The sequence below is a fragment of the Schistocerca piceifrons genome, chromosome 2 (genome assembly GCF_021461385.2).
Source record: "Schistocerca piceifrons isolate TAMUIC-IGC-003096 chromosome 2, iqSchPice1.1, whole genome shotgun sequence".
NCBI classification, from domain to species: domain Eukaryota; kingdom Metazoa; phylum Arthropoda; class Insecta; order Orthoptera; family Acrididae; genus Schistocerca; species Schistocerca piceifrons.
This window is the reverse complement of record NC_060139.1, coordinates 340182274-340254362: the sequence shown is the minus strand read 5'-3', so window position 1 is coordinate 340254362 and position 72089 is coordinate 340182274.

Sequence of the window (72089 nt, the reverse complement as noted above, 5' to 3'; positions counted from 1 at the left end):
AAGTTTCGACGTGTAGAACATTAGGGTGAGGAATGCTGCGAATTCGATATGGACCTGCGTGTAGAAGCTCAAATTTACTGCATCTACTCTTTCCTTTGTTGAATAAGTAGTGTGTACGTACTAATATCTTCTGTCCAATGTGAAAGTCACGGCGTGTACAAACCTGTTTTTGCTGTCTTCTCCAGCGCTCTGCGGCACGTTTGATGTTGTTCAGCGCAATGTCAATTATTTCATGGTGTCGTAGTCGACGAGATGTAGGAAAGTTTACTAATTCTGTAATTTTGTTAGGTGGTTCAGCATTTTTCAGTATAACCGACGGAGATAGCATAGTGGATTCATTTGGTATGGAATTAATTACATCCTGGAATGAGTGTATGTGTGTGTCCCAATCAATATGTCTTTTATGGCAGTATATTCTACACAGTTTACCAATTTCTTTCATTAATCGTTCACAAGGGTTCGAAGAAGCATGGTACCTGAATATATATATCGGAGAAATGTTTCTAGCTCGTAACATACGTGTCCATATAGCAGATCGAAATTGTGGTCCATTGTCGGAAATTACTTTCATCACTTGCCCTACATGAAATAGAAAATGTTTTACAGATGCTTTCGAAACAGTTTTAGCAGTAGCATTGCGTAACGGAGTGAAGGTAACCAATTTTGAAGTGAGTTCAACAGCGACAAAGATGTAGCAAAAACCTCTATTAGTTCTAGGAATCGGACCAAAAATGTCTACAGCGGCCATATGTCTCAATTTAACAGGTACAATGGGATATAATGGAGAAATACGTGAAGTTGTGTCTGACTTAGCTTTCTGGCAGATTTTACATGACGCTAAAACTCGTCGAATACGTTTCTCCATGTTCGTAAAATAACAGTTCTGTCGCAGTATAAGAAAACATTTTCTCGCTCCGTAATGTGCGTAACTTAAATGAGTATACCAGATTAATTTGTTAACAAGTTCGTCGGGAATGCATAATAACCAATTGTTGCTGTCAGGGTGAGAGCGGCGAAACAGAATATTATTGCGTACAGTGTAATGGTTTCTAATCGTAACATTATTCCTATCTTGCCAAAGGTGTTTAATCTCTTTCCACACGTTGTCTTTAGTCTGCTCTTGTGCTATCTCTTGTAATGACGACGAAATAAAATTTTCAAATGCAACTTGTTGAATGTACATGACGCTGAAATTTGCTTTGCAGAAGTTGGTTGCGATGTCTTGCTGATTGTTGCCGAGAGAACGAGATAGTGCGTCTGCTACAACATTTTGTGTGCCGGGAATGTGAACAATTGTAAAATTAAATTCCTGCAAGTAAAGTTTTCATCTACTTAATCTGTCGTGTGTAAATTTAGCGGAAAGTAAAAATTGTATAGCTCTATGGTCTGAGTAAACGGTGGTATGTCTTCCATAAAGAAAATGCCTAAATCTCGTAAAAGCCCAAACAACACATAATGTTTCCAGTTCTGTAACAGAATAATTTCGTTCAGCAGGTGACAGAATGCGACTTGCAAATGCGATGTTTTTAATTATTGTAGAACCATCTTCTTCAATTTCCTGAAAAACGTGTACGCCTAAAGCGGTGTTAGAACCGTCGGTGGCAATGGAAAAATTTTTAGTGAGATCTGGGTGCGATAAAAGTGGTGCATTCAACAAAGCATGTTTCAGATTCATAAATTCAGAATGTCCTTGCTTATCCCAGGACCAAATAGTGTTTTACCTGTCAATTGGCATAATCTAGGGGTGTCTAAAGCAAAATAATGAATAAATTTACGAAAAAAGTTAATTAAACCCAAAAAACTGTGTAGTTGTTTTTTCGTCGTAGGAACAGTAATGTCACGTAAAGCTTGAAGTTTTTCTGGATCAGGTGCAATGCCTTCTGCTGAAATTACATGTCCAAGAAATTTTATAGAAGTTTTGCCAAAGTGCGATGTACTGAGATTAACTGTGAGTCCTTGTGCATGAAAAGTTTGCAACAGTCGTTCTAAAATCACATTGTGTTCAGACCAGTTAGCTTCTGCGATAAGAATGTCGTCTACGTACGTCGTGATTCTGTCTTTAAGTTCTGTCGGAAGTATTGTGTTCAAAACCGCGAATAAAAGCTGCAGAAGAAATAGTTAAACCGAATGGTAATTTACAAAATTGATAACAGTCACCAAAACAGAGAAAAGCTGTGTACTTTCTGCAATTCGGATGGAGCTAAATTTGCAAAAATCGCGATTTCAGATCTAATGTAGAATAAATAGCAGTACCGTGAAATTTCTGTAGAAGTTCCTCTAGTGTCTGTGGTCGATCTGTTTCATTAATAATAATGTCATTGACGTGACGTGAATCAAGCACGAGGCGAAGTGAGCCATCCTTTTTCTTAACAATATGGAGCGGGTTTATGTACGGACTAACTGCCCGTTCAATAATACCTTGGTCAAGCATATCTTGCAATTCTTTTTAACTTGTTCTCTATGGATATATGGAATGGGATAATGCTTCGCTTTAAATGTATCATGCTGTTTAACTTGAAATTCATACATAAAACCGGACATAGTACCAGGAATGTTGTCGAAAACTGGAGCTTGCTGTAAAAGAATGTTGTGTAGTTGCGTACGTTCGTCGTCTGTATTTGCACTGCTTTGTTTAACTTTATCAGAAATCATTTGTATTACGTCATAGTCAGCTTCGTCTGGAGTATTATAGTTATGTACGTACGTATTTGTGAACAATGTGGAATTACAGTCTGTGTTACGTGATATGGAAATGACCTCTGTACAATTAATTGTTTGTTCTTCCGCAGATAAAGAGTGCTGAAATTCTAAAGCCAATTGTACATTTTCATCCTTTAGCATTCAATAGGAATTTTGAAAGTCAATGATTGCGTCGTGTTGTACCAGAAAATTCGTGCCTAAAATAACGTCTGTTGTCAATAAAGGAACAATCCAAAAATTTGAGTGAAATGTGTGACCTGCAATACAAAATGATAAATGTGTCTTTAATTTTACATCTACTCCTTTACTCGATACTTTCACTTTCGTTTTGCCTAATGGTAATGTAGGATAGGTATTCTCTTTGGTACACCCGTTGAAAGTTTCTTCATTTATTACTGACATAGGTGATCCGGAATCGATTACTGCTGAAAATTTCGATGAACCAATTTTAATTTCGATGACAGGATGTGAAATGGTTTTCTGAACAACTGGTCTTTCCTGTAAAAGAGTGTCTCTGATGTCGTCAAAAGTAACAACATTTTCGTGAACAACATTCTGCGTGTCAAAAGTAGTGCTTGTGTTACTGGAAGATGCAACCTGTACAGTATCTAGTCAGATTCTATCTGACGTGTTATTATTTTCTGGAGGATGTTGTGGCATTTCGACTATTTGAACTGTTCTGTTATTTCTTCCAGACGTATTACGTTCTGGATGATACCTACTGTCGGGTTCATTGATGAGAATATGTTGTTGCTGATCATTTTGCTGCTGGTAAGACCGACTGTTATTAAACGTATGTTGATAATTGTGCTCATTGTTTTTACGTCTGTCGTGATAGTCATTCCTATACGGTGCATTCCGATAGGAATTGAAGTACTGTGTTTTCTGCACGTAGCTATTTCCTTGCTGGCGTGCGTTACTATTTGTTGTAGCTGGGACCATACGTACACGCGGCGAAACATTAAAGCCTGGTTGACCTCATGCATTACATTGTTGGTTAAGTATGCTAACCGGCTGACTTTGATGCTGTTGCGGAGAAAAACGTCTATTGTTACTAAAATGTGGTTCTTCTTGCTGATAATTTTGTCGATACTGATAATTAAAATTTTGCCTGTTATTAGAATTCTGGTGGTTGTCGTTCCTGAAGCGTGTATTAACTTTGCTATTGTAATTGCGCGGCTGATCGTAATTGCTGTACGTTTGTTGACCTTGATTATTATAAGAAAAATTTTTGTTTATAAAGGAATAATCCGATTGCTGTACTTCCAGAAGCTGTAATAGATCTCTGAATGCCGAAATATTTTCCTTCTGTTGACCCGTTAAAAGTGACACTCTTAATGACCGTGGTAATTTAGAAATGCATAATTGTATAAGTGCAGATTCACTGTATGGTTCACTTAAGTACTGATTTTGTTGGACCATGTGCTCAAAAAATTGCGTGACAGTGGAAAAATTCGAGTTTTCATAATTTGGTAAACTAATTAGTTGATCCTTAATTCCGCGCTGTGTCGTCTTCGACCAATACGCTGACAGAAAAGCATTCTGAAATTCTTCTACCGAGTAACATTGTCTCGCGATCGGTCTCATACGAGTTGCCGGTTCGCCTTCCAAAAAACTACAAATACGGGGCTATTACAAATGATTGAAGCGATTTCATAAATTCACTGTAGCTCCATTCATTGACATATGGTCACGACACACTACAGATACGTAGAAAAACTCACAAAGTTTTGTTCGGCTGAAGCCGCACTTCAGGTTTCTGCCGCCAAAGCGCTCGAGAGCGCAGTGAGACAAAATGGCGACAGGAGCCGAGAAAGCGTATGTCGTGCTTGAAATGCACTCACATCAGTCAGTCATAACAGTGCAACGACACTTCAGGACGAAGATCAACAAAGATCAACCAAATGCAAACTCCATTCGGCGATGGTATGCGCAGTTTAAAGCTTCTGGATGCCTCTGTAAGGGGAAATCAACGGGTCGGCCTGCAGTGAGCGAAGAAACGGTTGAACGCGTGCGGGCAAGTTTCACGCGTAGCCCGCGGAAGTCGACGAATAAAGCAAGCAGGGAGCTAAACGTACCACAGCCGACGGCTTGGAAAATCTTATAGAAAAGACTAAAGCAGAAGCCTTACCGTTTAGAATTGCTACAAGCCCTGACACCCGATGACAAAGTCAAACGCTTTGAATTTTCGGCGCGGTTGCAACAGCTCATGGAAGAGAATGCGTTCAGTGAGAAACTTGTTTTCAGTGATGAAGCAACATTTTTTCTTAATGGTGAAGTGAACAGACACAATGTGCGAATCTCGGCGGTAGAGAATCCTCACGCATTCGTGCAGCAAATTCGCAATTCACCAAAAGTTAACGTGTTTTGTGCAGTCTCACGGTTTAAAGTTTACGACCCCTTTTTCTTCTGCGAAAAAAACGTTACAGGACACGTGTATCTGGACATGCTGGAAAACTGGCTCATGCCACTACTGGAGACCGACAGCGCCGACTTCATCTTTCAACAGGATGGTGCTCCACCGCACTTCCATCATGATGTTCGGCATTTCTTAAACAGGAGATTGGAAAACCGATGGATCGGTCGTGGTGGAGATCACGATCGGCAATTCGTGTCATGGCCTCCACGCTCTGCCGACTTAACCCCGTGTGATTTCTTTCTGTGGGGTTATGTGAAAGATTCAGTGTTTAAACCTCCTCTACTAAGAAACGTGCCAGAACTGCGAGCTCGCATCAACGATGCTTTCGAACTCATTGATGGGGACATGCTGCGCCGAGTGTGGGAGGAACTTGATTATCGGCTTGATGTCTGCCGAATCACTAAAGGGGCACATATCGAACATTTGTGAATGCCTAAAAAAACTTTTTGAGTTTTTGTATGTGTGTGCAAAGCATTGTGAAAATATCTCAAATAATAAAGTTATTGTAGAGCTGTGAAATCGCTTCAATCATTTGTAATAACCCTGTAAATTCAAGTTTATGTGTTACAGGCCAAGTCGGTGGAAAAGAAATGCTAAATTGTTGTATCCAATCCAGAGGGTGAATCTGTGTTCTGTTTTTAAATACTTGAAATTTTCTCACTGACAGAAAATGTTTGTAATCAAAATTATCGTCTCTGTATGATGGAACAGGTTCAGGATTGTATGGGAATCTGTTTGACTGTGACTGTTCGGAATCTAACTCACGTACTCTGTGTAAATTACCCAAATTATACACGCTGCGTGAATCTGACAAATGTTCACAAAGTGGCATCTGCTGTGACGTGTTATTAACCGAAATATTTTTTATCTCTGTTACCTCTTGCTGTAAACTTGACAATTTTCTACGTAATGTGTTATTAGACGAATCTATCTCATTGATTGTCTGCTGTAGATTTTGGACTTCAGGTGTTTGGTTAAACGAAATCGGTACAGTATCGTCTGATTTGCTGTCATTATTACTTTCAATAACGTCAATACGACTGGCCAATTCATCATATTTTTCAGTCAGTATTTTTACCTGATCATCGTTTTTAGTGTCAGAAGCATTAACCTGTTTTTGTAATTTACGTGTGGTTTCGTTCAATTTTTTAACTTCAGCTTTGATGACATCGGAATCCTGTGTTAGTTCTAATTGTTCGAGTCTGTCAGTCACTGTTTGAATATCTACTGTGTGTGTATCTGTTTTTGATTTAACATCAGAAATTTCATCACGTAATTCTGTGTTCAACTGTTTGATGGTATTAATTTCGTCAGACACTGTAGCAATATTGTTGTCTACGTGTATTTTTGCTTTCGCGAACAATTTACGTTTGTCTTCTTGTCTCTGTGCAGTAATTGTTTCCACGACTTGTCGTTTTACTTTATTCTGATCCTGTATAGATTTACAGAAACGCGTATCACTGTTTTGTAGGTGTTGTTAAAACGCTCGTCAATTTGACTGTTCTGTTGTTCGAATTTCGCGTCTATCTTTGCATCCATTGTGCGCGAAAGTTCTGCTGTCATTACTTTAAATTCGTCGCGTAACTGTGTTGCTTTTTCAGAGCATTGTTTACCGACTGCACTAATTTCGTTTCTAAGTGATTCTGTTGCAGCTGTTTGCATATCACTTAATTCTTGAGCAACAGATCTAATTTCTTCGCTACTTTTCCTAGCACAAGCCTCAATTTCCTCGCGTAACTGTTCCTTAGTATCATGACATTGTGCGGCAACGGCTCTAATCTGTTCACTAAGCTGCCTGGAAGTGTTGTCTAATTTTTCATTGAGCTGTTGTTTGAGATTTTCGTTATTTTCATTAAGCTGTTGTTTGAGATCTTCTTTAAGTTGTTTGGAATTGTTGTCAAATTTTTTAGTAAGGTTGTCTTGTTTTTCACTCTGTTGTTTGAAATCTTCCCTAAATTGTAGCAACACTGCCAAATTGGATCCGAGCCAAAATTATCGGCCCTATTCTCTGTGCTGTTTAGTGGTGTACCTGCAATTGTCACGCTTTGTGTGACCATTTGGTCATTCTGTGATTCTTGAAAATGTTTGCTAATCGGATGTATACTGTTGGTCACTAAATCGGAATTAAATAAATCCGACGCATTCTGATTACACTGTTCGTTTTCATTAGACAAATTTGTCTGTTCATTACTTAAATTTTGCAAACCGGGTGTTTCAAGCTGGGCTGCGCTCATTGCAACAGAACGCCCCGCGTTAGCAATTGTCGTCAAATTATCAGAGGACACAATTGAATTCATTTGATCATCAGTAGGATGATTGTCAGTAAACGGTGGATTGTCATTATTATATTGCGTGTCGCAAGTGCTATCGGTGAAGTTATTTAAGTCAGTTATTTCATTCATTATACTTTGCGATGTACTATTAATAGTTTTTCGCGGCATTTTTACGCAAATCACAATTGTTCGCAAATGAGACAAAGATAATGCAAAATCCAACAATCACAAATACAACACAGAGCAACGAATTGCCGATGATCTGTTAGAGAAAGTCACAAAATTAGTAAAAGTGTTGCGCCAAATGCTAATTATATTAAGTAAATAAGAGCAGATATCTGATTATTTTTCAGAAGATTCTCAAAGAAATACGATCCTGGCAGGGTCGCCAAGTGTAACCTCCCCGCAAAAATAATGAATGTCAATGATTATAAAAGAATGTGCCAAATGTTGTCTTCCCACAAAACTGCATTAAAAAAATGGCCCAAATGTAAACTTCCCACAAAATTAACTAATGAAGATTGCTCATTAAACCCACAATAAATTTAATTAAGTATATATAACGTCTGAACACAAATAATTAAACCTGACAAATTTTATAAGGGCAGCGGCGCTGACCTTCGGCCCTGTGCAATAATTAAACCTGAACACAAAAACCAAAATTCTTACATCAGTAAACTGCATCAATATCTGCTCTTATTTTTCGGCACAGCTCCGTGCAATGCTGGCCCATGTTTAATTTTTAGTTCTTGGAGGGAATGCATAGGAAGTATTACTTGACTTAAAGTGAATCTTTTTGTTTAAAACAGTTACTTTATAAGAAAATTATTATTGGGGCAATTCTTGAACAAATTAATTACAATTAACATATGTTATTAGCTGAGCGCAATGCTGCTTCATTACCTTCTATAATAATATACCTCGTCCCGAACCGTGACCAGAGATGCAAGGAGAGCACGCCGCCGACGCATGCCGACGCCCGCTCAGTACAACCGTCCACTCGCTACACGCAACTGCACCAGACTGACTACTACTGCCGACAGAGTGCGACTCGCAACTGAACTCTCGCTCTGCCGACTCCACACACACTACTCTACTGAACTCTCGCGCGGTCAAGCGCAGACTAGCAACGATAAATAACTCTCTGGTCAGAGATTCTGTCATGCCTCGCCATCGCTGGTAATGAATACATACGCGTTTCAACATCAAGTGGTATATGACGTGTTTGCGGGGAGACCATTCGAGGCAGAGAACAAACAACCAACACACTAACAAAATATTTGCACTTATATCCTTTCGCACTGTACGTGTAGGAAGTACGCAACTACACAGGGTCACAGTATATGTCTGTATGGGTCAAATTGTACATACGAAAGTAGACTTAAAATCGGAAATATGTCGACGTGTTAAATTCTGGTGGCAAGCTTATGGAAGATACTCTTCAGTTTTGAAATCTAAGGTGTCGGCCGCGCTGAAGAAAACAGTTTTTGATCAGTCTATACCGCAAGTTGTAAGTTACGGCTGTAAGTCACGGGAATTAAATGAGTTCATTGTTAGAGAGCTAACAGTAGACCAAAGAGGAATGGAAAAATCAGTGTTGGTCTACACAAAGAAATACAGAAATAAAGGAGTTGATATCAGACGTTCGACAAAAGTCAGTGAGATAATGGAAAGAGTGAATTCCTTGAAATGGTAGTGGCCTGGCCACGTCGCTCGAAGAAAAGACACAAGTACTTGGATCGAGGCCAAAAAAGATCGTGGGGAATACCACCGGACAGATCTACATCTACATCTACATCCATACTCCGCAAGCCACCTGACGGTGTGTGGCGGAGGGTACCTTTATCGGTTCTCCCTTCTATTGGCTCTAAGCACTATGGGACTTAACATCTTAGGTCATCAGTCCCCTAGACTTAGAAACTATTTAATCCTAAGCAACCTAAGGACATCACACACATCCACGCCCGAGGCACGATTCGAACCTGCGATCGTAGCAGCAGCGCGGTTCCGGAGTGAAGTGCCTAGAACCGCTCGGCCACTCCGGCCGGCTCTCCCTTCTATTCCAGCCTCGTATTGTTCGTGGAAAGAAAGACTGTCGGTATGCCTCTGTGTGGGCTGTAATCTCTCTGATTTTATCCTCATGGTCTCTTCGCGAGATATACGTAGGAGGGAGCAATATACTGCTTGACTCCTCGGTGAAGGTATGTTTTCGAAACTTCAACAAAAGCCCGTACCGAGCTACTGAGCGTCTCTCCCGCAGAGTCTTCCACTGGAGTTTATCTGTCATCTCGGTAACGCTTTCGCGATTACTAAATGATCCTGTAACGAAGCGCACTGCTCTCCGTTGGATCTTCTCTATCTCTTCTATCAACCCTATCTGGTACGGATCCCACACTACTGAGCAGTACTGAAGCAGTGGGCGAAAAAGCGTACTGTATCCTACTTCCTTTGTTTTCGGATTGCATTTGCTTAGGATTCTTCCTATAAATCTCAGTCTGGCATCTGCTTTACCGACGATCAACTTTATATGATCATTCCATTTTAAATCACTCCTAATGCCTACTGCCAGATAATTTATGGAATTAACTGCTTCCAGTTGCTGACCTGCTATATTGTAGCTAAATGTAAAGGATCTTTCTTTCTATGTATTCGCAGCACATTACACTTGTCTACATTGAGATTCAGTTGCCATCCCTGCACCATGCGTCAATTCGTTGCATATCCTCCTGCATTTCAGTACAATTTTCCATTGTTGCAACCTCTCGATATACTACACCATCATCCGCAAAAAGGCTCAGTGAACTTCCGATGTTATCCACAAGGTCATTTATGTTTATTGTGAATAGCAACGGTCCTACGACACTCCCCTGCGGCACACGTGAAATCACTCTCACTTCTTCATTGAGAATGACGTGCTGCGTTCTGTTATCTAGGAACCCTTCAATCCAGTCACACAATTGGTCTGATGGTCCATATGCTCTTACTTTGTTCATTAAACGACTGTGAGGAACTGTAAACCGGCCGCGGTGGCCTTGCGGTTCTAGGCGCTGCAGTCCGGAACCGCGGGACTGCTACGGTCGCAGGTTCGAATCCTGCCTCGGGCATGGATGTCTGTGATGTCCTTAGGTTAGTTAGGTTTAAGTAGTTCTAAGTTCTAGGGGACTGATGACCTAAGATGTTAAGTCCCATAGTGCTCTGAGCCATTTGAACCATTTGAGGAACTGTATGGAACGCCTTGCGGAAGTGAAGAAACGCATCATCTTCCTCGGAACCTGTGTCTATGGCCCTCTGAGTCTCGTGAACGAATAGCGAGAGCTGGGACAGAAACTTAAGAAAGACAGCAGTATTGAATTGGCAATGGAAATCTCAAAGTCGGCAGAAATGGAAGAACTGTTGGCATCCCATGTTGAATGCCGACTCAAGGAAGACACATAACCAAGCCATGGAACTGGCTGATGACGATAATGATGATAATAATACACGGTAGTCAACTGTTTTCGAGTCGTTTGGAACAAATTAATGGCGTCAAATAACTGTGACTCGGAGAAAATAGAGTCGCCTGTAATCTACATCTAATTTATTACTCTCGTTTTAGACAAAGAGAGTCACACTTGTTTACATTGCAAGTGCGATACGGAGCGTATTAAAAGACGCCACTTCGCGGAGCGTCTGCCCGCTACTTCTGTAACAAGACGAGGTAGATGTTGGAGCTTGCGACTACTTCCTGCAGTATTTTCTTCTCGGCCAGTTTACTCGGGCATTCCTGCCGGCGCTGGGATTCGCTAAAGATAAACATGAAAGGCGCGTCACTCGTCGGCCGCGGGCAGGGCGTCGCCATTGTTTACGGAGCGCGCGCGGCTGGCCGGCTTCCCAGGGCGGCCGCTGACTGCTGACTCACCTGGCAGCGATGCGCGCCGCCCGCTGACACACGGCGGCGCCCCCCCGCGCTTTGAAGTGGCGGAGTGCGATGCCTGCGGGCTGCCGGCTAGCCGCGTCGCGAGCCACCCGCCGTCCGTTCCGCCAGATTCATTACGCTGCTTTCCGACGGCGCCGACCCCAAATATCTGGGCCCGTACAGCACGTGAAACCTACACACAGTAGCAAAATTATTACGACCCTGGGACGTATCTGTAAAAGAGAATTCCTGGAGCCCTACACAGACATTCACGAGGGTGACTCAATTAGTAAGTCGCGAACAGGGAGGGAGAAATCTGAGCCGAGTGTTCCAGCCTGAAATTTATTTCCCTTTTCAACATAGTGCTCTTCTAAACGTAAACACTTTTCGCATCTTTCGACAAAGCGAGGGGCATTCAGTAAGTAATGCAACACATTTTCGCTCGGTCAATTTCGGTTGAAAAAATGTGGAATTTCGTGTGGGGCTTCGTAGAATATTCCCGCTTCAGACCCTATAGTTTCGTAAGTTCCGATAGGTGGCGGCGCCATACGTAACCTTCCAAATGGGGTCTGTAACGGAGATTGTAACACCATAGCTTAGACACTACATACCTTTAGTTGATTCATTTAGCTTTCTGTTTTGTTCAACATCCCATCGTTGAACTTCCACATATAACCTCTTTGGTTATCTATAAAATTAAATAATTTTATTTAAATAATTTTGTGTAGAACTAACAACATATGCAAATGTTCTGATTTATTTAAAATGTTTATTTGCTGTTATGTAAACTGCTGACCTTCACTTAGGGTTCTTAGTTATTTTGTACGCAAAAGGTGTTGTGGGTCCCCTCGGGAACGGAACTGTGTAGCGCGCGCAAATTGTGGTTGGCCTAGGTAGAAAAGGTGGAACCAAGAGTCAGTCGGGGATGAGCTACCAAACTATCAACTGCTCATGTAAAAGTTGTGTATTGTGCTGGTTCCGAGAGAGGCTTTTCCTGACGCTTTCCAATGCCTCGGATGGATGGATAAAGAGCTGGAACTATTCTGGAATTCGTATCTATCATCGCCACCAAGAAATGACAGAATCCAGCAATTCTAGTTGCAAATCCACCTACCAACATGCAATCACCACCACATTGCGCAATCACTGTAATGAAACACATAGTAATGTAAAGTGAATGATCAGCTCATTGGATGTTTTAGTATGCGCAGATGTAAGGTAACTTATACTCGAGCTCTTACACCTACCTTGATTTTTTATCCCTAGTGACACAACCACTTAGGGTCCTACCCACACTAAAGTGATTACCGAGTGTCCTTCATTGAAGGCATATTAAAATTAATATGGCAATAGAGGGTGCTAAATTTAATATTGTTTGTTGAAAGGATCTCACAAATATCTCAATTTTGTTTCAATGCAGTAATAGTTCAGAATTGCAACTGTTGAGACTTATATGTTCATGCTTGTTAAGTGCTTGTTTCACTGATGTAATGAAAGTGTGTTTAGTTTGCTCTGCCACAAGTGGTCAAGACTAAGGACCCTCCTCCATTGAAAGTAATTCAAATGCACAAATTTACTTGATTATAGAAAGTTTCAATTACTCTTGCTATTCAAGTCAAATTCTGTATAATGTTGGATTCCTCTCGTGTATTAAAAGTGCATATTTTGTTGTAACAGTATCCGGATCCCCAGCTTGTATATTGTGCTCACGCTACATAACGATTTATAGAAAGACAACTATCTATGAAAACAGTAACTTCTTTATTCAAAAGACAGTGAGAAGTAATCTTTTAGTGAATTCCAATTAATTTTCATTCTAAGTAGAAAGGTGTTTAGTTGTGAAAGACTTAATCTATGCACAGTAACTAAATTTGCTGTGGACCATATGCATATTTCATGTCAGATAGGAATTTGTTTGAAAAGTAATATTGAACTTATGTCCAATTTACGGTTCTACACTGAATATTAATAGTAACGTTATTGAGACCATTCAGTTTGACTAAGCCCTCAAGGTAATAGTGTGTTTTGTTACCTGTTATATTTACGCAAATAGTTTGTCCTGATCTGTTAGCTCCAACCTTAACGTGAGCATACTGTATTCAGGCGCCAGAGTTCATTGCACTCGCGTGTGGCAAAGTGTAGGTTGTGTTTGTCCGTTAAAGTTACTCATACCTATTTTCTTGAACAAGAATCTTAATCATTCTCTTGCTTAATTAGGCTGGCGACCGTTTACTTTATCCTTGGAAGAGTGTGGATAGGTTAAATATTGTTTATCACTGTTTAAATATTTACGTACTTCTGACTTTCACTTCCGATAAGCCACCTCCTTTAGATACAACACGGTCAACACAACTAAAATCCTTTCAGAGGGTAACACTGTTCTGCTTCTTCATTCTATAATTACTTGAATAAAAATAATTTCATTATACGAACTACCTCCAGCTTTGAGGTTATGGTATAGCAGTAGCGGACGGTAGTATTATAAGGTCCGTTCAGAGCAGAGAGCTGTCATTGAATTTCTTTTGCCATAAAACAAGAGCATCGCTGCTATTCGTAGGCGCTTGCAGAATATCTACTCAGACCTGGCAGTAAAGAAAAGCACGGTGAGTCGTTGAGTGAGGCGTCTATTATCATCGCATCAAGGTCGCACAAACCTGTCCTATCTCCCGCTTGCCGACTGACCGCACACAGCTGTGACTTCCACAATGTTGAAACGACACTCTCATTCGGAGTAATCGACGGATTACAATCAAACAACCTCGCTGCTTAACTGGACGTCTCAGTTGATAGTGTTGACAATCTCGTCCACATGTCGGGGGGTACTTAAAAGTGTGTGCCTGCTGTGTTCTTCTGCACCAAACAGGCCGTAAGGAGCAATAAAGGACTATCTGTGTGGAATTGCTTGCACTTTACGAAGCTGATCGTGGCGGTTTCGTTCAAATGGCTCTGAGCACTATGCGACTTAACTTCTGAGGTCATCAGTCGCCTAGAACTTAGAACTAATTAAACCTAAGGACATCACACACATCCATGCCCGAGGCAGGATTCGAACCTGCGACCGTAGCGGTCGCTCGGCTCCAGACTGCAGCGCCTAGAACCGCACGGCCACTCCGGCCGGCGTGGCGGTTCACTGTCGAAAATCTTCACAGGGAATGAAAGGTGGGTTCGCCACTTCGAACCGGAAACAAAACGGCAATCCATGGAGTGGCGCCACACCAACTCTCCTCCGAAGAAAAAATTCAAAACTGCTCATTCAACCGGTAAACCCATGGCGACGGTTTTCTGGAACTCTGAAAAGGTTATTCTGTTTGATGTTCTCCCTCACGGTACAACGATCACCTCTTAAGTGTATTGTTCTGCCTTTAGTATTCTGAAGAAACGACTTCAGCACTTTCATCACCACAAAAATGTAAACGAATTTCTCCTTCGCCAAGACAATGCAAGGCCTCACGCAAGTCTGCACACCCTATAGGATCTCACAAAACTTCTTCCTCATCCACGCTACTGCCTGGATCTCGCACCTTCAGACTTCCATCAATTTAACTCAATGAGTGATGCTCTCTATGGAAAGCAGTACGTGGATGATTAGGAAGTAGTTGATGCAGTAAGAGGTTGGCTCCGACATCGATGAATAGAGTCGTACTGCGTGGGCATACAGGCCCTCCCAGCAAGGTGGAGTAAGGCTGTTACACTGAATAGAGATTGTGTTAAAAAATAGGGTTTTGTAGCCACATGAGTGAGGGATAATATGATGTATTGTAATCCTGAATAAAACCAACCTGCTTTCAGAAAATAATTGTTGCACTACTTTGAGGTGTGGCCGGCTCACGTTGGTCCCTCCTTCTTTGGCATTTGCCACAATCGACTGGCATCTTATTTCTCCCTGAGTTACTGCCATAATGAGTTGCTGACTTGCCCCCGTCAGTAGCAGCAGCAGCGCTTATCGATACTAGTACTGCTGTACCATCTTTGGTGTGAGCGCTATATTTCTGTGTGTGGTGTGTGTGGCAGTCGGTCGGTTGCGACAGCGCAGCGAGCAAGTCTCTGCAGTGCGGGGTCAGGCTGGGGCACTGGCGGCGTGCATGCACGGTCGGATTTGTGAGGCGCTAGCTGCGAGAGCTGCAAAGTTCGTCGCCCACCGTACCTGCACACTGAAGTTGAGTGATCTTTTAACCTGTTATGAAACCTCAACTGCTCTGACATATCTCCGTTCATTGCCAGATGTTGCTTTCTGGGCCATTTCTGCAAGCAGCAACATATGGCGTGTTGGAGTCAGCGACATTTTGCAGCCGTCTTCCTGTATTGTGTTTAACTATTGAATTGGTTGATACTTATTAGTGGAGTGCACGAGTGGTGTCTTCTGCCTTTTGGCTGTTAACATTCCAGTTACCTGCCCTGGTCGTTAGTGCAGTTTTCTGGCAGTGTGTGTTTCCTCACCGTGTTGATGCTGTCCAGCATGGCGTGTAGCTCGACAGTCTTTGGTGTCGTTAATATTTTTGAGTGGTTATTGTGTCTTGACTGTATTTAGATGCCAATTTTCAAGATGTAGTGCTGCTGGTATCTTCGTCCTCGCTGATTTTTCCGTTGTTGTGCTGTTGGTCAGGCAGAAGGGAATTGATTAGGTTGTTGGTCGGTCCTTCAGCCGTCCCTGGGTCGGAATGCCATTCGATTATTTAGTATTAAGCTTGGCTACCTACATCACCTAAACTAATGTTAGAGTTATTTCCTCAGGCCGACCCTGGGAGCACTTCTGACAAGGGAACCTCCCCATCGCACCCCCCTCAGATTTAGTTATAAGTTGGCACAGTGGATAGGCCTTGAAAAACTGAACACAGATCAATTGAGAAAACAGGAAGAAGTTGTGTGGAACTGTGAAAAAATAAGCAAAATATACAAATTGAGTAGTTCATGGGAACATATGCAACATCAAGGACAATAGCATTGCAGGAGCGCCATGGTCTCATGGTAACGTGAGTAGCTGCGGAACAAAAGGTCCTTGGTTCAAATCTTCCATCGATGGAAAAATTTTATTTTCAGTTTATGTGACAAACTCTTATGTTTTCATCACTTTTTTGGGAGTGATTATCACATCCATAAGAAAACCTAAATCGGGCAAGGTAGAAGAATCGCCAAGTGTACAAGTTAGGTGGGTCGACAACTTATTCCTGTCATGTGGTGCACATGCCGTCACCAGTGTCGTATAGAATATATCAGACGTGTTTTCCTGTGGAGGAATCGGTTGACCTATGACCTTGCGATCAAATGTTTTCGGTTCCCATTGGAGAGGCACGTCCTTTCGTCTACTAATCGCACGGTTTTGCGATGCGGTCGCAAAACACAGACACTAAACTTATTACAGTGAACAGAGACGTCAATGAACGAACGGACAGATAATAACTATGCAAAAATAAATAAAGTAAAATTTTCACTCCAGGGAAAACTTGAACCAAGGACCTCTCGTTCTGCAGCTGCTCACGCTACCACGGGACCACGGCGTTCCTGAGCTCATACTGTGCATGATGTTGCCTATGTGGCCCATGGACTACTCAGTTTGTATATTTTGCTTATTTTTTCACAGTTCCACACAACTTCTTCCTGTTTTCTCAGTTGATCTGTGTTCAGTTTATCAAGGCCTATCCACTGTGCCAACTTATAACTAAATCTGAGGGGGGTGCGATGGGGAAGTTCCCTTGTGAGCACCACTGTTCTGTTCTGTTGTTTTAGATTGTGATTTTCTTTTAGTCTCAAGTACCTTCAGCCATCTATCAATTTAGTTTGTTTTAATGTTAAGATAAGGCCTTCAGCCATCTTAAATTAAAACTTTGAAGATTCTTGCTTAAACTATCTTTTTTTTATTTTTATTTTTTATTTTTATTGAAAAGGGCAATTGCCCATTGGAAAGCAGGCTTTAAGCCGTGAGTTGTTCTATGTTCAGTATGTGGCCTTCAGCCGAACATTATGTGAAATATTTTAAGATAAGGCTGTCAGCTGTCTTAAATTAAAATTTGAAAAGTCACTTGTTTAAAACCTTTTAAAATTTTCGTCTTTATCTGAAATTCTTGTTATCTAGGCCTTAAGCCCTCATTTCTTCTATCTCCAGTGTGTGGTCTTCAGCCGGGGTTTTATGTAAAATTTTATAACTAAGGCCTTCAGCCATGTACATTCCTTAAGGCAATTTTAATAACTTTTATTCGGGAGCTCAGCCGTATTGTTTTTGAATGCTTTTAAGTGCATGTGTGAGTAAGTGTTTTAGGAAAATAAAGTTTGTATGTTTTGTGCAACTGACAGTAACTGATTTTGGCCCCTTTCCACAGCTATAACCTGATCCGCTCTTTCCTGCTAAACCAGATTTCATACTTTTTGAACGCCCCTCGCAGAATTCTTATACTAGCGTTCGCATCTAACGAGTTATCTCTCTGGATCTAACAAATTTGTTTGGTTCCTTTTATTGCCGCAATCCACAAAAATAATGTGTCCTGGGTGTAGCGAAACACCCTTAGATGGGAAAACAACGTGCCGTCACTGGACAACCAAATCGGCCAGGACGCTCCTTGTTTGTGACTTTTCTTGCCCTTTACTGAAGTCCTGCATCCAACTGAGCAGAAATTTACGTGAAATACTGTTCTATCCTGTAGCGAACGGAGTTTGCTATGGGCGTGCTTTGCAGACAGTCCCTCAGCTCACAAGAATCACTTTGTTCTAGTCGGGTAGACATTCATAGGCCCCTGCCATGTTGGTATGACTGCAGATTAACCATTGGCCGCGGAAAACTGTGTATCGGACATCTACCATGCGCATGTGCTGCCACCTTCTAGATACGATATGCGGTATTCTGGCGTTTGCTACTTATTTATTGACTCAGCCTCCACTGAATACCAAATATGCAGCTTTAGACGAATATCGGTATACTAAACATCAATCGGCTCTGAGTAGTGGTCGACTTTTGGCATTTACTAATTACATATCTTAAAATGCACTAGAGTGCGGTATTTACGAATAAATAACTTGCAAGGATGTTGGGAAATTAGTCACAAACATTTATTTTCATAAAGGATAATCTTGGAGAACACAGCTATAAAAACAATATTTACCAATTATTATTATTATTATTATTATTATTGTTACTGAAATAACAATTTGCTCATTATCTGTAGCAAATTTCTCAAGATCATTACCAGGATTTAAATCGTGCTTACTAAGGGACAAACGGAACTGTCAGGCGCACTCTGATGAGAGAGTTGTGGGGCATTTACTGGGCAAAGGTCGAGCTACTGGTGGTGAAGCTGAAGGCACGCTGGAATCGACTAGCAGAACCTCGTGGCGGCGTGAAGGCAGTGGGCGTGCATCCCGGCATCAATTGGCCAGATCTCCCGTGATACAGCGACGCACAGTGCGTTCCTTTCGCAGTTGTCAGCACTGGGTGTCTGACAGTGATGCTCAGACACCAACCAGGAACTGCTTTTTACCGTCTCTCCGTCGTGTCCCTCTGGGACAATCTCTTTGCGTTCTCCTGAGCTATCTTCCTGGGCGTGACCATACATCCGATGGGCTGGTTGTTGCTCTTCTTATGGCCAAGCAAGTTATTGTTCAACACCCTCGTTAATTAATCGTTGTCTCCCACAGTTCTCACTGTAGTCAGATCACCCACACATTATTGCAGCTGATCAAATTACATGCCGCTGGTTAACAGTTGATGTCCTGTGCCCTGTGGACGCGTCCATTTCTCAGCTCTGCCTCTACTAACGTCTCGTTTCGCTTCATCTTGACAATGCGTTGGGTCTGCGATCACTCCCACACTTCTCATAGCAGGGACCACACGCAGACCTTAGGAATATTTCCAACTAGCGTTTCTTCGCGTGGCAGGCAGCAGTGGGGACTCGTTCATTTCTCACCTCCAGTGCTGCATCTGAAAATGTCTTGTTATTCCCAATTAGACACTGTTTGCTTGGAGGAGGTGCTTACGGATACTCGGTGGTTATCAGTGGGTGTGTGCTTGAATCGACAGCCCCTTCCACAGTGTTCACATCAGAAAGACCACCCACAGGGCGTCACTAAAAGTTATGCTGCTGTACATGGTGGCTTTATGGATGCGAGGAAGGCCTTTAGATCCTGGCCGCATGTCTCAGAAAGGTTGGCTTACGGCAGTCAGGTGCTTTTCTCAGTTGGCTCTTATGTACAGGCAACGTAATACCTAGCCATGGCCTATACAGCACAAATGATATATCTTTTTGAAAGGAACATTGTTGACAAATATTTTTAGCGTGATAATTAGGACGATATGTAACACCAACGAAAGCTCCTAACAAGTTATCTTATTCCCAGAATTAATACGCAGTTTGGCAACGGTGTATACTGAAGATCATTAGACAAGAAAACCGGAACAGAAGCATCATTTGAGATGTAGTGCTACAGAAGAATGTTGATACTTAGGTGGACTGATAAAGTAAGGAATGCGGAGATTCTCCGCAGAGTCGGCGAGGAAGGGGAAATATGGAAAACACTGACAAGAAGACAGGGACAGGATGATAATTCATGTTTTAAGACATCACGTAATAACTTACATGGTACTAAAGGGAGCTGTAGGGGATAAAACCTATAGCGGAAGTTAGAAATCAGACACTGGAATATATTCAACAGATAATTGAGGACATTGGTTAGAAGTGCTACTATGAGGTGAAGAGGTCGGTGGTCCTCATCAGACCAGTCAGAAGACTAAAGAGTGAAATAAAGAGTTTTATTACATGTTTTTGTTATGTCCTAGCCAGTAATGCCAACTGAGCCCGCTGCCAAAAGGTTGGCAGCATCAAAGTCCGGACGCCGTCCGCATAAGCAGCGCCAGCGAGACAGCAAATCGCCGCAAGTCTGCGCGCGCCACCGCTGGCTTCTTAAGCGCTGGAGTCGCGAGCGCTAGGACAGTTCTGTATTCGCCGCTCAGTTGTATACTCGCCACCGAATTGTGTACTTGCTAGTCAGTTGTGTGTTCATCGCAGCAGAGTTGTTGTTTGTCGTCAGCCGACGCTGACCTAGCCGTTCCGACTCGAACTAGACAGATTTCTGTAGACACCGAGTTCACTACTGTGTTTCTGTATCTTCATGAATAAAGATAAGTACCGACTTATTTAATCAGAGTGTTTGGGGTTTCATCTTTCTGTTTACTGTTCCAGCGGACCGGTCGGCCCGCTATTAAAAGTGTGGCGGTGACTTCGTAAGCCATTTCTACAGCCAAGTGTTTGTCGCTACGAACACCGCCACAAAAGTTTTCATATCGGATATTAATATTCTCTTCCGGTTACGCCTCTCAGGGAGTAGGTGGTAAGTGTAAAGATTTCAGCTTGTATCGTGGAATGTTCTCTGGCTCTCACCTGGTATCCGAATATTTGCCTCCCTGTAAGTTCCACTATTGTCGCCCTTATTCTCTTAACATCTTTTGAGTGATATCGTTTTCCTCAGTCTCAGGGCGTGGAACAGGAATTCTGTTATGCTGTTTTCACATTACGTATAAATCTAGCCGAAGGTGATTAGCGTTCTCCTGATTTTTAACTTCGCGCATTTTATTCACCATTGTGTTATATTTGCGTAGCTTTTCATTTTCCTGCTGTATTATTCCCGGGTGCGGGTTACGTTATCTTTTACGTGCTTGTTTTTTAAGACAAATATGTTTAGTTTTCAAAAGCTTTGATCCCTATAAATATTCGGTCGACTGAGATTTATTAGACAGTGCTGTGACCCGAAAAACATTATAGCCAAATTGCTATTTCAGTCAGTTTAGACAGAATGTTGCAGGATATGTAAATGCGGTCTTGCTTGGTGATAGGTCTGTACCCAGGGATGCCGTTGTGACATGCCACCCAGTTGTCCCTCTTGTCGATTGTTAATAAGGCGGTCAAGCTCTTCGCTTTGGTTGCAGTTCTTGATCTGAAGTTCCACTGACAAGCACATCTAAAAATCTCTTGCTATAATAAGGTCATCATTGGGGCATCTTAGTATGCTGAGTATTTCAGTTTCACAGAAATGTTTCAGAGATCACCTATTGCATGTATGCATTATCGGTGCGTGTTCCCACTATTACACAAGATAAACAGCGACCAACATCGCGCAGTTTAACTTGCGGCACTTCAGTACCGTCTTTGATCCTTCTATCAGTTCCAGCAGCCCAGCCGTCCCCTAAGTTTCGTATTGTCTCATATCCACTGATATTCATCCAACCGTTCTTGAATCACGTTCTTCCACTAGCACTATAGCGATCGCTGCTGCGTATAAATATTCTTCTACGCATTTTATTTTACATTGGGTTTGCGTTCGGCCGATATTTAGAGTTACTGTACAATACGTGGTGAATAACCTAAATTTTGCAACGCAGATATTCCAGAAATGGAAAATTTTGTTGATGCTCGATTTTCGCAGAATGGATTGGTAGTCAGGGGCTCGTACAGTTAGCCAGTAAACAGATTGTTGTAATATTTAGAAAGCACATTCTTTTTGTAAAAAAAAAGTTTCAAATGGCTCTGAGCACTATGGGACTTAACATCTGTGGTCATCAGTCCCATAGAACTTAGAACTACTTATACCTAACTAACCTAAGGACATCATACGCATCCATGCCCAAGGCAGGATTCGAACTTGGGACGTACCGGTCGCGCGGTTCCGGACTGAAGCGCGCAGAACCGCTCGGTCACAGCGGCCGGCCATTCTTTTTGCAAACATACCTTTTTAAATGAAAAAAATGCCTATTAACAAAATAAGGGATAAAAGCACGTAAATTAGAACACCGGTGGTGATTGTTGCAGGATTCTAGTGCGAGTCGTTTACGAGCTATCGTATTTTGAAAACTTTGCACTCTGTACCTGTAGTTGCCTGTAGTACAATACCTGTAGTAGCACACACTCAAGAACAGCACACGTACATATACCACTTATGTAGATTCTGACCAGTAATGAAACAACTGACAATCACAGGCTGTGTTCAAAATGACCACCAGCAGAGGCAGTGCATGCTTCCAGTCTGGTGTGGAACTACTGCTGCACACGTGCTAACATTTCAGCGGAGGTGGCCGAGCAGGCCGCAGCAATATGTCGTTGCGTATCATCGTTTGTAGTTAGTATGACACTGTAAAAACAGCTGTCCCCACAGAAAAAAGTCTAAAGGCGTCAAATTACTGGAACTGACCGGCCAAGGTTCAATCCAACGATTTTGAAACAAATCGTCAAGACATGCCGCAGTATTTCGTGCTCTATGAGCTGGAGATTCGTCAGACTGCTACCACCGGCTCCTCCTTATCTGCAGAGGCATGTCTTCTAGCATCCGTGAAAGATGGTCTGTTAGGAGCAGCGAAACATGTGCGCTTTCAATGTTCCGTCTACGAAAAACGGGCCTACGGTCTGATGGTTCACTACTCACACCATACGTTCACACTCTATTGACGCTGAAGTTCCACCTGACGAATCCTATGGGGATTGTCAACAGACCAAGTAGTGTTCGGCGGTTCACTTGGACGTGATTGGTAAATGTTGTTTCAACACTAAACAAAATACATGATACATCTATTGTATCCTGTCTTAATGATTATTTACAGAAGTTAAAAACGATTCTCATAATCGTTTCCCTACAGCTCTTGATGGAGAGAGATGTGGTATGGATCGGACCTATATCCATGGAGAATGTGTGGGACACTTATCTGACTCACACCACTTCCTCGTGCGACTGCTCGCGACCTAACGGACGGATCAACTGCATCAGCAGCAAGAGCTTTAATTTCCCGCTCTTCTGTCGTCATATCATTCATTCTGTTACGTTGTGTAGGTGCTACACTACCGCTTTCACGTAATTGGTTGAAGAAAAAAATGTGTGTGAAATCTTATGGGACTTAATTGCTAAGGTCATCAGTCCCTAAGCTTACACACTACTTAACCTAAATTATCCTAAGGACAAACACACACCCCCATGCCCGAGGGAGGACTCGAAACTCCGCCGGGACCAGCCGCACAGAACTGGTTGAAGCGATTGATAAATAATTGCCGAGATGGTTGAAGTCTGTTGGGATATCTTGCTGCATACACCGTACAAGAAACCAACTGTGCTCCTCCTACACTCTCCTTACACCACGGACTTGTCGGCTTTTTCTGCATTGGAAAATCCCATCGTCCACTCACGACCTACTGTTTGGACTGACACACTCTGAGTAGGAAGGCGCAATGCAATCAGGGAACGCACAACCACACTGTAAGCAAACGTTAACAGCATCATACCTAACAACTACGCAGGTTGAATGGCACTAACAAGTGTGGGTGTGGAAACTTTCCAACTACGCTATTTCGTAAACGACTCGCTCTAGACTTCTGCAACAAACACCACTGACATTCTAATTTACCCTCCTATTATTTTATTAATGTCAGTAGGCATGTTCCACTCAAAAAGGTATATTTGCAGAAAAAATACACTTCCTAAGTATTATTGGCTGAGGATACGAGCCTCTGACTACCACTCCATTCTCTGAAACCCACACGTCAACTGCGCCATCCATTTCCCCCATATTTGCAGTGCAACTTTTATGTGATTGACACTGCATATTCGTCAGCAAAGGTTGTTACTTCTTCTAGCACGATAGCATTACTGTGTACGAATTAAATAGAGGTCTACGTAATTATGCCAGTTGTCATGGGTTAGAGACAGCAAAGGACCTGGAAGAGCAGCTGAACGGAATGGACAGTGCCTTGAAAGGAGTATATAAGACGAACATCAACAAAAGCAAAACCAGGATAGCCGGCCGCGGTGGCCGTGCGGTTCTAGGCGCTCCAGCCCGGAGCCGCGCTGCTGCTACGGTCGCAGGTTCGAATCCTGCCTCGGGCATGGGTGTGTGTGTGATGTCCTTAGGTTAGTTAGGTTTAAGTAGTTCTAAGTTCTAGGGGACTGATGACCACAGCAGTTGAGTCCCATAGTGCTCAGAGCCATTTGAACCATTTGAACCAAAACCAGGATAATGGAATGTAGTCAAATTAAATCGGGTGATGCTGCGGGAATTAGATTAGGAAATGAGACACTTAAAGTAGTAAATGAGTTTTGCTATTTGGGGAGCAAAATAACTGATGATGGTCGAATTAGAGAGGATATAAAATGTAGACTGGCAATGGCAAGGAAAGCGTTTCTGAAGAAGAAAAATGTGTTAACATCGAGTATAGATATAAGTGTCAGGAAGTCGTTTCTGAAAGTATTTGTGTTGAGTGTAGCCACGTATGGAAGTGAAACATGGACGATAAATAGTTTGGGCAAGAAGAGAATAGTAGCTTTCGAAATGTGGTGCTACAGAAGAATGCTGAAGATTAGATGGGTAGATCACATAACTAATGAGGTATTGAACAGAACTGGGGAGAAGAGGAGTTTGTGGCACAACTTCACTAGAAGAAGGGATCGGTTGGTAGGGCATATTATGAGGCATGCAGGGATCACCAATTTAGTATTGGAGGGCAGCGTGGAGGGTAAAAATCGTAGAGGGAGACCAAGAGACGAATACACAACAGATTCAGAAGGATGTAGGTTGCAGTAGGTACTGGGAGATGATAAAGCTTGCACGGTATAGAGTAGTATGGAGAGCTGCATCAAACCAGTCTCGGACTGAAGACCACAACATCATGGGTCGTATCTTCCGATTGGGTGACAGATGTACTGCTACTGAGCCGCTATATACCTTGTAAATAGAAACGACTCTTGTCATTTATTGGTAACATCCGTTCCGTGAAGTGGACACTAAAGATCCTGTGTCTCCCTCCAAATCATCCTTCCAACTGAAAGGCAGTTGAACATCGCCGTATAAGATGCTTTCGGATTTGCCGTCCGCCCCAGAATTTAATACGCTCTAGGGAAGATCATGGGGTTTCTTTTGATCTTCTCTTGTTCGGAGGGAGGTCTCCCTACCATTTTCCTCCTTCGCTAGTAAAAATTTTAATGTACTACTTTCTTTGTGGCAACGCTCCTTCACTGTGGAGGACGCTGAACTTTTCTATTTGATTCGCGAGGAGTTCCTTGAGGTGGTTCACAGAAAAGCATTTGTGTCACTTCTTTCGGCGCCTCATTTTCTTGACTGCTTTCTCTAAAATTACACCATTCCTGTTGCTCAAATTTGATTGTCGGTGTTTGGAAGGACATTGTCATCTCTGTCCGTTACCTCTACCCTTTCAGAATTTTCAAGTTCACTTTCCTCATTGTCTGGTGCTGCGCTAACAGTGCATGTACCATTTTTGTCCAAAGAGGACCCTTCCACGGATCTACCGTCCGTTACTGCTTGCTCACTCTGTATCATCTTTCGCAGTTACGTTAGGTGCAAACAAAGAGACGCAGACGCATCGGTTCTTGGCCCCGCGGACGCTGCACTGGGCTGAAGCTGTACGGGTTGCTTACAAAGGCACTTACACTAATCAATCAGAACATCATGACTACCTAATAGCCCGTACGTCGATCTTTAGCACGGATAACAGCGGTGATCTATCGTGACACGGAAGCAACAGACTTTCGTAGATAGCTGGAGGCAGTTGGCACCACATCTGCACACCAAAGCGACAATTCACGTAAATTTCGGGGAGGGGGGCGATGAACTCAGATCTGGCGAGTTGGGGGGGGGGGGGGGGGGGGTAGGCAGCACTTCAATTGAAACTCGCCATTGTGTTCCTCGAACCACTCCATTCCATCACACTCCTAATCTGGTGATATAACGCATTGTCTTATTGAAAACTGCCACTACCGTCGGGAAATGTGATTATCATGAAGGAGTGTATGTGAGCGATACTCCTTGGCAGTCATGGTGCCTTGCACGGGCTCCACTGGACCCAAGGATGCCCACGTCAATGTTCTCCAGAGCATAATGGAGCCGCCTCCATTTTGTGCCTGTCCCGCAGTACGGGTGTCAAGCAACTGTTCACCTGGAAGACGACAGATTCGCTCCCTTCCATCGGGACGATGAAGAAGGTATCTGGATTCAGCAGATCATACAGCGCTCTGCCATTGCGCCAACGTCCAGTGCCAATGATCGATTGCCCATTTCAGTCGTAGTGGCCGTTTTGGTGTTAACATTGGCACAAGCGAGTGGGGAGGGTGATCATTAGGAGTGTTCGGTATGCTGTGTGTTCAGACACACTTGTACTCTGCCCATCATTAAAGTCTGATATTAGCTCCGCCAAAGTTAGCCGCCTGTCCTGTTTTACCAGTCTTCCCAGCCTACGACGTCCGACATCTGTAATGAGGAGTGGCCTGCCTACCTCTTGACATCTGGAAGTGGTTTCCTCAATCTGCGCTCGGTCAAACTAGGACAGATCGTGCGCCTTCCCCATCCTACACACGGACGACACGCTCACAAAAATGCCATGCTGTCCAACGGCAGTGAAAACTCACACCACGGGGATGATTCGAAATATCTGCGATTCTTGCAATTTCAATTCACTGCTTATCCATTCATGAATACCAATGGAAGATCTACATATACATCGACGTAGGCAGACCACATGGTGCGTGGTGGAGGGTACTTTGTACCATTACTAATCTAGTCCTTTCCTGTTCCATTAACAAACAGAGCGAAGGAAAAACGACTATCTATATGGCTCCGTATAAGGCCTAATTTCTCGCATCATATCTTCGTGCTTGTTACGCGAAATGTACATTGGTGCCAGTAGAATTGTTCTGCAGTAAGCTTCAAACACCGATTCTATAAATTTTATCAACAATGTCCCACGAAAAGAACATTGTATTTAGTGATTCTCAGTTGAGTTTACGACGCATCTCCGTAATACTCATATCTTGATCAGTCTTTCTGGTAACAAATCAAGCAATCCGCCTCTAAATTGCTTCAATGTCTTCATTTAATACGACCTGGTAGGCATCCCAAGCACTCAGTCAGTACTCAAGAATGGGTGGTACTAGTGTTCTGTACACAGTCTCCTTTATAGATGAACCACACGTTCGTAGAACTCTTGCAATAAATCAAAGTCGAGCATTCGCCGTCACTACTACAGTCTTTACGTGCTCGTTCTCTACTGTATCGCTTTCCGACGTTGCGCCTAGGTAAGCAATCGACGGAACTGTGACAAGCAGGATACTAATAATCCTGTATTTGAAAATAAAGGGATTCCTTTCCTATTAATCTGCATCAACACACAATTTTCCACTTTTCGAGCAAGCTGCCATTCATCACATCAACTAGAAATTTAATTTACTTGCATCCATTCGTGCTATGTTTGATGGGAGGACAGCAACGGATATATATATATATATATATATATATATATATATATATATATATATATATATATATATACATATACGGGGTGAGTCACCTAACGTTACCGCTGGCTATATTTCGTAAACCACTTCAAATACTGACGAACCGATTCCACAGACCGAACGTGAGGAGAGGGGACATGTTTACGATGACGACCGTGTTTACGAGTGTGGCTGTAGTGCAGTGTTGTGGTTTGGTCTAGCTGTCACAGTGTCCGCACGTAGCGCTTGCTGGTATTGTTATTCTGCAGTCGTCTCCGCACGCAGACCAACTGTAGTACACCGTGTTACCAGACGTCTGTGATAGTGTAGTGTTGTAGGAACTGTGACCATGGTGTATTTGAACTCTGAAAAGGCGGAGATGATACTCATCTATGGCGAGTGTCGACGAAATGCAGCTGAAGCCTGCAGGGTGTATGCAGAACGGTAACCGGGCAGAGAGCATCCAACGTGCCGCACATTGCAAAACATCTACCGCCAACTGAATGCAACAGGTATGGTCGTAGCACGCAAACGGGTCCGTAACAGGCCCGTCACAGGAGAAGCGGGTGCAGTTGGTGTGTTAGCTGCTGTTGCCATGAACCCACACGAGTTCACGGGTCATTGCGAGAGCCGGTGGACTAAGTCAAATTAGTGTCATGCGCATACTGCATCGTCACCGCTTTCACCCGTTTCATGTGTCGCCATATCAACAATTACATGGTGATGACTTTAATCATCGAGTGCAGTTCTGTCAATGGGCATTAACAGATGGTTCAAATGGCTCTGAGCACTATGGGACTCAACTGCTGAGGTCATTAGTCCCCTAGAACTTAGAACTAGTTAAACCTAACTAACCTAAGGACATCACAAACATCCATACCCGAGGCAGGATTCGAACCTGCGACCGTAGCGGTCTTGCGGTTCCAGACTGCAGCGCCTTTAACCGCACGGCCACTTCGGCCGGCGGCATTAACAGAGAATGCGTTGCAGTTCTACCTGTTTACCGATGAAGCGGGTTTCACAAACCACGGGGCAGTGCATCTACGGAACATGCATTACTGGTACGTGGACAATCCTCGCTGGCTCAGACAGGTAGAGCGACAGCGACCGTGGACTGTAAATGTACGGTGCGGAATCATTGGCGACCACCTCATTGGTCCTCACTTCATTGCAGGGGCCCAAACAGCTGCAACATACATCGCGTTTCTACAGAATGATCTGCCAACGTTGCTCGAAAACGTCGCACTGGAGACGCGTCGACGTATGTGGTATCAGCATGATGGTGCACCTGCACATTCCGCAATTAACATTAGGCTGACCCTTGACAGGATGTTCGACGGGCGTTTCATAGGACGTGGAGAACGCCAGCCCGTTCTCCTGATCTTACACCTCTGGACTTCTTTCTGTGGGGTACGTTAAAGGAGAATGTGTAGCGTTATGTGCCTACAACCCCAGAGGATATGAAACAACGTATTGTGGCAGCCTGCAGCGACATTACACCAGATGTACTGCGGCGTGTACGACATTCATAACGCCAGAGATTGCAATTGTGTGCAGCAAATGATAGCCACCACATTGAACATCTATTGGCCTGACATGTCGGGACACACTCTATTCCACTCCGTAATTGAAAACGGAAACCACGTGTGTACGTGTACCTCACCCCTCATGGTAATGTACATGTGCGTCAGTGAAAAAGACCAATAAAAAGGTGTTAGCATGTTGACGTAATGTGCTGTTCCAGTCTCTTCTGTACCTAAGGTCCATCACAGTTCGCTTTGGATCCCTACGTAATTCGGTGATCTCCGATACACACGATCGAACAGCGGAGGAGCGGTACTCAAGCCTCAACTTTAGGCTACAATATCTCCGGATGTAATTAACATTTTACAATGCAACAAATGGCAATGATTACGTATTTGTTTATATGTTCAGATGTGCTAACAAAACTAACGGGGTTCCATTTAAAAAACTTAGGTTTGTGTTAAAACACATACTTCCGTTAATTTTTTAATGGTTTGTATTAACCAATTACACTAGCCCCTCTCCTCACGTTCGGTCTGTGGAATCGATTCGTCAGTATTTGATGTGGTTTACGAAATATATCCAGCGGTAATGTTAGGTGACTCACCCTGTATATATTATCAACAAATATTACCTATCTTTAGGTATGTGAATTTATATTTGTCACTAATCAGCAAGATATAAGTAGGCTTGCAATACGAAGTCACCATATATGAAGGTCCCTAAAGATGTGTTCATTGCGTAGATATCAAAAAATTCGAAACTTCCAAAAATCTTTAAACCATTGATAAAGTTTTTGTTTTAATTACGCCATAAAAGCCTTAAAAAGATACTAAAATGATTAACTAAGAGGTGAAAGACTAGGCTCACTACCAGTAAATGCTAAACTTAGGTAGGTATAATTTCAAAACTAGAAACGTCATGTGATTACAAATATGCAATCGAAGCTACTTATTCGTTGTAAAATATCAGAGTAGAAACAATGTCAGAGACTGGAAAGAATGAAAAGACCTATATGTTCCAAATACTGATAGCGTCATGTGACGATAAGTTTGCACTTCAAGTTACTCTCTACTAAATATGAACGGAGGAAGTCTTATCAACTTATGTATCAAGAAGTCAAAGCATCGAAGTGGGTACATTATCACATTACTAGAGCACGAAATAGTAAAATCAGTATCTAGTATCGGAGAAAACCCGTGCGTCAGAAACATATGTATATACAGGCAGTGGCATCCACATAGTGATCTACTGTCACGTAATGGAACATAATAGGGAAAATTATTTATGTAACAAGAAGCCAGCAGATGTCGTCATTGTCAATTACAATGAAGTGAAACTTACTTGTATGTCCATAATTAGACATATTTACAAAAGCTCTAGTCATACACTAGGCAACAGAAATAACAGAACGATCGACATGTCGACAATACTTGTGACGTGTTTATACGGCAGCTCATTTACACACATAAGTGCTACTTATCATCTAGAGCTTCACCTGTAAAACAGACGACGACGAATGCAGACGAAAGCGCCCGACAGCGATTTAAAAACTGCGACTGAAGCCTGAAGTACTTCGTCCAACAAAGGCGTCTGCGAGACAGTGGTAAGTTGTCACGTTCCACTCCTGCATTCTCCTCCAATCGTCCCACATTGGCTGCAGGCTGCTCTGGAGGCAGCAAGGAAACAGATGCTCCTCGTCTGCATAGTTGCTATCTGCGATGTACTGCAGCCAGCGGCTACACTGGATGTATTACCAGCCACCAGGGTAGCGCCGCTAGGCACTGTATATCCACGTTAAGCCACCTGTTATCAATCAGGATTACTGCCTGCTGCTGTGATACACCCGCAACTGTAGTAATTATTGTCACAATTTCGACGCGAATTGATACTGGAGGAAGTAAAACTGTTTAGGATTCTCTGTGTCCTAGAAACACGTGACCAAGGTATAATATGTGTTCTTTCACTTTCTGAACAATTTCTTTACTTTCCTGTTCGCTTTATAGCGCTATCGGTTTCGGTGTCATATGACTCCATCTACACTACCCACTAGAGTTACTCAGTGTAACCAACTTCCGCAATATTTATTTACTAAGCTTTTCTGTTAACTATAAACACTCGGCAGTTACTACTCTGCAACTCTGATAAAAGGTTGTGGAATTAAGGTAACTGAAACTAGGTCAGCAAGAGTAACCTGAGCCGAGTTGAATTAGACAAGTCTTGATTTCTAAAACGTTTTTACTTTGTATCTCATCAGCGGGTTGTAAGAAAATTATGTTTGCCTTCTATGTATTTTCCAATGGTTTGAGGACATTTGGTACTAGTTGTCTGCGACGGGGAGTCACCATCGAGAACAAGTTTGCCTCGTGGGAGAGTAATAGTGTTGCTTATTAGAAGCTTATGATTAAGCGGATGTTGTACTGCTGTGATCTCTGGCGTTTCACAGGTGGTAGGCTTTTTTACAAGAAATGACTATCAAATCGTCATCAAAACCGACAAAGTACCATCAGGAGAAGAGGCAGGTTCGACGCGACAACCGTTATTATGGTTGGTGATCCAGTTGACAAAAGAGACATCAAAATCACACGTCGAGACAGCAGTGTTAGTACAATTTCAGACATACACTGTCCGTACGACGCACTTCAGTATTATCTAATATTCTGGCAAGGGCAGGATGAATATCACATCAACATCAAACAGTGTGATCCAGTTACTGGTACGATTGATATTCAACTTTTTAATTCTTTATTTTATTGATTTTAATTTCTTACTCTTACTTTAATTACTCATCTTTTTTAGGTAATGAAACGAATAAAGAAGTTAGTTCAATGAACTACTACGCTCACCGATTGATGATCAAACTTAATAAAGATCATTATATCCTACGATATCGTCCGCTGTACCATCAGCGCGTTGTGGATATCTACGCTAAGATCGACAGTGAACGTTTATGATTTATTAGAGACAACCAGGCAATGTTACGATGGGAGGAAGAAATCGATTTACGAGTTGCTGTTATCGGAAACATCGTTGAAAATTTGAACACCAATGACATCGGTTCTGCATTTATTTTACCTTCAAGCTGCATCGGCAGTTCACGGAACATGCAGGAATACATACAAGATGCGATGACTTACGTACATCATTACTTAGTATTCTCTAAGCAGTTGCTGGATAATGGAAAAGGTGAAATTGAACTGCATCAAAATACACAATACATCAGATTGTTGTTGTTGTTGTGGTCTTCAGTCCTGAGACTGGTTTGATGCAGCTCTCCATGCTACTCTATCCTGTGCAAGCTTCTTCATCTCCCAGTACTTATTGCAACCTACATCCTTCTGAATCTGCTTAGAGTATTCATCTCTTGGTCTCCCTCTACGATTTTTACCCTCCACGCTGCCCACCAATGCTAAATTTGTGATCCCTTGATGCCTCAGAACATGCCCTACCAACCGGTCCCTTCTTCTTGTCAAGTTGTGCCACAAACTCCTCTTCTCCCCTATTCTATTCAATACCTCCTCATTAGTTACGTGATCTACCCATCTAATCTTCAGCATTCTTCTGCAGCACCACATTTCGAAAGCATCTATTCTCTTCTTGTCCAAACTATTTATCGTCCATGTTTCACTTCCATACATGGCTACACTCCATTCAAATACTTTCAGAAACGACATCCTCACACTTAAATCTATTCTCGATGTTAACAAATTCCTCTTCTTCAGAAACGCTTTCCTTGCCATTGCCAGTCTACATTTTATATCCTCTCGACTTCGACCATCATCAGTTATTTTGCTCCCCAAATAGCAAAACTCCTTTACTACTTAAAGTGTCTCATTTCCGAATCTAATTCCCTCAGCATCACCCGACTTTATTCGACTACATTCCATTTACCGGACCATTTCTGCACTGTAGTTGAGACAAAAAGTGAACTAATTGAGAGTATCTTCCCGGATATATTCACTGCAGTATCGTTTGTATGACAATAGTACAGCGGATTCCAGATAATTGTGTACTCGTATTCTTTCGCCACGTCACCAAAGAAATGTCATGGGAACAGTGAATTGTTTTGGGTTACAATGTCCACATTTTGTTTTAAACCAGTCAACGACATCCGGTTCTTTCATTGCCGTACTGGAAGCTCTGTCTTTGGTAACTGAGTGAGACGCCTCATTATCCAAAATATTTAATGTCACTCTATTTAAGTTTTTCACTACTTGTCCCTTGAACCAATGAAGAAGACTTTCGTGATTCAGTTTTTTCTCAACATTAGTTTGCTTTCTTCACTTTATAAAACAAGAGGGAGATGGATATTTAACCAGAGTAATCTCAAGTAAATAAAACAACAGTTCTTTCCTTTTTCCCTTCTAAGACAGCATTACTTCAACTCACACAGTTATTTGTTCACTCCTTTATCGTAGAATGAACTGTCCACGTTTCGTCCATCAACACGATGAGGTCAAAAATCGTCTGAAACAGACAATGATGTCACTTGGGTCCGGTATTAATGTGAGTCATTTTTTTATCTTGAATAGGAGGCTCTCTCAGCTGTTAACAGAAAAGTTCGCTGTCACTGTGCAATTCGGCCTTTTGAAATGCAACACTTCTTTTTTTTGTAAATGAACGTTCTGGTCTTTTGTAATACCAATGTATATGCCGAGGAACTGCATCATTTCATCGATATGATGGTCAACTGTGGTCCTGAAAAGGACCAAGATGATAAGCTCTACTGCCTGGCTCGAACAGCGCCACCATGGATACACAGAACAGTGGCTGCCAACAAGAAGAGACTGAAAGTGGAACAGGACAGTGCCCATCCACTGCACGGACATAATCCACCACAGCAACGGCTGAGATCGCGAAAGAGCTTCCTGAGAACATCCGAGAAGCTCACCATTTCACCAGAGAAGGCGAGGCTGGAGTTATGGAAGAAGTCGACGCCTCACCTGCAGACGCTAGAAGCTAAAGAACTACCACCTGGACACAACGAGAGCTGGCCGATGTGGAACTCTTTAAACAGATTACGATCAGGAGTTGGACGATCCAGGGACAACCTGAAGAGATGGGGCTTCATAACAAAAGATACGTCCTGTGATTGTGGACAAGAACAAACCACAAGCCACATGCTCCAGTGCCTTTTGTGCCCTACATCCTGCACGAAGATTGATCTCCTGCAAGCCACTCTAAGCGCCTTGGAGGTTGCAAAGTACTGGGCACATGTAATACAAATACAATTTGTGTATATATATGTACATATTTATTGATGTGTATGGCTACTGTAAATTTGTATGTTTCTGATTCGAGAATTAAAAAAAAAAACTGCATCATTTAGGCACACGATGCAGTTCGTTGCCCCATCTTTCGGCTTCCTCAACTCCATAACTTAGGTGGCAACTTCTTCCCGATCTTTACAACATATTTTTTTGTAATCCTTCAGTATAGTGTTTTTGCAAATCTTCACGGCATCTACAATATTTTCTGCTATCCTGATCACAGATAGGAGACGAACTCCATTGCCTCACTCGTTTTTTGAACTATTCCTGCGTCAACCATACAGATTCATGTGTCTGACCATGCAATACGTGTGTGCAGATAGGTGAACTTCATACAGCAACACCCTTTTATGCGCGCTTTTATTAGTAGCTCCTGATATTCCGTTTCATTAAATAAGCCTACCGCATGAAAAGAAGGAAAAAGGCAGAAACAGAAAGCTAAAATCAGAACGCAGTTGTTTGTGGTATCCGACAGCTGAGCTAACAGGGCAGTATGACAGCAGACCTTCGTAAACATCTTGCTGACAAACACTTACTTATTCTAATTCAGACGTAAATTCTTATATATTTAATTCAATTACTGTGTTTTTGTGAAGCCGAAGTAAGAAAACGACTTCTAGATGAGCAGAGTTGTTGCTGTAAGCCATAGTAACCGTTAACTTTCAATACTCCACTAACAACTGATTGTAGGTCGATGTTGATGAAGCGATATGGTCCGTGGCACGTGTGGCAGGGTGGGGGGGGGGGGGGGGAGGGGAGGGGGAGGAGACGAGGCAGGAGGATGAAGTTCGACTGCATATCTTTTCCGGCATCTGTGGCGACCATTGCTAGCGAAATAAGCGGCTGTTACCGTTGTTTGATAGAAATCACTTTTTTGCTTATATGGACAGGACACTAATCCCAAAAATTTACGTTTTTTTTATTTTTTTATTTTTTTTCATGTCTTCAAATTAGTATACAAGAGACTACGACATTTGTATGCGTCACGAAAATTATGCTTGCTGGGATCTGAAATTAAAGTAAATCTATGAATCTAATAATTTACACATTGATGTACAGTTTATAAACATCTGTTCACTCTTAACGGTAAAGAGCACTTAATAGAATCTCCTTATTCGCACCGTTTTTCAGAGGTAAGAGGGCCTGCTGTTGAAATCTTTCCACAACAAGTCACGACAAACTTAAGTTATAGCAATATTTGTTTTGGAATTCATTTACCTGACAGATAAGAATAAAAGACAATATGCCGAAATTTCAAAATGGTTCAAATGGCTCTAAGCACTACGGGATTTAACATCTGAGGTAATCAGTCCCCTAGACTTATAACTACTTAAACCTAACTAACCTAAGCAGATCACACACACCCATGCCCGAGGTAGGATTCGAACCTGCGACCGTAGCAGCAGCGCGGTTTCGGACTGAAGTGCCTAGAACCGCTCGGCCACAGCGGCCGGCCCCGAAATTTCAGTGCATACTGGAACATAGTGTACCTTTCATAACTTACGCCCTAGTTTTAATGTAAGTAAACCTGCCTTCAACCCATAGGTTGGTTTGACCATCATAGTGCTTTATTAATTATGCTCCAATTTGATAAAGTACGCAGTTGCGTTCCTCAGACCTTCGAATTGGTTTACTCAGCCTTTTGAAGGGAAATTTATGGTTTAATGCGGTATAAACATGGTGCAACCAGGCATTTTCCACATTAACAAACTGCCAGAAGTAAAAGAATTGGTAAGAGACGGGCAAAACATTCTAGGACTGACCGGAGATCGAATCCAGTACATTCGGATCCACAGTCTGGCAATTTACCACTGCGCTTCAGCACTACACAATGTGAAAGTATTTCTTAATTATTTAAGAGAATATTTGTGTCCGTCTGGTCCTGCTACGTCGAATATGCCACACAAGGACTTTATTATTTTGTGTTATGAAACCAAAGATGCTGCTGTTTTCAATTATATTACTTTTTACTTTCGACCTGTTTTGGCGTGATTTCCTACTTCGCGTTAGTTGTGAAAAGTACAGAGTTTCGTACAATATTTCAAATTTTTAAATAGACAATTTACCCTAGTATGGAAATGTAGTTTCTGCGTATGCGTGGTCTTGATATCCATATGAAATCGATTTCTTAGCTACTGGTACACAATTATATAAGTTCGCTGCTTTGATGCTGATGGAGCTACAGCAGATTTCAAACTTTTTTGGATCCGTAATTTATGTAGCTGTCGAATTATGAATAATTACGTTTCTTGACAGCTGTATTGACAGATGAGTTAGCGATCTTACATGGTTACGGGGCGGTTGCTTCTTTGGCATTCTCTAAATCACATATATGTTCTTATCAGCTATATTACATTGGTTGTATGATTCGGATTTATGTGATTCTACGATCATATGTAATTTAATCCTATTGTTTTTTTATGGGATTGGTTATGTCACATACTGTTGTGCGCGACGAGTGTGATAATTTCCCGATGCTGTTTTTGTAAACGTATGTTTCCAGTAGATACTTTTAATTTCACGATAACATGATCTCTCATATGTTCGTAGAATTTGTTTTTCTATTCATCTCTTGTTCAGAAGGAAAATTTCAATGAAGTCTTCTATGTAATGTTTGTATTTCAGATCGATCTGTTCATTTAAAGTATCTGGTAGTTTCTCGAGGGTAATTTTGTGTACGAATACATTGTGATTTCTTCAAAAACACTCGTTAGTGGTCCGTTTTGTGCAGTGTGTAAAACCTTGACAGCCTGATCTGTATCGTTCTCTGTATGTCGTTATTTTTTCAAGTGGTGGAAGGAAGTTAATGGGTTACTGTCGTCATCTCTACAGTGTTCTCGGTGTCGAATACTGAAATTCCGTCCAGTGTGACCTATATAGAATTTATCAGCTACTTTACGCTGAATTTTATATATTCCTGGATTTAAATGCATGGTTGGTTTTCTTTCTCCTGTGTATAGTACTCTTTGAATATTATGTCGTGTCTGGTATGCAAATTTTATATTAGTGTGTTTCGAAATGCTTTAATTGTGCGGAGTATTGTCTAGATATGTAGCAGATAAATATATAATTTTTTTTGGTAATTCGCTTGCCAGCGTTCTTTCCTTACGTATGGTGGATTGTTTAGGCTTAGTGCGTTTATTGTATAAGAAACTGACTATTTTAGGACCAAAATCATTTCGTTCTCCGATATATTTTGGAAACTGAGTCTCTTTTTGGATGGTGTCGTACTCCAAAGGCAGGAGTATTGCTCAGTTAATCATAGCATGCGATTTTGGATGAGAGGCATGTGCGTTAAGAATGCTGTCTGTTGTTGTCGGTTTCCGATAAATCTCGAATTTCTGTGCGTTGTTGATGTTTCTTATGGTCGGTTATTTAGGGATACAGATTGTTGAGGGCATCATGTATTAGATGGATGTCTTCCTTATTTCTGTCTACTACCATCAGCGTGTCATCAACATATTTATATCATTTTTGAGGGTATTTTTGTTCTGTCGTTGCAACTACAAAAATGCAACCCGCCAGGATAGCCGAGGGCACTAACGCGCTGCTTCCTGGACTCGGGTAGGCGCGCTGGCCCCGGTTCGAATCTGCCCAGCAGATTAACGACGACGGCCCGTGTGCCGGCCAGCCTGGATGTGGTTTTTAGGCGGTTTTCCACATGCTATTAGGTGAATACCGGGCTGGTCCCCACGTCCCGCCACAGTTACACGACTCACAGACATTTGAAACTCATTCACACTATTTCACGATTTACACTCGACACAGACAGTTGGGGTACACTGATTCCGTCCTGGGGGGGTACAGGGTGACGGCAGGAAGGGCATCTGGCCACTCCTTACCATTAACATGCCAAATCCGATTAACCATGGCTGACCCTGCGTAACCGCGGGACAAGGCGCAAGCAATAGATAGTTGCAACTACAAAAATGCGTGATGTTTTTCACCATACGCGTATTGAGGTAAAGCAACATCAGTGGTCTGTAATTAAGTTATTTCAATTTCGATTTGCTTTTACATCGAGAAACATTTCGTTAAGAATATTTTGATTTGTACTTACGATGATTTTCGTTTGATTTCCCGCTGAAACTCCAACAGCATCAAAGGAGCAAGCTTACACTGGTGAGCTAAAACATTATGACCACTTCTTAATAACTAGTTTGTCCATCTTTGGAACGAAATAAAACACTGATGCTCAGTATAGGGAACTGACATGTAGGATTAAGGAGGTATGTGGCATTAGATCACAGGTCATGTAATTCACATAAATATAGGGCCGATGATTTGCATACTTGGTGCTGGCTGGCTCCCGATAGCGACCCAGATGGGTTCCATAGGATTTACATCAGGCAGATCTGGTTGTCGGGTCATCAACGTGAGTTCACTATTATGCTCCTCATACCACTATGGCACTGCTCTGGTTCGGAGACACGGACAGTTACACTGCTTAAAAACGACATCGCCGTCGGGGAAGACATCAAGCACGAAGGGAAGCAGGTGGTACGCAGCTGTCGGCGTATCGTCGATTAGTACCACAGCTGTATGCAAGCACAAGGAAATGTTTCCTATAGCACAGTACTGAACCAAACACACTGTGCTTTTTCGCGCTGCACGTTTCGAGCCGCCGTTCACCTTGATGACGACGTTTGTGGAGACGACCAGCGACCTAATGTAGCAAAAATGTGACTCACCCGCAGAGCCGACACGTTTTCATTGATCGACGGTTGAATCCCTATGGTCCCGTCTCCAATGCAATCGTAATTGACGAAGTAATAGAGTTAACATGTGAACACGTAGAAGTGTTGAACAATGTACAATGAACGGTGTGTTCCGAAACACTTGTGCGTGGACCAGCATTGTGTTCTTTCGGCAGAAATGCCACGGATCACCATCTACCCTACCTGACAGAACGAATAAGCCTCCGAACCCCCTTTCTGTGAAGAGTCGTGGACGTTAAACCATTTAGCACGTAGTGGTTGTTTCACTGTCCTTCTATCTCTTACCGTAGATGCTCAAGACAGTAGCACCTGAACATTCGACCAGCTTCGCCGTTTTCGAGGTACTCGTTCAAAGGCTCTGCATAATGATATAATGTCTCCTTTGTCAAAGTCGCTTACCTCAATAGTTTTCTCCATTTGCAGCCCATATCTTCGCTAGGGTGATCCCCCGTCCGTGTCTGCTCCTCTTACATACTTCTGTTACCGCGTCACGTGCCTCAACGCCACTAGGCGGAATCCAACGTCGTTGTGGGCAGTGTTGAGTGTGAATTCCTAAGCACCCCTTAGCCACGTTAACCACGTAAATTGATTAAGCAAATAATGATTAGTTACTGCACGGCACCTTTTGTAAAACTGCGCACTGGCAAGCGCCAAAATCAATTTATAGCAGGCGGTGCTAGAGTTACGGGTACATACAAATCCCCCAAAACGCACACAAGTTACCGCTGGAACTCCGCTAAGAGTTTGAATAAAAGAAACATAAATGATGGAGCAGCGCATCTCCCACAAGAGCCAACAAGTTCACTCGCCTTTGATAACTCAGTCACGTAATACAGCGGACAAGCGCTCACCGTTAACTTCTGTTATGGGATGATGATAAAGGCCACACAGCTTCACCTCGATGAAGTACTTGAAACCTGGCTCCAGAACATTGAACATACTACTACAGCAATAGAGACGGCTCGAAAGAAGTGAGCACCTTACACGTAGCTGCCCACAACTCGCCACCTCCAACAAGGAAAACCTGCCATGTTTCAAAATCAAGACTCTCCACTATCCTGGACCACCTTTACGTATTGCTGACTGCAATCAGACTGGTCCCCGCTGCACCGGCCACGCCCTGCTCTTATTCTTTCGCACTTGCGCGGCGTCTCCTACCGACTGTCAGGAGCTGCAGGTTCTAGTTGTGGTGTCACCGCCAGACACCACACTTGCTAGGTGATAGCCTTTAAATCGGCCGCGGTCCGTTAGTATACGTCGGACCCGTGTGTCGCCACTGTCAGTGATTGCAGACCGAGCGCCGCCACACGGCAGGTCTAGAGAGACTTCCTAGCACTCGCCCCAGTTGTACAGCAGACTTTGCCAGAGATGGATCACTGACAAATACGCTCTCAGTTGCCGAGACGATAGTTAGCATAGCCTTCAGCTACGTCATTTGCTACGACCTAGCAAGGCGCCATTACCAGTTTATATTGAGATTGTAATTAATGTATCAACAAGAGCGATGTTCTCCAATTATGGATTAAAGTTAAGTATTCAAGCAACTACGTTCTTTTCTTGATAGGATAATTACTTTACCTTGTTCCAGACCTCACGCCAGTCTGCGTGAGATTAAACGCGTGCATTTCGGCCTCCTCTAGCAACACGGTGTTGGCTCTTCTGCCAACACATCACTAGTGACGTACGAAAGAGCTTCTGGTCAAAGTAAAACCACCAGCTTACCCCTTAAATATCGATCCGAACCTATCAGACAAGACTACAGTGTTCTCTTAAGGGGATCTATATTCATTGACACACTTCGTAGTGAACTGACTCTTGAAACTGGCAAAATAGGCCGAAATCGCCATCGCGCTAATTAATACATGTAATAACAGTCACGGCAGAGCACGTTCTTCGTAAAATACTGCAGGACTGTAGACGCAAGTAAACAGCAAACAGCGTACGAAATAGTCACTTAAGGACATTATTATATTACGTATCAGACCGAAGATCGCTGTGTCTGATTACATTGTTTATTCCTATAGGCCTTCATAGTCGTTATTCCCATTTACAGGTTATTTATGAAAAGCACATAGTTCCGTACAATATTTCAAATTTTTAAGCAGATAATTTAACCTATTATAGAATTGTGGTTTGCTGCATACATCAGCTCGTCTTGGTATCAATATGAAATCGATGTCTGAGGTGCTGTCATACTATTGTATATAATGATAATCCAAAACATTATGACCACAGCCCACCGCCTCCCTCCGGAAGTTCGAGTCCTCAAAAAATGTGCAAATGTGTGTGAATTCCTAAGGGACCAAACTGCTTAGGTCATCGGTCCCTAGACTTACACACTACTTAAAGTTAAGTTAAACTAACTTACGCTAAGAACAACACACACACCCATGCCCAAGGGAGGACTCGAACCTCCACCGGGGGGTTCGAGTCCTCCCTCGGGCATGGGTGTGTGTGTTGTTCTTAGCGTAAGTTAGTTTAAGTAGTGTGTAGGTGAAGGAACGGAATTTTTGAGTCCTGTATTCATTCACTGGATGCCATTTTGAATGTCAACGGTTTTTCTACACCGTATTGGGCATGGTAATAGAATTCCAATATTTCTATTTTTTTTTTTTTTTGCCCAACGTTTGTAGTTATAACTGCGTCGAACGATTTTAGTGTTAGTAGGTGTATCGTAGTCTACAGGGTGGTCCATTGAAAGTGACCGGGTCAAATATCTCACGAAATAAGCATCAAACGAAAAACCTACAAAGAACGAAACTCGTCTAGCTTGAAGGGGGAAATCAGAGGGCCTATGGTTGGCCCGCTAGATGGCGCTGCCATAGGTCAAACGAAATCAACTGCGTTTTTTAAATAGGAACCCCCCATTTTTTATTACATATTCATGTAGCACGTAAAGAAATATGAATGTTTTAGTTGGACCACTTTTTTTGCTTTGTGATAGATGGCGCTGTAATAGTCACAAACGTATAAGTGCGTGGTATCGCGTAACATTCCGCCAGTGCGGACAGTATTTGATTTGTGATACATTACCCGTGTTAAAATGGACCGTTTACCAAGTGCGGAAAAGATCGATATCGTGTTGATGTATGGCTATTGTGATGAAAATGCCCAAGGGGCGTGTGCTACGTATGCTGCTCGGTATCCTAGACGACATCATCCAAGTGTCCGGACCGTTTGCCGGATAGTTACGTTATTTAAGGAAACAGGAAGTGTTCAGCCACATGTGAAACGTCAACCACGACCTGCAACAAATGATGATGCCCAAGTAGGTGTTTTAGCTGCTGTCGCGACTAATCCGCACATCAGTAGCAGATAAATTGCGCGAGAATCGGGAAACGTAAATCGGCATAATATGCACTATTGGGCAACGGAAAATCCACGATGGCTGCGACAAGTGGAACATCAGCGACCTTGGCGGGTTAATGTATGGTGCGGCATTATGGGAGGAAGGATAATTGGCCCCCATTTTACCGATGGCAACCTAAATGGTGCAATGTATGCTGATTTCCTACGTAATGTTCTACAGATGTTATTACAAGATGTTTCACTGCATGACAGAATGGCGATGTACTTCCAACATGATGGATGTCCGGCACATAGCTCGCGTGCGGTTGAGCGGTATTGAATAGCTTATTTCATGACGCCATACCATGGCCCGCACGTTCACCGTATCTGACGTCCCCGGATTTCTTTCTGTGGTGAAAGTTGAAGGATATTTGCTATCGTGATCAACCGATAACGCCTGACAACATGCGTCAGCGCATTGTCAATGCATGTGCGAACATTACGGAAGGCGAACTACTCGCTGTTGACAGGAATGTCGTTACACGTATTGCCAAATGCATTGAGGTTGACGGACATCATTTGAGCATTTATTGCATTAAAGTGGTATTTACAGATAATCACGCTCTAACAGCATGCGTTCTCAGAAATGATAAGTTCACAAAGGTACATGTATCACATTGGAACAACCGAAATAAAATGTTCAAACGTACCTACGTTCTGTATTGTAATTTAAAAAACCTACCTGTTACCAAATGTTGCTCTAAAATTGTGATCCATATATTTATGACTATTACAGCGCCATCTATCACAAAGCGAAAAAAGTGTTCGAACTAAAACATTCATATTTCTTTACGTATTACACGAATATGTAATAAAAAATGGGGGTTCCTATTTTAAAAAACGCAGTTGATATCCCTTTGAGCTATGGCAGCGCCATCAAGCGGGCCAACCATAGCGCCATCTGGTTTCCCCCTTCAAGCTAGACGAGTTTCGTTCTTTGTAGTTTTTTCGTTTGACGCTTATTTCGTGATATATTTGGCCCGGTCACAATCAATGGACCTCTCTGTATATGGTAACTTGCGCCGCGTTATCTCGACTCGCACAGTGTAAGCGGTAAACTTTTGAGTTCCCTGGCGAGGTGTCGTCACACGGTCTCCATGGTTACGCCGCCTACACGTGTCGGAGCTTTGTGAATGCGGGACAAACCGGCAGCGGGCCGCCTCAATAATTCCACGTCTCAGGAGAGGCCAGCAGGTGGGTGGTTCACACTCCACGGCACCACCTGCCGCTTCCTGTTCGTAGGAATACAAGCTCCGAGCGATCCAGGGACGACCGGTGGAAGGTTTTCCATTCACAAAAATAATTCACTGTTGACCATTAGAGTTGTAACAACAAGAAGGTGGCATGTAACATATGAATACCTCCCTCAAAGAAAGATGTCTATAACAATTTCTTAATTTTTCAGTAATTAAAAATAATTGTAGTGTCGTTTAGAACTATTATTTATAGTATTTGAATAATGATAATTAAAACCAATAGCTGTATTGTAGTGCAAAGTCGTTTATGCAAAACATACTACCAGTTTCGACGTCAAGAAGCATCATTTCACGCCCCAAGCGTAATCTGCCATCAACGTTCGAACCACAGTGACAACGACCAACAAAGTCTTCAAATGGAAACAGTACAACTTATTAAGCATGTTACGTCAGAATGTGCAACCACCACAGTCGAGTGCAGAGGAGCCAAAATCGACTGGATTCCGTATCTTCCAAAAACAAGCCCACCAATGGTCAAACGACAATTATCGGTAGTCAAGTACTTTATGCCCAGCAGCTGTCCCATTGTACTCAATGGATTACAAGAGACTATTTATTTAATGGTTTTACTACATCTGATCAAGTGATGCAGTAGGTATCACAGAACACCAAAACGTATTTAGTATATTTTACAATATTTAGAAGTTACCTTAATTTCTGTGTAAGTTTTAGTGTGAGAAGATTGCATGTCATCTAAATGTACACCATGAAATAAATTTGTACATATTTTTTTTAATTTACTGTTACAGTAAGAAAAATAATGGTAAGTATTAAAAGAATATATTATTTGAGATATGGAAATAATACAATGTATTTATTTAACTAGCCTCCAAATTAAAAGAAGCTGGTTGTATATAGGGCAAGAAACACTAACAAAAAATGGTTAAACGGAGGAAAACTATAATAAACTATTCACTGAGATGGTAAGTTCACATAAAATACTCTGTATTTTATATCAAACACGTTTCGAACAAGTCCATCATTTTCTCTGCATGTAGAGGAAGAAGATCTTTATACAATAAGGAGAGCCTCATAACTGGTATACGGATGTTAGTTTGAGGTTGACTTTCTCTTTTGTTTTTAGCAGGGAATGACGCACGCATTTACCGCATCTGGATCATCTGCATTGATTTCCAATCATGTAAGTACTAATTTTCAAGTTTGGATCACAATTCGTAATTCCTTCAGGAGCAACGTAGTCATTCTGGTTCCTTTCCTTTATAATGACATGTGTACTTAAACAAGCTCCAGATACTGCAGAGTTCCACTCATAGGTAATCATGACATCCATCACTCATCTTTTTTTCCTGTTTAATGGAAAAGTATAATCCCAGGGCAGAAAACTGTGCCGCGAAACAAACTTTTGCTCTGCTATCGTAAAACATCCTGCCAAATCATGATAATTGTACAAAAGTATTGCTTTCCAGTTGTTGTTTTAGCCAAACCAACGGCAAGACCAAACAAATTATTCTAGTGCACCGTTTCTACGTTAAACTGATATGCACTCCCAAGCACTTACCACAATTGAAGTACTTTTCGGAAACATCTTTATCAGCTTTAAAAATAAAATATTTTTCACTCTTCCACCTATTTTTATTGACATTATGCTTCCAGTTTTGATGCATCCATATCCATTTCTGTGCTTTTATTTAAAGATACAATATCCTTTGGCGTGAAACTTACTTCAGCCACATCTGTAATTTTCATTGATACGTAACGTTATTCCAGGACGGTCATTCTTACAACTACAAATAACAGAAAAAAGACATCCATTGCATGTGATGTACCATTTTATTACAGTGAAAACTCAACATCGCCAAAAATGTGATCTACTATCTTCAAATGTCAAAATATCGTGAAGTGTACTGCATCCTTTTTTGTGCAAATGGTTAGAATTTCAGTGCGATAGTACGAGAAGCTGGGAATATGGTAATTTGCACTGCGTAGGGAATTTCCCATTCAGAAATCACATTTCAGTGTTTTTTTCTGTTAGACAATTATGTTTTGCATCGTTTAAGAAGCAGAAACGTTGAAAGTTCGTGCAAAACTTCACTTTCAGTTTCTGCTAGAGTTCTGCTTTCATTAGCTCGCGATCTGGTCTTTGCCAACTTTCACAGTGACATTCCGTAACCAGAATCGATATGTAGCTTCGAGTCTTTGAGTTGTCACTCTGAGATGTTTGGTGACTTCCGCACGCTTCCACACAACTAGACAGCTGGCGGTTAGCTTTCTGGGTCTTGCATCCGAGTAAGTTGTTCTGGAACTTCCAGAATTGTGGCAGTTCAGAGGCGGTGGCTGTGGTCCGTAGTTTTTGTGAGATCGTTTCACTTATTTGAGGTGATCGCTAATACGTAAGGTATTTAGTCACTTCATTCATGTGGTATTCTTTTCGCACTGTTTATTTTGCGGTCAGTTCGCGTGCTAAACTTGTGATGAATCTCAAACGTGAGCTGGTGCTTAGGTGCGAGATGTTACATACGTTCAGCGACCTTGTGCTTTGCGTAAGTTGCAAAGAGCTAACTGTGTTGATGTCTTTCGATCCGAAGTATTAGGCCGGCCGAAGTGGCCGTGCGGTTAAAGGCGCTGCAGTCTGGAACCGCAAGACCGCTACGGTCGCAGGTTCGAATCCTGCCTCGGGCATGGATGTTTGTGATGTCCTTAGGTTAGTTAGGTTTAACTAGTTCTAAGTTCTAGGGGACTAATGACCTCAGCAGCTGAGCCCCATAGTACTCAGAGCCATTTGAACCATTTGATCCGAAGTATTATCCACTCGATTCCGTCACTGTCTCCTGCATTTCAATTACTCTAGGCTTCGATGGAAATCGTGGTTATATGTCAAATTATTTGCTTTATTATTTTTGTTCTGTTTTCTATTTAATAATTTCTTTAGCTGTTTTGTTGTGTTATAATATATGTCGGTATTTGGGATTGCTGGAATTTCGCGTTGTATTACCTATTTTGTGACTCCTAAGTTGCTTCGGGCCACTGTTCCTTCATTTGAAGGCAATATAGATAATTCATTTGACTTTGCTGTTACTCATTTCTACTTTCCAACATCATTTACTGCGTATTTACACGTTTTTATGCGACATTCCGTGTCTGATGCCATTTTATGAGCACCTGTTGCAGTCATTCCCCTCTTGTCTATTCAATAGCTACAAATAGTACAAATAAGGAAATAGCTCAGTTCGTATGCAGTTTTACCATATTAATAGTAGTAAATAATCCGTTCTCTGCACGTTTAAATTTCGGTTGTGAGGGTACATTTGGCGCTGGTTCCTGAATGTGGAGTAGAAGTGGTGGATTTTTCTACACTGTGTGTTTGTGTGGGTGTGTGTGTGTGTGTGTGTGTGTGTGTGTGTGTGTGTTCATGTCTCCATGAAATAACTCGCATGGAGCATGGACCTGATTCCTTCAGTATTTCGTAATAGTTCATACAAGTTCAGTCCTTCGAGTCCCACCATTATTCAAATGATCTGTAGAGGATTTTATAACAGTTATTTATTGTCATGTTAAAGCATTGTCATAACAATTGAGATCCACCGTCCCAGTGCACTGTATTCAGTTGTAAGCTGATCACTTGAACACATCACAGTGTTGATCGGGTTTTACAAGTGACTTTCACAATGTTTGTTCAATTCCACAAGCTATTGTAGAATGACGGCTTTCACGACCGGGTGACATGGCTGTTGATATACTTTCCGGGATGTGAGGTCGTGGTCCAAGAACTTTTCGGCTCCTTACGTTTCGTCCAGGACTGCGATGACCTGACAAAATAAGGAATAACCAAAAACAATCTGTTTGCATTTAGGCTCCGTGCCTATGAATACAGTCAACTGTGGCCAAATCAAGTGTGAGCTCCCCAAAGCCAAAGCCGTTACAGCACCCGACACTAAAAAAAAGGGGAGTTCCAACTGCAACGGTACTTTCGCGTTCTCGTCAATAAGGTACCAGAACGTTGAAGTTCTACCACTGTAAAGACGGAAGATCCGCGATTTGGAATGTCAGAACTGTGCAGCAAGTAGCGGCAGGAACACCGCCACAAAATCACGCAGCACTAACACTCCAAACCATCGACTCTCGGAGAGAGATTTTAACCGTGTTCAGCCCAATAGTAAAGTATCGAACTATTTCTCTCCGAATCATACAGTTTGTGGGAAAAGCAGTGAGAATAATTACTTTTGGAAACCTTTTATCGGACAAAGCCTGTTATAACAATAAACTGTTTCGCTTAATAAAACGGCCGCCATCCCAAATCGGGCACAGAGTCTACACAAAAAGATGAAGTCAATTTTCGACACTGAATAAATACGTTCTTTCACTTACTACGGTCTCTTTTCAGTAAGTACTATTAGTCCCACTTTCTGTTACTTATGGAATTTATCACTATACTTCAGTAATTAATTAAAGAAGACACACATATGTTTCGACAAGGATACAAAAAAATCTTAAACTTATAGATATCATTCATATGACCAAAACTATTATTTAACACGACTAAATTTCATATCTTTAGGACTGTTATTTGTTAACGTTTTACTAACACCAATATTTGTCTGGCTTTCTTTGACATGGAGAAGCAACACGAACAATTACTGTTAAGATTGTTGCAGTTAAAAAATTATGTTACTTTACTTCCAGAAATACTATTGGAAACTTATCCTCATGGTCACGCAAAGCGGTGGCCCTTAAACTGATATGTGCAAACTTTAGTATTTAATAACGATTTTCAGAATTTACTACCAAAACAGTACTCTTGCCAGTAATTTACTACTATTCGAGCTTCAATAAACATCAGGATACTCGGAATAAATTCGTTTAGGTAAGGACCCTACTGAGGTAAATGACATAGGAAAATCAAGGTTAAACACAAAGGTACATTTAACACTTATTTTCCACTGATTGAAGATGGATGGTTCATACTGTGATACACTTCTAAATAAAGTACTTTGCCTGTTACCGATGTCGAAAGTGGCGTGAGGCGGTGCTGCGTAGTAACATTGCGCTGGTACGGCTCTTGGTATACATAGCTCTGTGTTCCTCTTGGTGGCGACGATAAAATTACAAATTTCTGAGCTATTAATTTATTGCTGTACTGCGCCAATCATGTAGAACACGTCCGAGGCCAAAAACCCAGTCTTGCAGGTAAATTCGGGGCCTCTAGTGCCTGACCAACGTAATGCGTGTTCACCACTTGCAGGGCAGCTACCGACTGTGTGCTACTCGGGCGCCAATTCTCACTCCCGCGCCACACCACCTTTTCCATTCCACTACAGAACGGAGTTCCGTTCTATCTATGATACCTACACCTTTTCAATTTACACTTCTGCTTACAAAAACCCTAAGTATGAACCACCTACAATTGCATGACAGTATATACATACAAAATTAACATAATTAATAATAGTTGTACTTGAAATACTACATAATTATTTACAAAATAAGTTTTAATACATTTATTCCACCTACATCAAAGAGATTATGGCTGGTCCAAATGGCTCTGAGCACTATGGGACATAACATCTATGGTCGTCAGTCCCCCAGAACTTAGAACTACTGAAACCTAACTGACCTAAGGACAGGACACAACACCCAGTCATCACGAGGCAGAGAAAATCCCTGACCCCAAAGGCAATCGAACCCGGGACCCCGGGCGTGGGAAGCGAGAACGCTACAGCACGACCACGAGCTGCGGACTCAAAGAGGTTATTCTAAATAGATAAACTATACTTAACAAAAGCTTACTCTCTATATAGTATTTTCTCAATTTTTCAAAATTTTTATGGAACAAAAAATTTTAAAATACACAGATTAATGGCAGTGTTATATTTACAATAGCATTACACAGCGGTCGCAGCGGCGGCGGTGGCAGCAGGGGTTCGACCCAGTGCAGCCCAGCCCAACCTAGTCCAGCCTGGCGGCGGCGCCAGCAGCGACAGCGACAGCGGCAGCGGCAACGGCAGCAGCAGCAGCAGACACGGTCCAGTCCCTCACCACCCTCGGCGGCGGATCTCCTTCCTGCAGCCACCCTCCCGTCAGCAGCAGCAGAGTGGGTCTTGGGCCCCAGTCAGTGTCTTAGTCTTCGTCTTCTTCTTCCTCTTTCTCTTCCTCTTCCTCTTCATCGTGTGTGATTCGTCATTGTCGTCGTCCATTTTTCGCCCTTGTTCTGTTTCTCCTGTTCTGTCCTCTTTTCCCTTCACCATGCCTACCCCTACCACCACCGCAACCACCACCACCATAGTCTACACCTCCCCATCTGCCGCCGCCGCCACAACTACTTGGTGTGCGCAGTCGCCCTCCCCCCACACCAATACATCCCCCCCGCATCTCACCCTTCCCACTCTTGCGCCTTTCCTCACCCCATCTACTCTACTGCTCCTTCTCAACAAACCCCCTCATCCACTCCTCATCCCTCCCCTCCACTCCCCCACACTCTTATATCAACTCCTGTGGCCCCTGCCAGGGTGGTCGCCCGAAGAGCAACGGCCCACGCCACCATAGCGCCAACGCCGGTTCCTGCCATCTCCCGGTCGCTCCTGTCCGCTAAACCTCCTCTCACGCTTCTGCAGTAGTCAAACGCCCCAGCGCCACCCCCGCCTCCTCCAATCCTAAAAAATCCCAGCGTCGCCCTCCTCCTCCTCCTCCTCCTCCTCCACCTGATGCCATGGACATCACACCTCGCCCTACCTCGTTCCCCACCCTTCCCTCAGCCTCCTCCCATCCCTCTACTTACTGCTACATTCCCTCCAATCCTGATTTGTCACTCTTGGAAGCCCGTAACTTCACCATGCTTCTTCAGAAGTACTACCCTGGTGCCCCTATCTCCATCCTAACCCCTCGTAGGGACTCTGTTCTCATCTCTTCTCCCAGCCCCAACCTCCGTTCTGATCCTGTCCAGAATCACTCACATCCAATTTGGCACCAATGCCTCCCTCACCCCTGCTCCCTCCTCCTCATCCTCCTGGCAACCCCAACCCCTGCACCACCCTCCGACCCTCACCGCCATGATGACTCGGTTTAGCCTGATGATCATGGAGGAGGAGGTGTTGGCAGAACTCCAGGTGCATCTGTCCCTACAGATCCATGCCACCCTCTCACCTCATGCGGGTGTTTTCCGAGCATGCCTCCTCCATTGGCTGTCTCCTTAAAGAGGGCGCCCTGTTGTTCCATAGACGCTACAAGTTTTACCCCTCCTGTTACCCTCCCCAGTCCGTTCACTGCCAGAAGTGCTTATAATATAATGCGCACCATACGTTGGAATGCCATGAGGCTCCTGTTTGCCCCCACTGCAAAAACAAGCACACTTCCTTCAGCAGTGTCCCAGCCTGGAGTCCCCCCACATCCTGCAACACCTGTAACCTTCCCAACCCCACCTACTCCCAGAAGTGCAAGACCCAACCCCCCCTCCACTACCAAACTCACTGTCCCTGTCTGCCCTCTTGAAGACCCCACCCCTCCTGGAAACTCCCTTTGCCCTCCCCTGCAGCTAAGGACATCATCCATTTTGTGACCATTGTCCTCCAGATTGTCCATCCCTTTCAACATCCCCATACCATCCAACAGATCTCCCTGCCAGCCCGTTCCTTCTTCCATCTCAATACCTTCGCCACCTACTCTCATAACCAGGCCCACTTTAACTTCTCCCATCTCATCCTTGTTTAAATCCCACCACGGTGCAACAGCACCATATCATGTTTAACAACATCCGCTCCCTCCCTACCACCCTACCAACAAGAACCTCCCCATGCAAACCTTCCTAATGAACCGTGGTTGCCTTCCTCCTTCATGAAACGTTTCTCCAAACCACACATATCGCCAGCACATCTCTCTACCTCCTCCACCATTCCAACAACCCCCACCTGATAGCGCATGGTGGCATCGCCATTGGCCACCTTTGCCAGGTCCCTGTTCGGCTCCAACCCCTCCTCCCCAACCCCACTGAACACCTAATCCTTTGCCCCTTCTTCACCTGCCTTACCGTTACCTGCACAACCATCTATGTCCGTTCTGCAGCCCCCATCCCATTTGACTTCCTTTCCCATGTTGAGCATACCTTCTCTATTACGTGTTTGCTGCCAACCTCAACAGCCGGCTGCGGTGGCCATGCAGTTCTAGGTGCTCAGTCCGGAACTGCAGGACTGCTACAGTCGCAGGTTCGAATCCTGCCTCGGACATGGATGTGTGTGATGTCCTTAGGTTAGTTAGGTTTAAGTATTTCTAAATTCTAGGGGACTGACGACCTCAGATGTTAAGTCCCATAGTGCTCAGAGCCATTCAACCAACCTCAACATCCATAGTCGTCCTGCCACCCAGCTCTGGTGGTGACATCAGTTCCTCACCTCCCTGCAAGGTAATCTCCTCCCCATTCTGCAGCATACCCACCCTGAATGCAATAACACTCCCAATGTAGTCCTGGCCACCCCCAAATTCCTTGGCCACATTATGGTGGATGTCCTCGACCTCATCAGTTGTGACCATCTCCCCATCCTCCTTACCGTGTCTGATGGATGTAACCCCCACCTTGCTACCTGCAATGTCTCTCCCCCAAAATATTTCCACAACTACTCCTGTACCAACTGGAAAGTCTACTGGGACATCATAAATACCCAGGTCAAAAGCAACACCTTCACCTACCACCACCCTGATGACATCACCCATTCAGCTTCCTCTCTCCAGCAGACCTTGACTAAGGCCATTGAGGCTCACATTCCCACTGCCGCTGTCCTTCTCCTATGAGAATCCCATCGTCCCTACTGTGCCTTCCTCCATACACAAGACTGAGACACACCCTGACGCCACCAACAACTCCAGAGACACGTATGCAATTTGCTCGTGGCCAAAAAACGCCGGGACTGGCGCCAGACCTGCACCCACCTAAATGCTACCCTACCTATAAACTCGTCTAAGTACTGGATCTAAACCCTCTCTGCAGTATCCCCTCCTTCATAATGACCAACCCTTTCCCAACAACCTCAGTAAGCCCATTCATTTCGCTTCCTACTTTTCCGATATCGTTACGATCCCCGATGATCCTCTAATCGATTACTCCCTCTTCCCCAATGTCCGTGATCGGACAGACACCTCTACCCCTCCACTCGCTCCTAGCTTCCAATACTTAGACAACATCCCACACACAGATCTCAACAACCCCATCACCACTCAAGACATCGTAGCCACACTTCACTCAAAATGCAACACCACTCCTGGTCATGACTGTGTCACCATTATCTCCAAGAAGCTCCCATCTCCTTTCTCACCATCCTGGCCACACTCTACAATGTGGTCCTGTCCTCTGGCTACTAGCCCAACTTGTAGAAATCCTCCTGGATCCTGATGTTCCCCAAGCCTGCCAGACCACCATCAGACGTCTCCTCCTACCATCCTATCAGCCTCACCTCGGTCTTCAGCAAGGTCTTGAAGTCCATCCTCATCCAACACATTCACCAGCACCCTCCTCCCCTCCACCCATTGTGGCTTCTGACCCTCCTTCTCTGCTGATGACCTTCACCTCAATCACTTCCTGTCTGAGCAACTCAATTCCTGGCGCTCCACCATCTTCCTCTCTCTTGACCTTGAACATGCTTTCGATTGTGTATGGGATTCTGGTCTCCTCCTCAAACTCCAAACCTTCCCCCTTCCTATTAATTACGTCCATCTCATCACCTTCTTCCTCTCTCATCGCCCTTCCTATGTTACCATCCACAACACTGATTCCTACACCTTCTACCCCCCTGCTGGTGTGCCCCAAGGTTCTGTTGTCTCCCCTTTTATCTACCTTCTCTATATGGCGGACATGCCATCATCCCAACCCCCATGCACCTCCTCCAATATGCCCTTGCCCCCACCCTTTGACACTCCCAATGCCTTCTCCAATCCCATCTTGACCAGTTCACCACTTGGTGCAACCAGTGGCTGCTCAAGGTCATTCCTTCCAAAACCCAGGCTATCATTGTAGGCAAAATCACCTCTTCCTTCTGTCTCCTGGATTTCTACCTTACTATCTATGGCTGCCCCATTAACCTCAGCCCCACCCTCAAGTACCTTGATGTCACCCTCAACTGCTGCCTTTCCTGGACCCCCCTTCTCAGGACAGTCCAAGCCAAGGCATGGACCTGTCTCCATCTCCTCAAACTACTCTCTGGCCGAACATGGGGTCTGGATCCTTACAAAGCCTTCCACAATTGTAAGTCCCTCATCTACCCCATCCTTCGTTATGTGCTCCCACCTACTATAAGTCCCTTCAAATCCTTAAATGGCATGTGCTCCACATCGCCTGTCACCTCCATCTCCCCTCCCCCATGCAGATCCTTTATGACTTGATCCCTTTCCCAGACCTCCTCCTTTTCCTCGAATGGATATGGATCCTCTACACCTCCCACAAGCTCAATCCTCCCCACTTGCTTGTCTCTCCCACCCTCTTCCACCCCATCCTACTGCCGCACCTATACTTTTGCGCCTTCACACTCTCCACACCCTTGCCCAAGGTGGCTTGCACCAACTCTGCCTTCCTGAAGATGTCCTCACTCCATCCATATACCCCTCCTATCAGCTCTAATCCTCTCCATCCTTTCCTACCTTCCCCTTTTCCTCCAGGGCTCCCTCTCTCCTTCCACACCTTCTTTTCTCCCTCCCCCTCCTCTCTCCCGGTTCTCCCACTTCCTCTCTCCCCCTTCCCTGGGCTTCCACACCCGACCCTGCCCTCTCCATTCCCCTCAACCTCCTTTCCTCCCATTGGCTTCTTCCCCCCCTCCTTCCCCCCTGCCCATCTCCTACACCCAGTGGCAGCCCCCCCCCCCCAATCTCCTCAGTGTGTTCAGTGTGCCAAAGATCATCACCAATGTGCTACAGTGTTCTCTTCGTCTAAGTGCGTCAGTGCTCTTCTTCAGTGTGCTCCTTCGTTCACGTGTGAAACTGTTTGTCTATGTTTGTGTGCACTGCTGAGCTTACTTGTACAACCAGTGCCTTCCAAGAATGCCTTCATTTCCTTTCTTCTGTATGTCTTCTGTTTTTACCATTCATGTATGTCTGTTTTTCTGTCTCCATGTTTACTGTCTGTTTTTCTATGGCCAAAGAGCGGCGTAGATAGGCCGATGCCGGCCTACCTTTCGTAAGGTATTAAAATAACAATAATGAAAAAAAATAATTCAGGTAGTGTTGCCAGGCATGGACTAAGAAACCTAAGCAACCAGAATTTTGCAACTCAACTTGGCTCCTCTACGATTTAAAAAAGCACCAGGAACGAGACAGGCGGAACAGTAACACTATTACACTGCCAAAACAGTCACATTCACTGGTAAAAGTTAGATCTACAATTTCAGGGAAGAAGTGGGTTTCTCGGAGTCAAAACCAACAATAGGTGAACAAGCGACACACAGCAAATAAATCAATTTCGGAAGACTTGAGTGAGCTCTACACTAAGAAAGCCGTTGTACACACAAATTTCCCAGTGCCCAAAGCCTCTCCACAATTCGAGCCACCTGATCCCTTTGACACGGAGAGAGAAGGACGTCGCCACCCAAGCACCACCAGTCCCAGCTCATCACTCTCCATGGCAGACCCTCGCTTTGCCGATCGCGTCACCTCCACCATGTCCCCTAGATAAACAGCGCTGTGAACTCATTTGGATGAGGCTGGCAGTTTGTAAAAGGAAAGGGAACTGACATGACTCAGCTGTAGATGGTGAGCTCTGACTTCATCCCGCAAGAAAGGCTGGCAATCTTTACCACTTCAGTTAGCTGCCCAAAACCAGAGAGTATCTGTTCCAATCCAAGGTGACACACACCATCACTATCAGCATGAGCTATCACCTATTTCTAGGTGCACTCTGTGCTCTTTGTGGCATCCAGAAGCACTCATGCCAATCTGGAATAACTCCTCCTGTGTGCACAAAGAATGCACACTGGAGTTCTCCCCTCCTTGATAGCCATATCTTTAAATGCCCTCCTCATGTTCCCCACTGTGGAGCTGCCAACTATAAGTAATCACATCCACTGTGAATACCTAGATATAGTGGGCCAAGAAGCTTTGGAACAGGGTGAGCGACCGTACCTAGCTCAGTGTCTTCGCCAGCTGTGGATAGCGCCAAAACCTGTTCATCAGATGAACTGCAGTGAGGTGCACGAGTGATGTGCTGGACTTACGTTGTGTGCCGACTTCTAGTATCCCCACAGTGGTACCAATGAGCAATAGGCTCAACCTATGTGACTGAGACCAGCACTGCCTGGAGCTGTGAGCAAAGAGTAGCCATCTCAGCTTGCATCTGAACGCAGTAATCACCGTCTGCATCCATACTGACGATGGTGGAACTGTAAAGTGTATTAACTACTGGACTGAATTGTGGCTACTACATACACAAATAAACAAAAAGTTTAAGAATTTAGACTAAAATGCAAAAGGCAAATAAAAAATGTGTCCCTTCTAGTTGCCAGAAACTCGTTGCTTCTTACAAACGAATTGCTGTGCTCTTGTGTACTTGCTGACCAAATGGGAGCTGCTCTCCTTAGATCAAGGCCCCAATGCTGCTGCCAGCCACCTGACCTAAGCTAATACCTTTCCGCCCTTGGTTATATATCCCACTACCCAGACCAAAATCCCCCTCCCCCATTTCCCAGTATGGCAACCCATTTATCTGTATTGTCCTGTACCCCTAATCGCTCATCCTTCCATCCTACCGACACAGCTTCTACCAGGATCTGACCTTGAAGGACTTACTGAAGAGGCCATCACTACTGTCAAGGTTTTAGCACCACCAATTTGGGTTTAATAGAAAAGCGTCGAAAAAACTGACTTTTTATCTTATTTTAAACAAATTATTATAATATTAAAAGTGTAAAGGAAACAATGTACATACTGTAAATGTGTTGACGAGAATTGGTTGAAGAGCAGACAAAAAAGAACACCAGTGAGTCCAGAGAGAGACTGCTACAGGTGTGGACAAAATGTTAGTATTATTCAGTGACTTACTGTAAGCTATCTCTAGAAAAAAATTGACTGCAATTTTTTGTTTTTAAATAAGCATCTATATTCATAATAAAACTCCACCCGTCCGTTTGAAAACGCTAATCTCCAAAACTACAGCAGATATTTTCGTGCGGTTTTCTTAGGTGCTTGAAAGTAGCATGGGGCGACGTATAGGCTTTGTTTCGACAAAATCGGATGACTGAAAGAAAAAATATCGTAATTTAAGGTTTTGTCTAAGACCGTCGGATATGTCTGTTTGCATACGCTAATCACCAAAACTACTGCACGAACTGTTATGAGGCTTTCACAGGTAACGTGAGGGTAGCTTGGGGCACCATAAAGGCTGTATTTCATCAGAATCAGATAACGGAAGAAATGATATCATAATTTAAAATTTTAATAGTCTGCTCAGCTCAGTAATTCGAATTTTAACAGCATAATACACCACAGAACCAGTACATGGCGTTGTTAGTTTCTTACCTCAGTTACAGCAATATTTTTACGGATACAAACTAACATTGAATTTACTTGGCTGGAATGTGCGGATTTACTGATCTGACTTCGCGTATTAAAATTTTAACGATCTATAGGTTTCATTGGTATTTGACTACTTGGCTAGGATAAGTGAATTTTTCTATAAAGTGGTCCTGAAAGTGTTTCGTTTTTGCTGATTGAGTTGCGGAACCATAAGCAACGCGGTTTTACTGGCGCACTTAACCTTCTAATTGTTACCATCTGGGAGAAATGTGTATTGATAAAAACGAAAATAAAATTAATTTGCAGAATATGAGTAGCAGTTAATCTTATCTAGACCATAGTACACTGACTTAGCAAATGTCATGGGATAATGAGGCATGGATGGTTCAGGTGTGATATATGCGCACCACACTCCCACTGTGCCAGCTGCAGTTTTATACGAGTCCTTGACAGATCGGATTGAGCAGGCGATTTGTGTAATGTACAGCGTCGTCGTAAGGTGACGCCGTTCGCATGGGGTATGGCTGTCGGCTTCAAACGTTAGCCGTGGCCAAGGCGTACCGTGAATTGTTAAATGAGGGTGTCGTATTCCACAACAGATGAGCGACAGGGGGTCCAGCCACCCATGATGACCGTGACCGGCGACATCTGAGGCGGATCGTCAAAAGTGACAGAATGGCAGCAGTGCAATAAATGACGGCTCAGTTCGACACAGGACGAGCTGCACGCGTCTCGACGTCTCGCAGTGGGCTGTCCGTAGGAGCATGGCTTCCATGGCGTTTGGAGGCCGGCGCCGCATCCAGATGCCACTGTTAAGGGGACCACACCCTGCCTATCTAACTCATGTTAATTTAGGCAAGCATCTGACCCATTTCTGAAAAAACTATTTGATGCAGGACCTTAATATTTTTACTGTATGTTACATGATGCTAATAGAGTCAACTGTACAAAAACTACATTATCCATTTTATAGTTTTTAAGAAATACTTTTTTAAATTTATTAACAAAAAATATTAAGTTTTTTCTGCAGAAATTATTTTTTTTGAGAACTTCCTAATGGTGGAATATTAATGAATGTAGTACCAGAGGTGAATTTTTATGTTATGTAGAGCCTCTGAAAATTTCATTCATTTATCTATGATAGTTTCTGATGTAATGGGGCATATGTACTGAAAATTTTAGTTTGCGGGAAACTGACTTTAAAGAAGAAACTGTTGAAATTTTTTACTTACAGTTAATTAAAACTGTCCTGCTGCGTATGATGGCCCTTCTTTGGCCTCTAACAGGTCTTCCAGCTTCTTTTTCACTTTCCTGGATGTTTGTCTTGCTTTCTTGGCCATATTAGACGCAGACATGTCTGCATCGGCTATCCTCATTTTATCGCAGTGTTGCAACCCACTGATCATATTTTCACCAGGATTAATTCCCAGCTTTTTCGGTACCCAACACTTTCCAATATTACCACAATTGAATGTAATAACAGCATCATGAACTCCTTGTTTCATTGTATGCATGCCTACAAATACATTTTTAGGAAGGCGATTCCAAATTATGCTATTGAAACATTCATTTGGGTTCTGTGTCTGCCCATGCAGACATTTCCTTGGAAGGCCAGGATGGGCCAAGTCTCTGAAAATAGATTTAATTGCTGTAATGACAGCAGCAGGAAGAGAATGCTGGTGAGAATAAGATACCCCAGTTGCCTGAGCCCTATTGCATTTACACCACGAATTTTCTAAAAAAATGGTTCAAATGGCTCTGAGCACTATGGGACTTAACATCTATGGTCATCAGTCCCCTAGAACTAAGAACTACTTAAACCTAACTAACCTAAGGACATCACACAACACCCAGCCATCACGAGGCAGAGAAAATCCCTGACCCCGCCGGGAATCGAACCCGGGAACCCGGGCGTGGGAAGCGAGAACGCTACCGCACGACCACGAGATGCGGGCACGAATTTTCTCCTGATGGACACAATCCATGACATGGCTTATCATCAGTAGAGGACTTGTGGAAGAAAATGGCCCAAACATCTCTCTTCATTGCCTCCAGGTCTTCTTTATTTCTCCTGATTGCCTTCCCAATAGTATACTCGCAAGTTTTCTATAACAACTACTCGCGACCACACTCGAACAAAACCGCGTGTTTGAAAGCGTGTTGCTTACAAACAGTAAAAACAAAAGAATACCGACCGTTGCATTCCAAGGATAGACAACACACTCGGGAGTAAAAAAAAAAAAACCCGAACGTGCAATGTAGGGGCTATAAAGAAAGTGGGCGTAGAACACGTGGTAGGAAAATGCTCGAAAAATTTTTTTTCAGCAAAATCCTTTTCAGAGTACTTATTTAAAACCTCAATCCATCGAAATATGATGAAAAACGAAAATCGATTTTTTTCGACCTGAACAACGGTGTGGTCCCCTAACACAACATCATCAGGCACAAGGGCTTGCATTTGTCTGCAATCACCAGTGATGGACAGTGGAAGAATTGTATAACGTGCTATGGTCGGACGATTTCAACTGCACCACGCCGATAGGAGGCACCGTGTGTGTGGCGGACCACGTGACTCGATTGATCCCCCCTGCCAAGGAGGTATGGTCCAAGGCGGTGGTGTCTCTGTTATGGTATGGAGTGCATTTTCCTGGTATGGAATAGACCCCCCCCCTAACCGTTCTAGAAGGGACTCTGAATGGTCCGAGGCATGCTGAGCTGCTCGGGAACCACCCATTTTTGGCCTTCCAATACCCTGACGGTTCTGCTGTGTTTCAAGATGATAACGCGCCGCAGCTGCAAAATACTAACGCGAATTCTTTGCAGACGAATGGAAAAACTGGTAGAAGCCGACCTCGGGGAAGATCAGTTTGTATTCCGTAGAAATATGGGACCACGTGAGGCAATACTGACCCTACGACTTATCTTAGAAGCTAGATTAAGAAAAGGCAAACCTACATTTCTAGCATTTGTAGACTTGGAGAAAGGTTTTGACAAAATTGACTGGAATACTCTCTTTCAAATTCTGAAGGTGGCAGGGGTAAAATACAGGGAGCGAAAGGCTATTTACAATTTGTACAGAAACCAGATGGCAGTTATGAGAGTCGAGGGGCATGAAAGGGAAGCAGTGGTTGGGACGGGAATGAGACAAGGTTGTAGCCTCTCCCCGATGTTATTCAATCTGTATATTGAGCAAGCAATAAAGGAAACAAAAGAAAAATTCGAGTAGGTATTAAAATGCATGGGGAAGAAATAAAAACTTTGAGGTTCGCCGATGACATTGTAATTCTGTCAGAGACTGCAAAGGACTTGGAAGAGCAGTTGAACGGAATGGACAGTGTCTTGAAAGGAGGGTATAAGATGAACATCAACAAAAGCAAAACGAGGATAATGGAATGTAGTCGAATTAAGTCGGGTGATGCCGAGGGAATTAGATTAGGAAATGAGACACTTAATGTAGTAAAGGAGATTTGCTATTTGGGGAGCAAAATAACTGATGATGGTTGAAGTAGAGAGGATATAAAATGTAGACTGGCAATGGCAAGGAAAGCGTTTCTGAAGAAGAGAAATTTGTTTACATCGAGTATAGATGTAAGTGTGAGGAAGTCGTTTCTGAAAGTATTTGTATGGAAGTGAAACATGGACGATAAATAGTTTGGACAAGAAGAGAATAGAAGCTTTCGAAATATGGTGCTACAGAAGATTACTGAAGATTAGATGGGTAGATCACATAACTAATGAGGAGGTATTGAACAGGGTTGGGGAGAAGAGGAGTTTGTGGCACAACTTCACTAGAAGAAGGATCGGTTGGTAAGACATGTTCTGAGGCATCAAGGGATCATCAATTTAGTACTGGAGGGCAGCGTGGAGGGTAAAAACCGTAGAGGGAGACCAAGAGATGAATACACTAAGCAGATTCAGAAGGATGTAGGCTGCAGTAGGTACTGGGAGGTGAAGAAGCTTGCACAGGATAGAGTAGCATGGAGAGCTGCATCAAACCAGTCTCAGGACTGAAGACCATAACAACAACAACAACGCGCCGTCACCGCTCCAACGTCGCCCGGAAATCGTTCAAGGAACATGCAGGGAGGTCCAAAGACTGAGATAGCCACCACCGAGCGCAGATTTGAACCCCATCGAGCACATACGGAATGCAGGCTCTCTGTCACACATCGTGCACCCAAGAACAGACTACAATTGGCTACCGCTCTGCTAACAATTTAGAATCAGCTGCTTTCAGAAGAGTGCCACGGACTTTTCTTCCGCGGCGTCTCAATGCAGTCCGCAGGGCCATGGGAGGCCACAAGCGATATTAGATGCCTGTTCCACGACATTTGCTAAGTTAGTGTACGTTTTGTGCAGTCGGAAAGCGTACGAGCGACTACCCCCTTGCCCGGATGTGAGGTGGCAAGCGCGCCCGGGCGGAGCGCCCCGGCGACCGCTGGGGTTCTAGCGTGCGGCGGTTGCAGGGCGAACGGGGTGCGCCCAGCGATCTATTTATAGAGGCGGCGCGAGTCCTAGGCTGCGCCCAGCGGCGGCCGCGGGCTCCGTATCGACGGCGGCCGGCGCCCTCTGCGCGTGCGCACTGCCGGCCGCCGGCACTTGCTACAAGTGCGCCAGCGCCGGCCGCCTCTACCTACGATTTGCGGGGCCGTGCCTAAACCAAAGCGTGAGGACGCCTTCCCAACTCTCGGATACACTTTTAATTACATTTTACTGTATTTTCTTAGACATATTATAAGCGTGAAACATTACGAGGTGCGACAATAAAGTAATGAGACTGATTTCTTTGCAAGATGTGGCAATCCTGCAGGCTTGTGTAGGCACAATAGCTTTGACCTTGGTCTATAAGGGGTAGCATTCATCTCACGCTGGGTGAGGGGGGCCCTACGTCATAGTGACGTAGGCACGCGTCATCACGAGTTGCACGAGTTGTCTTATCGACTGTTGTGTGCATTCTGTATATATCGACTGTTGTGTGCTTCTTGAATCTGCATTGTTATTTGTTTATGTGCTTTCATTGTCCTATCGTCCGGTGTTGCTAGCGTGTACGTCGTTCTGAACATGGGCTCTAACGGAGATGAGAGAACTTTCGAGCAGATCCATGAAGATAGTTTGAAAGATTTCACTTAGTTACAACACGAAGGCAAAATTAAATGGAACTAGATGGTTTAATGTCTCTAGCAACGTTCGGAATTATCTTCAGAATCACTTCAATTTCTCAGTTTATTACTTCTGCCCACATGAATTATGTACATTTAATTGGATTTTATAAAAATAAGAAACACATTAATTTCTTCCTATTTCACGTTTTTATCCACACGATTTATTCAATATTAATCGGATTGAAAATATGACTAGACACTGTTTTTTAACATTCATTATGGTTACGATTCCTACATTCAGATATTCATTACGTTCACGAAACACACAATAACATCCCACATTCATTGGATTGCAGCTTAATAATTAATTACTTCACTTTTCTGTCCACACGATTTATGCTCGAATCATCGGATTTAAAAAGAATGACAAGCTTTTTTTTAAATTTCGTTATGGCTCCTTCGCTCAGACAATTATGTTCATGAAATACACAGTAACATCGCAAATTGTTGGGATTACATTCAACAATTCATTCAGCTGGGATGAGCATATCACACAACTCCTGCCACTTCGTTTGTACATATGTATTTACATTTAGCTTTGACGTTATCGGTACTACTGCAAAGATCGATATACGTACTCATTTAGTCGATTTAAGTTATTTACGTCATGATAACGTAGCGTTACGTCATTATGAAGTAGGGTTCTCCTCATCTAGCGTGAGATGAATGCTGCCCGTCTATAAGCTGCTTCTAGTCCAAGCGGCACATCGATGCAACTGCTCCGTCGTGAATTGGCTGTAATAAGTTAACACTTGTTTGTGTCTCTCGTCACGGAAATGGTTCAAAATGGCTCTGAGCACTATGGGACTTAACATCTATGGTCATCAGTCCCCTAGAACTTAGAACTACTTAAACCTAACTAACCTAAGGACATCACACAACACCCAGCCATCACGAGGCAGAGAAAATCCCTGACCCCGCCGGGAATCGAACCCGGGAACCCGGGCGTGGGAAGCGAGAACGCTACCGCACGACCACGAGATGCGGGCACGCACGGAAATGGAGCCGCATAATATTGCGCAACGGTATGTCATTTCTTTTTGCGTTAAGTTGGGTGAAAACGCCACGACAACTTACGGTAAGCTTCAGAAGCTTTTGGAGAGGAGGTTATGTCAAGAGCTCAAGTTTTTCCTTGACATAAAATGTTCAGTGACGGCAGAACGAATGTTTAAGATGAAGACCGCAGTGGACGACCATCAACCTCACGGACGGGTGTCAACTTGGCCAGGGTGCGTGAGCTCGTACGATCTGATCGAAGATTATCAGTGAAAATGATTGCACAAGACCTGAACATCAATCAAGAAACGGTTTGTTTGATAACAACTGAAGATTCTGCACACTGTAATGCGCCATTCCAGACTGGTTTGTCAGTACAGCAATTTTTAACCTAAAAACAAATTTCAGTACTACCACAGCCGCCGGCCGGAGTTGCCATGCGGTTCTAGGCGCTACAGTCTGGAGCCGCGTGACCACTACGGTCGCAGGTTCGAATCCTGCCTCGGCGTGGATGTGTGTGATGTCCTTAGGTTAGTTAGGTTTAAGTAGTTCTAAGTTCTAGGGGACTGATGACATCAGTAGTTAAGTCCCATAGTGCTCAGAGCCATTTTTTGAAAGGCAATTAAAAATAATTTGATTGAATATTATCATGTTAAGCAATCAGAATGGCGATCTGTTTTAGTTTTTAATGGCTTTCTAAAGCCAAGATCGCATAAACGTCTCTTTATTCACGACGACCCGTTGCGACAATGATTACAACATGTCTAGCTAACGTAAACAGATGTGCTATTGTGCATTTTATTGTGTACTGTGATTTTTATGACGAGTCTATCATCTGTGAGCGCTGTATATACGGACATTGCCATATGCACAAGGTCCTTTTCGATTTTAAATGTTTTATTTTTGACAAACCTTTGTGTAATGTGCTACATTTTAGCCACTAACATGACATCTTGGCATGAGGTTCCACTCGAAATGAACACGTTTTATAACAAACGTTTTTGAAGATCTGAAACCGGTTGTTGTGAATAAAGAAATATTTAAGCGATCTTGACTTCACAAAGTTTTTACCAAAAATAATTTTGTTCGCAAGATGGACACAGCGTCATGCTAACAAAAGTGCATTCAGCTGTTCAGCTCTCCAAAAAACACGGCAAACACTTCGTACAGGTTCAGAGGAAACTAGCGAGTTGGCAGATATCCTCGAGCAATGTTTCCTAGCTTTTTCCCACGCCCTTTGTTACGAGGCTGCTGCTGCTTGAAAGGGTATTGATTGGTGAAGCTGATGTGACATCAGCAGGACATAACACAAGAGTGTGGATTTTTTCAGAAAAGTAGGGGGGAAATCGAGATTACTTGTGATTTACGTTTCTCCTCTGATGCAGGGACACTTTGTTACTAGGGAACTGTGCATGTGGTCCTTCCTTGCGGGGATTTTTTTTTTAAATGCCCGCCGCCTACAGTCCGCGTTGGTGTCTGTCGAGGTGAACAGTCCCTCGCAGTTGTTTCCACGACCCAGCGCTTGTTGAGGCCCGGGATGGTCTTTTCTCTCGTGACCTGCAGAAGTGTGGCGGAACTAGCTACCAGTACGGGCCATATCTAGCTGTTGTGGTGACAAATTTTCCTCGTTGTATCGCCGAGGCGTGAAGTCCTGTACTTAGGTGTTGATGTTACAGGACTTCTATCGTGCCATACTGGGTAGTCCAACGGAGTTGCGTACTGCTGGGTATTGTTCCAAGGAGGTGAAGTGCTTCATGTAGTCAATCCGGTTGTTTCATTTGTCGAATGATGGAAGCATCGGATAGAATAACTGCATCAAGGCTGAAGCTCTTCTGTCCGTGTTTGCTTACAAATATATTTGTTTCTGGAGGGGCCTGCCTTGAGAAAAACGCAATTTCTCGTTTTCTTTTTTTATTTCGCAGACATGTTTTGCTGAAGTTTCAGCATCAGTGGTTTTTTATTATCTTTCTATAAAAAAGAAAAAAAATGCTGTTTGCTGCTTGTACACATCTTAATTTGAGTTTTTAAGATAGTATTTACATATTTGAAAAACATACAAAGTTTTGGATGTATAGCTTATGACCACATTCTGTGGATTTCCTGCGTTTTTTTTTTTTTGTTATTTAATGCAGTTGCTTTGTTTCACAGTTTATCATCTACAACCATACAGAACTTTATGTGGAATAGTTATTTATTTCGAAATTTTACGACTGGGAAGGCTACGGTTATGCCTACCATTAACTAATTATGTGTTGTAGATTGTGTGTGTGTGTGTGTGTGTGTGTGTGTGTGTGTGTGTGTGTGTGTGTGTGTGTGCCCGTAGATTACTGGGTGAGTGTTTCATTTATTAATTACAACTTTTATTTTTGTTTAAATTTTTTAATTCTTTGATTTTTATTTTTTGTTTTTATGTTTATTTTTATATTGATTTTGTTTGTGTGTGTGAATTTTACTGTTGGATGACCTGCGTCTATATCATTGTGAAGTTGTTGAGTCCGAAGGCATAAGATGGTTCAAATGGCACTCAGCACTATGGGACTTAACATCTGAGATCATCAGTCCCCTAGACTTAGAACTACTTAAACCTAACTAACATAAGGACATCGCACGCACCCATGCCCGAGGCAGGATTCGAATCTGCGACCGTAGCAGCAGCGCGGTTCCGGACTGAAGCGCCTAGAACCTCTCGGTCACAGCGGCCGGCTTACCAGTGCTTCACAAATACTGTTTTCAATTTGAGTGAGCAAGATGTTGGGTAGGAGTCGACTGACTAGTGACGCCATGCGAAGGCCATCTTGCTCTGAGTAGAACTAGTTGTCAAATGAGAAATACACTCCTGGAAATGGAAAAAAGAACACATTGACACCGGTGTGTCAGACCCACCATACTTGCTCCGGACACTGCGAGAGGGCTGTACAAGCAATGATCACACGCACGGCACAGCGGACACACCAGGAACCGCGGTGTTGGCCGTCTAATGGCGCTAGCTGCGCAGCATTTGTGGACCGCCGCCGTCAGTGTCAGCCAGTTTGCCGTGGCATACGGAGCTCCATCGCAGTCTTTAACACTGGTAGCATGCCGCGACAGCGTGGACGTGAACCGTATGTGCAGTTGACGGACTTTGAGCGAGGGCGTATAGTGGGCATGCGGGAGGCCGGGTGGACGTACCGCCGAATTGGTCAACACGTGGGGCGTGAGGTCTCCACAGTACATCGATGTTGTCGCCAGTGGTCGGCGGAAGGTGCACGTGCCCGTCGACCCGGGACCGGACCGCAGCGACGCACGGATGCACGCCAAGACCGTAAGATCCTACGCAGTGCCGTAGGGGACCGCAGCGCCACTTCCCAGCAAATTAGGGACACTGTTGCTCCTGGAGTATCGGCGAGGACCATTCGCAACCGTCTCCATGAAGCTGGGCTACGGTCCCGCACACCGTTAGGCCGTCTTCCGCTCACGCCCCAACATCGTGCAGCCCGCCTCCAGTGGTGTCGCGACAGGCGTGAATGGAGGGACGAATGGAGACGTGTCGTCTTCAGCGATGAGAGTCGCTTCTGCCTTGGTGCCAATGATGGTCGTATGCGTGTTTGGCGCCGTGCAGGTGAGCGCCACAATCAGGACTGCATACGACCGAGGCACACAGGGCCAACACCCGGCATCATGGTGTGGGGAGCGATCTCCTACACTGGCCGTACACCACTGGTGATCGTCGAGGGGACACTGAATAGTGCACGGTACATCCAAACCGTCATCGAACCCATCGTTCTACCATTCCTAGACCGGCAAGGGAACTTGCTGTTCCAACAGGACAATGCACTTCCGCATGTATCCCGTGCCACCCAACGTGCTCTAGAAGGTGTAAGTCAACTACCCTGGCCAGCAAGATCTCCGGATCTGTCCCCCATTGAGCATGTTTGGGACTGGATGAAGCGTCGTCTCACGCGGTCTGCACGTCCAGCACGAACGCTGGTCCAACTGAGGCGCCAGGTGGAAATGGCATGGCAAGCCGTTCCACAGGACTACATCCAGCATCTCTACGATCGTCTCCATGGGAGAATAGCAGCCTGCATTGCTGCGAAAGGTGGATATACACTGTACTAGTGCCGACATTGTGCATGCTCTGTTGCCTGTGTCTATGTGCCTGTGGTTCTGTCAGTGTGATCATGTGATGTATCTGACCCCAGGAATGTGTCAATAAAGTTTCCCCTTCCTGGGACAATGAATTCAAGGTGTTCTTATTTCAATTTCCAGGAGTGTACATTACTGGCCATTAAAATTGCTACACCACGAAGATGACATGCTACAGACGCGAAATTTAACCGACAGGAATAAGATGCTGTGATATGCAAATGATTAGCTTTTCAGAGCATTCACACAATGCTGGCACCGGTGGCGACACCTACTACTTGCTGACATGAGGGAAGTTTCCAACCGATTTCTCATACACAAACAGCAGTTGACCGGCGTTGCCTAGTGAAACATTGATGTGATGCCTCGTGTAAGGAGGAGAAATGCGTACCATGGCGTTTCCCACTTTGATAAAGGTCGGATTGTAGCCTATCGCGATTGCGGTTTATCGCATCGCGACATTGCTGCTCGCGTTGGTCGAGATCCAATGACTGTTAGCAGAATATGGAATCGGTGGGTTCAGGAGGGTAATACGGAATACCGTGCTGGATCCCAACGGCCTCGTATCACTAGCAGTCGAGATGACCGGCATCTTATCCGCATGACTGTAACGGATCGTGCAGCCACGTCTCAATCCCTGAGTCAAGAGATGGGGACGTTTGCAAGACAACTACCATCTGCACGAACAGTTCGACGACGTTTTCAGCAGCATGGACAATGAGCTCAGAGACTATGGCTACGGTTACCCTTGACGCTGCATCACAGACAGGAGCGCCTGCGATGGTGTACTCAACGACGAACCTGGGTGCACGATTGGCAATACGTCATTTTTTCGGATGAATCCAGGTTCTGTTTACAGCATCATGGTGGTCGCATCCGTGTTTGGCGACATCGCGGTGAACGCACGTTGGAAGCGTGTATTCGTCATCGCCATACTGGCGTATCACCCGGCGTGATGGTATGGGGTGCCATTGGTTATACGTCTCGGTCACCTCTTGTTCGCATTGACGGCACTTTGAACAGTGGATGTTACATTTCAGATGTGTTACGACCCGTGGCTCTACCCTTCATTCGATCCCTGCGAAACCCTACATTTCAGCAGGATAAAGCACGACTGCATTATGTAGGTCCTGTACGGGCCTTTCTGGATACAGAAAATGTTCGACTGCTGCCCTGGCCAGCACATTCTCCAGATCTCTCACCAATTGAAAACGTCTGGTCAACGGTGGCCGAGCAACTGGCTCGTCACAATACGCCAGTCACTACTCTTGATGAACTGTGGTACCGTGTTGAAGCTGCATGGGCATCTGTACCTGTACACACCATCCAAGCTCTGTTTGACTCAGTGCCCAGGCGTATCAAGGCCGTTATTACGGCCAGAGGTGGTTGTTCTGGGTACTGATTTCTCAGGATCTATGCACCCAAATTGCGTGAAAATGTAATCACATGTCAGTTCTAGTATAATATATTTGTCCAATGAATACCCGTTTATCATCTGCATTTTTTCCTGGTGTATCAATTTTAATGGACAGTAGTGTAGTTTTGCTATGTGATTAGTTTTAGAATTTTAGCTATTTCGTTTATGTGAGATTGGGAAATGGCTTTCTGTTGTTGTAATTGTAGTTTGATGATGTTGATGGTTTGAGTGGTGGGGATACTTGTGTACACAGATGTGATGTCGAATGATGTGAATAAGGCTGTTGTGGGTACGTAGATGTCTTTGAATTTTTGCACCTGCTCTTTCGTGTTGTGTATGCTTCTGTCGTTCATATATACATAATGTTTCTGTATGTATTTATTCCTCTATATAGGTGATATCTGGATGCAATTCTGAAATTTGCAACTTACAGAAAGAAATAGATTTTCAGAAAATCTTATAGACGTGAAACACAGCCGAACAATCGTCTGATGATGCTGCAAGTTCATCGAAACGTGTCTAGAAAATAAAAATAAAATTAAAAATTGAAATTGTCTTTTGCTCCAGTCGGATTCATTCAGAAACAAATATATCGGATAGAATTCTTACTTTCTGCGATCTGTGGTAACAACGATTTCTTCTATGGATCGGCAAGCTGAAGTCTCCGTGTTTCGTCAGTGAGTGTAGTATGCGTTTGTGTTCCTGATCATTCATAAATCACTTGTTCTGAAAGGCGTTGGATCCATTTTGAGTGATTTCGCAAACGACGTGTGGTTGGTGATTAGGAATATGCGTTGTGTGTGATTGATGTCCGAAGCGGGTGTGGGATTAGTTACTAAAATTGTTGGATATCATGTTATGGATCAGTGAGCGTGTTTTGTCGACAGGTTTAGCCACGGCACCATGTCTGGTGAAATCGTTTTGGTTTGCTTTGCGAGACTTCCAGCATGACGTGCTTCGTAATGGAATATTTAAGTTCGCCATGCGTACGAAATGTTCGAGGTTTTAATGCTCGAAAGTTGATTCTTGGTACTGTCAGCTGTACATTGAGATCTCAGCTGCGCAGTCCGACTGAAATCCTGTATTCGATTTCTGTGATAGCGATTGCATCGTTCGCGTAGTGAGTTCAGCCATGTGCAACGAAACCTGCATGGAGTTAGATGCTGTACGGTGTGCCTAAGAAGTGGCACTGTTCAAGAATTGTGTTCTCCGCTGTGACAAGGCTTATTTACATGCTTATTAAATGGGAAGGTAGTGGCTAACTTCGGTCATGTTCCATCAGCAGCGTAGCCAGTGCCAAACACCGACAAGCTTTTGTGAGAGTGGATTTGTAGTGAGTTTGATTGGCGTATATGATTCTTGTCATCATGTTTTCGAGATTGTTTCTAGCTCCTTTGTGAGTGGTCCCGCTTTGACGTGTGTCGGTGACTAAGTACACATGTGCCTTTTTTTTTAGGTAGTCTAACTACGTGGAAGATTAGTGGCTTGTAGTTTGTCTGCCTGCTGTCTTACATTAGCTGTTATTTTGAAATCTTTGGGGTATCTGTTTGAAATCTGCTTGATTCCGCATCTCATTGGTAAGATCCGAGTAAAGAGTCTGTTGACGTGGAAGTAGGTATTGCGTGTCATTTGAGAGGAACGATTAGAATGTAACTCCTGTTTTCTGTGTCGACTCTTGAGCGACTAAATTAAGACTGGAGGCATCACTGTGTATTAGATAGTAACGCTGTGGTATTGTTCAATAAATGTCGTGTTCAAATGGCTCTGAGCACTATGCGACTTATCTTTGAGGTCATCAGTCGCCTAGAACTTAGAACTAATTAAACCTAACTAACCTAAGGACGTCACACACATCCATGCCCTAGGCAGGATTCGAACCTGCGACCGTAGCGGTCGTTCGGCTCCAGACTGTAGCGCCTAGAACCGCACGGCCACTCCGGCCGGCTAAATGTGACTAGGGCCTCCCTTCGGGTAAACCGTTCGCCGGTTGCAAGTCTTTCGATTTGACGCCACTTCGGCGACTTGCGCGTCGATGGTGATTAGGACAACACAACACCCAGTCCCTGAGTGAAGAAAATCTCCGACCCAGCCAGGAATCGAACCCGGGCCCTTAGAGTTGACATTCTGTCGCGCTTACCACTCAGCTACTGGGGGCGGACGTGATATTGTTAGACTTGTGGTTTGTGAGAGCCGTGTCCCAAAGAATATTAAATTTAACTGGTTGCGTTTTATTAGTTTGTTATGGTCTTATCGAAGGTGTGCTTAGTTGTGTCCCTCCTCGTGTTCTTCTGCATTTGTCTTGCGTATTCCCGACATGACTTTGGGATTATTTGTCTGTTGATCGGCGTGTGGCTTCTGGATTACGGTTGTGAGTTTCCACTCGTTCTAAGGATCGATGGCTGAACATTTCTTATACTTGTCCGTGTTATACAGGGTGAGTCACTTAACGTTACCGCTGGATATATTTCGTAAACCACATCAAATACTGGCGAACCGATTCCACAGACCGAACGTGAGGAGAGGGGCTAGTGTAATTGTTTAATACCAACCATACAAAAATGCACGGAACTATGTTTTTTAACACAAACCTACGTTTTTTTAAATGGAACCACGTTAGTTTTGTTAGCACATCTGAACATATAAACAAATACGTAATCAGTGCCGTTTGTTGCATTGTAAAATGTTAATTACATCCGGAGATATTGTAACCTAAAGTTGACGCTTGAAACTTCCGACGTTCAGTTGCGTGTTGTAACAAACACGGGCCACGGTCGGCGAGTAGCATCTGCAGGGACATGTTTACGATGACGACCGTGCTTACGAGTGTGGCTGTAGTGCACTGTTGTGGTTTGGTCTAGCTGTCGCAGTGTCCGCATGTAGCGCTTGCTGGTATTGTTGGTATTGTTATTCTGCACGCAGACCAACTGTAGTACACCGTGTTACCAGACGTCTGTGATAGTGTAGTGTTGTAGGAACTGGTGTATTCGAACTCTGAAAAGGCGGAGATGATACTCATCTATGGTGAGTGTCGACGAAATGCAGCTGAAGCCTGCAGGGTGTATGCAGAACGGTAACCGGACAGAGAGCATCCAACGTGCCGCACATTGCAAAACATCTACCGCCAACTGAATGCAACAGGTATGGTCGTTGCAGTCAAACGGGTCCGTAACAGGCCCGTCACAGGAGAAGCGGGTGCAGTTGGTGTGTTAGCTGCTGTTGCCATGAACCCACACATGAGTACACGGGACATTGCGAGAGCCGGTGGACTGAGTCAAAGTAGTGTCATGCGCATACTGCATCGTCACCG